The sequence below is a fragment of the Pyricularia grisea genome, chromosome I (assembly GCF_004355905.1).
Source record: "Pyricularia grisea strain NI907 chromosome I, whole genome shotgun sequence".
Classification (NCBI taxonomy): domain Eukaryota; kingdom Fungi; phylum Ascomycota; class Sordariomycetes; order Magnaporthales; family Pyriculariaceae; genus Pyricularia; species Pyricularia grisea.
The window spans coordinates 196,452-252,620 of NC_044973.1; the positions used below are offsets into that span (position 1 = coordinate 196,452).

Sequence of the window (56,169 nt, forward strand, 5' to 3'; positions counted from 1 at the left end):
CCCCCCCCCTAAACAAGAAACGACATCCAGGCGGCAGACAACATTATACAAACTCCTGAGTGCTCTGTTGAGCTTCTTTGAAAGTTTCAACTCTCTTTCGGCTGTTTGGCAACCCTGCGAAGGTTCATCAACATACATATGACATTTGGCAAGAGCCGGAAACGTAGCCCCAAGCGGAGAGGGCTTGTGGCTATTATACAGGCGCAGCAGTCGAAACTGTCGGCATTTTTAATTTTCTGCTATATAATACCTGTAGCCTTCCCATCTAAAATCTATAGTGAAACCTATTCCATATATGATTCGGTTGCTTTATACTATTTTGATATTTGATTGTCGGCGTAATCCCAATTTCGCGGTTTCTTAAACGCATGTAAATTGGATGAGAGAGGCGTTGTATTTGAGAAATTAAGACACGATGGACGGTTTTCCGGCTCCATTTTGTACAATTTAAGCCAGGCCCAACGCTGTAATCTTGGACCCATATGGCTGTCCCAATTACAGCCGGCAGTACAGTATTTATAGCGTAAAGCGGGCGACTCGAGTTTGTCCGCCCTAATTGTTAAAAAGGTACCTTTTATACCCAGATTCTGAATAGTCTGCCTAACTGGGAACGATGGCCGGGTCTCGTTTGGGAAAGTCCCCGGCTGACGTATGTTTTGGTTGGAAATACGAAATTGAGCATATTTAATTACGAAATCTGGTCTCGATGGCTGTTAAACGGTATTGATTTCCAATGGGATTACCAATGTACGGTTATTACCAACGCGCAGAAGGTTGTCGATTTTGGCAACGTTCGGAATATCGGCCCATATAATATCCCGATTTGTCCAGCTTTGATAAGAAAGCTCCCTCAAAGTTGAGCCGAATTGATCATCCATAGGTTTCAGTGGGTAAAATTGATGATTGATGAGGGTTTGTCGGGGAAATATTGAGTATGCTTTGTGATTCTAACCATTTCCTCTACACATCCATTGACGACAAACGATTGAGATGTTGCGCGACTTTGCCTCACAGTCAAGAGCACCAAGCCGACGTAGTTCGGCAAATGCTCCATTAAACATGTGAAAACTCGCTTGTGGGTCTGTTACATTGATACAAAAGCAATTCGCCGGGTAAAATTCAAAACCTCTTACTGCTTGTGAACTCCGAACACCATCTTCATCAGCCCGATTTCCGCAAAAAATACCCTGCTGGGTTGACCTCTGTTACCTGACTTTCCCGTCAACTTTGTAAATTCTAACGTATCTGGCCTCCATCTTCGAGTTGCCACACAACGCTAGCGCTTGGATGTTTGTGGGAGAAAAGGCCATAGACTGCCGTTTCAAACTAATGTCCAATGAGCTTCCCACCAAACATCATCTCTTTAACCCGGTTTTGAACGCTGCTGAATCGTATATATCCGCAAAACTCGCTTTCGAGGTGGCTAATGAGGGATGCCAGAGTTTTAAATTCGCTGCGGCAGGTTACTTTCGGGCAGTAATAATATAATTGTTGATCTACGAAATTCCACGTCCACGCCGTTAAACCGAAACTGTCGCCGCGCCCACAGGAAGGGGCTGTAAAAGAATAACGGTAAAAGCGAGGCAAGACGGCGCAGGGTCAGACAGCCAATTTACGGACGGGAGATTTCAAATGCTGGTCCAGGCTTTGTATCTTTTGGAAAACGCGGTGGCATAGATAATACTCGTAACCAGATCCATTCCAGGTGTAAACCGTAACCTCGTATTCCACCTCACCAATCCAACCGATTAACTTCTTAGAGATGACGCCCTGCGGATCACGGCTGCGGACAAGGCGGTAAAGGGCGTCACGCGAGAGGTTCTGCGTGTTGGGGCACGTGCCAGATTCGAGATGGTTAACTATACCGGTTGCGGTAATATATGCCTTCATGCACAAAGGGCACTGGACCGACGAGCCACGGTGGATTTTGAAGTTCAAATGCTGGTCACGAAAACCGCGTTAAACACATCGCCACAGTTTTCAGTTGGGCCTGAGGGAAACAAGTAATTATGGAAAAGTGACTGGTATAGGTAGCCTGGTTCGGGCTCAGTGCTTGCCTGGTGCGCATTATTAGGATTTGCGAATTGGCGGTCGCAGTCGACACAACACGAATGCTCATTCGCTTCGTGGCTAACCCGGTCCTGCGCGCTGTTGAACATGTCGTAGCACCGGCGGCATTCTGTATGGTTGGTACTTTTGCGGTGCTGCTTGAGGGCCCGCCTGCCCGAAGGGAAAGGTTTGCCGCACTCCCAACATGTTGACATTACGAAGCGGGGTGGATAAATCGTGGATAGCAATGGTAACGATAAATCAGGTCTCTTGTGTCATGGGGTTCGGAGTATTTACGTTGCTGGCGATTCACATAGTTCTGGGTGTAATTGCCTGCATAAGAGACTTGGACAAGAGATGAACCGGGCCCCTTGCAAAACGGCAAGTCATGCAAGAGGCCCTTCATTTTGTGGCATGGAGCAAGAGCGCAGCCCGATTCGTAGGCTTGGGCGACAAATGGCGGGGTCCACATCACACGATGTCAATTGGGCTTTTTGGGGGCCGGGCGAGTAATAACGCCAGTGTTACATCGCAGATGTCTGCTAGCCCATTGCACGTCCACTCGTGCATCAATCAAATCGGACAGATAGGCCCGAAGATGGCTTGGGTGGGAAAAGAGGGGTAGCTGCCTTTGTGTGCTGGCGACTCGCTTGGCTTATCGGCCATACCTCTCAACATCGCGCTGAAAAGCCCGGCCCATGTTTCCCCGCCCCAAGTCTACAACCATTGTAGAGAGTTATACAAGTCTCAAGGGCAATATGGCAGGCTGATTCTTGTTAGATCTGCTCCAGGGTTAGGGTAAGTCCAATTCAGGTGCAGGGCTCGGAAAGGCAACCCGATAAAATAGTGGCTGAGGTGTTTGCGCTGGTCCTTGAGCAAGTGCATTCCGATTTACCCACATGCTAGCTGACAAGTCAATTGCATTGGGAGTTAGAAGGCTTGGTTGGCAAGCATATCAACGAAATTAAATATCTCAAGACACTGCCATCGTGCGACATTTCTCTGGCGCCGTTGGAAATTCTTCACTTGCATTGCAGCCTGCGCTGCTTCGGTTGATTCACAAAAAGGCTTGGAAATGACGATGAAATAATCTTACTGCCTTGTTAAGCACCGGAAGAAAGTCAACTTGCCATCGCTCGTGCACAAAGCAAAAAATAACAAAAACATTACTGCAGACAATTGTGACGTTTAGCCCAAATTATAAACTTCTTTGTTCCATTATTGCCGAGTATCCCGAAAAAATTTAAACATTGACCATAAATTGCCAAGAAATCGTTTGTGATAGACAAAAGCCCAATTTCGATTCCATATATATCTTTTAAGTAACGTTGGGTACCCCCTGATGGCCACCCCCCTGTTGGCCACACAAAAATAACAACACTTTTATTTATATCCTCCAACTTCTATTATAAATATCTCGATAAATCTTTCACTTTTGGATTTACTTTTTTTTAATTTTAATTCTCCATTCTCCAATAAAGCAATATATTGAAAACCAGCTTATATCTGCAGTTAACGACGTTAATAATGGCGATCCAATTGCAAAAACCTCCCGAAAATGGGGTATACCCAAAAATACCCTTCGTCACCGTTTTTAAGGTTTTTAACCTTATAAAAAAATATAAAACCCTTTTTAAAAGCTTTTTACGGAACAGAAAAAATATTTAGCTAATTGGGTATTTGCCCAAACAGCTTTGGGACTTCCGGTAACGTATTAAAAATTACGCTTTTTTGCAAAACGAATTTTTTAGGCCGCCGGAAAAATAAAAGGCCTTGGAAAACGTTGGATAACCCGGTTTTTAATTCGTTATCCAATCCTTAAAACCTAAAAACCCCGTCGAATAAAAAACGCCCGGATTAATAGCGTTATTACGGAAATAATTAAATTTTGGTGGTTTTATATTATTAACCCGGTTATTAACGTTATTAAACCGGAAAATTGCTAAAATATAAACGAAACCGGTATAATGGAAAATAAAGGATTTAACGGCCTGGTATTAGGGTTTAACGGGATCCGGCCGTTACAATGGAAAAAGCCCGGAACGCGTAATTAAACGATTATAATCGAATATATATCGGCTACGGGCGTTACCCTTCCTCCCCTCGTTATATTTAAAAAAAAAACGTATAATAATAATAATTTCCCACGGATTTAAGCCCTTTCGATAATTGGTAATTTCATATAACCGAAAACGGGTGGACAAATAACGAAACGGTTATCGAATAGTTAAAAAAGGTATTTATTCCGTATACCCAACCCGGTATTTTTAAAAAACGGTTATTAATTTTCGACGGCCACGGGTTATACGTTACGGACGAATTTATACTTTTTTACCTGCAAAATAATATTTAATTCCTATATTTACCCCCTTATTCGTTATACGTTTTCCAACCATTGGATTTATCGGTTTTTAGGCCGTTAAAAATGGCTTATCGACGTTAACTTGGATTTGTTAGCCAATTTTGCTTTTTAACGGTTATTGGAAAAAGGAATTTTCTTTTTTATTATAAAAACGCCAAATCGAAAGTATTTATAATAAAAATTATCCAATTTGGGTGGCGTATAACGGGGTTATGGCCGGTAAATTTGGTTAAACCATTTTTAAGCCCTTTTTTATTAAAAAATAACAACGCCAACGTTATAAAAAATAAAAATAACGGTTTGTAAAGGGATAAAATACCGGAAAATTTAACCCAAAAAATTAACGACCCGTTTTTATTTATTTGGAAAACCCCTAAAACGACCCGAAATATCCGATTTTAACTGTAAAAATTTTCCCAATCTAATAAAATTAACGTTATTTTACGTTTTTTATTTACAAAAATCCAAAAAAGCTTCCAAATTAAAAATACCTTTTTGGCTAACGCCCAGCAAAAAATCAATTTATTGGAAATATAATAGGAGGTAATACGGCCGGTTAAAAAGAAAAGGGTAATTCCGGATCCAAACGAGCTTTTAATTAATAAACAAAATATTATTAGATTATAGGAAAACAATATAAAAAATTTAAAGTTTTTAACTAATAAAAAAAAGGTTAATAAACCGGAATAGCCTAAAAACGATTATATTTTTATACGTTAATAGGTTTATATTTAAATTAATTTATAAAAATAAACATTTCGTCGTTAGATTTTCAGGGTACCGAATAGGGGGGTACCGAATAAGGGGTACCCAACGTTATAAAAAAATACAATTCGAAACCTATACCACCCCGATTTTACCCTACCACCTGGATAATTTGCAAATGCTATATGCCCAAAACGCCTTTAATTGCGCCTTAATTACAAATTTCCGTAGCAAATCGTCTTCCGCGACGTTACCAATTTTATTTAAATTGGAAAGCGGAAATAAACAACCTCTAATTGGGCCACGTAACAGCCGTACAATAATAATATAATAATGGTATAGCAGTTAAATATACGAACTAACGTATTAAATAAAAATAATCCGTTTAAAGGCTAAAATCCTAACGTTTATACGTTTAACCTATTATACCATGCTATAAAAATAACCGGAACGGCTGGTTTGGAAAATAAATAAAGGTTACGCCGGATCGCAATTATATAATTGGAATTCGCACCGAATGGGACGCTAACCTAAAATTTTACGTTTAAAACAGCACATTTCCTTATAACGTTTTAAAATTGACGAATTATTACATTTATAATTTATTCGAATTTAACAAAAATAAATTTTTACATTTTTACGTTTTATCCCAAATTACCCGCCGAAATTTAATCTAAATACGATCGCCAATGGCTAACTAACGTAAAATATACCGATTAAATACCCAAAATTCGGGTAATAATAATAATAAACGTAAATATAGCCTAATATTTGGTAAATACCCAGAAAATTGGAATCCTAAAATTCGTTGGTCTTTTTTAACGTTATTATTAAATTTTAATATTAATAATTTTTAACCCCGTAAAAAAGCTTAAAAAAGTGTAAATCGGCTAAAAATAAAACCTTTTATTATAATAAAAAAATATATTATAAATTAGGTATATATATTTCCGTTGGAAATGGCTATTACGAAAAAAATATTCGACCAAATTTACCCGAATTTACCCGTTTAAAATATAGCCGATTATAACAATTACATTTTGGATTAAATCCAAAATTATAATATCGTTATCGCCTATTTACCAATAAATATTATCGGAATAATACCGGTTACAATTATCGTTAAAAACCTTTTACGGACCTTTAAATTAATCCGGTTCGGTTTAATGGTCGGAATTGGAAACGGTATACCGTCGGGCATATACGATATTCGATTAGGTAATATTATAATAAGCCAGCCGACCGGCATTAATAAAAATATTATTTAGTACGACCGAAAAAAAATAATATATAAAAACGAATTCGAACGTACGGGATTACTTAACGTACCGCTATAAATTCTACTGGTTACCCTGGGTCGTTTCTAGGCCGACCATATAAATAAAAAAAACAAAATACCCCAATTCCTATCCGAATTTATTAGTAAAAACCCAAAAAAAATAAAACAAAAATTCAATTATCAAAACGCCAATAACGATTACCTTTTCAAAACAAAATACGATTACGCCAATCCCGATTTAACGTATATTTCGTACGATTTTACGCAAACGATTAAACGTATCGATAAAAACGATATAAATCCAATTATTTATTACGGTAATATCGCCTTAGGAAATTAAATAATTAAATATGGAATTATAAAAAATAGACTAAATAAAAAATTCGGGATATTTTATTTCGAAATGGAGGTTGCAAGGCTGCAAAATTTTCCGTACCTAATAATTCGTAGTATTTACGATTATACCGATTTCCATAAAAACAAAAAATAGTAGAAATATACAATTATAACGGCAACAATATTTGCAAAAGAGTTTTTTTCGGTTATATCGCCGAACAGGGTTTTGCAAAAAAAGCCCGTTCCGCAATTGGTTACTGGTATATAATTTAATTTTTCCATTACTAAATTTTACATTACAACTTTAATCGTTTTAATTTATTTTTAAAAAAAAAAATATTATTTCCTGTAATTATTAACTATTAATAATTTTAAAAATCCCCACTTTTACAAATTTATTTTTAATACGAATGCGGTAATTTCGGAGCAAATACAAAATTAGAAGGTTAAATACAAAAGCTAAAAACAAATCGAATACCATCGAATTTTTAAAACCTTAAAATACGAAAAGTTTAAAAATATTAATTCTGGTTAAATTTAGGGTATATACAAATGGGTATTAAAATATATACAATATAAAACATGGTAATAGAACCGCTATAACGATTTGTTTTGGATATTAGCTAACCCTGGCTGTAGTAAATCCGTATTGGCCAAATCCCTAATCGACGAAAAGCTGCAATAAACTAATAAACATATAATTTACTATTTTTTTTTTAAAAATAACGATAACCAAATATCTTTGCGATAGCCCTGTATGCGTTCCTTTACCAGTTGTTTAATAATCGAATTTTTTTCCATTATATTATACCTGCTTTTAAAAAGAACGGAAAAAGGTTATAAACGGAAATGGATGAATTATGGCGTATATTTACGGCTGCTGCTACGGATAATCGTGCAATTAGTATTATTTGTATTTTGGACGTTTTGGACGAATATTATATAAATAACCGAAAAAAAATTATTTAATTCCTAACCAATTTCCATAATCGGTAAACGAACTTTACTACAAAATTCCAATTTAAATTTTTGGTTATTAGTCGACCTTATTAGGATATTAAATTAAAATTTCGTAACGTTTTTAAGCTTTAAATTATTCGTTTCGTTGGCGAAGAAAACAATGCTAATATTAGCGAGGAAATTAACTTTATTATTAAATACGAGGTAACTACTACCGGACGCGATTTCGAAATGATTTTTAAAATGCAGGTTACGTTAAAAAAAAAAATTTTATTAATATTATATCGGACCTATTTATAATTCCACCTTGTTATCGACGAGGTTTACCATAATTATAAACGGATTAAAAAAGCATTTTTAAAAAAAATCGATATTTTTCCAATAACGGTAAAGGATATATACGAGAAAATTTTGGCCAAATTTAATAGCGACTAACGAAAAAAGGCCGAAATTGTCCTTTATTTTATTATTACCGTTCGCAAACCATTTACAATATTAGAAATGGATGTGGTATTTTAATTAGCTATAAATTCGGCCGAAATTTAGGTATATAAGGATTTTAACCTCGACCACGAAAATTTCCAATTTCGTATCCGGTAGTTTTATAGCCTTTTTATATTTATTAGCGACAACCAAATATATTTTATATACCAAATAACCAAAGAATTTCTGGTTATATAAGCCGTCCGCCATTATTCGGAAAATGGATATTAAAAATATTCGATTTACAAATTATAATTTAATACGATAATAATATAAATTTGTATTCGATATTTATTTTTTTAAAATATCCAAAATAATAAAATGGCTTTTATTGGAAGGAATTTAAATTCCTACACCCTATACCCGTTTTTGGATTATTTTGCGATTAATTGGTTTGTATATTTGCGAAACGTAAAACCTGTAAATAAAATTTTACAAACGCAAATTTTAACCCTATATAATATAAAAAAACCCCGATTTAATATATAGGTTGCGTTTTTTTAAATAAGGAACGGTTTTAATAAATTTAATACTATTTTTAATAATATATATTTCGCGGTATTAAATAATTATAAAAAGGTTTTAATTAAACTATTAGCCTCGGATAAAAAAAAATTAAATTTTAAAGACGCAAATTATTTTATACCACTAATATAAGGATATTTGGAAAATTACGATAGCATTATCCAAATATTTTTCGACAAAGGCGCGGATATTAACGCACAAAGCGGCAAATATGGTAACGCTTTTTAAACTGCATTAAAAGGAGGTTACGATAATATTGTTCGAATGTTTTTCGACAAAGGCGCGGATGTTAACGCACAAGGCTAGGGTTTTAATTCGCGTTTATTTATATTCCAAGCTATTTTGCTACGTTGTTTTACTTGAAATAATGGAGTGGAAATAAATATAAGAATACAAGTTGTAAAACATAAGTAGGAAAAAGTAGAAAAGAAATAAGTAAACGAAAAATAAAATCTTAAAAAAGAACAGATAATAATAAATCAAATTAAAGAAAAAAAAAATACGTAATTAAAAATAAAGGAAATTAACGAACGTGGTTAATAAAGCGAAATAGCGAACGTGGTTAACGAAGGGAAATAATGGATAATAAAATCAAAATCTGTTACATTTAGCCAGGGCAGCTAAATGGGGCGGCGCCTCTTCCGAAATATCTGGTAGAAGCTTTCTGGTATACATTTCATATTCAATCCACTAAAGACCTCCACCAGCTACTTTACGAATTGGAAAGCGGCGCAAAAATGTGAACCTGGACCAGCAACACAGCCGCATAGTTCATTTCTGACTTGCTGCAGAGAGATCTTTAGGCGTATTACGTACTCGCCGGTTCCTTGGAGCGGAAATTCGACGAACACTCATATAAAGGCATCCATTGGTGTTACGGTGTAGCAAAGGCGCGTATACCCCTTGTTCGGTACCAATAGGAATCGATTCCTGTGTGATGCTCGATATATCTATGCCTCATCCAAGCGGACCATGCATCGACCTAGAGCGTGGCCGCACCTGCAATGTGTTGGTGCTATTACTTAGCGTCCATTGGTGATTGTGAAAATTAAGATTTTCTATTTGTGAGAGTAGGTTTAAATTCTGATCCCTGTATGTAACGAGTAAATTGGGTGGTTACATGTACAAAGACAAAGCCACCCTCTACCAGTATTATTTGTATCCTCTTTCGTTTTTCCCTGCTGGTGCTGAGTCACTGTTTTTCTAAGAGTATGATATTACTGGAAACGATCGGTTTAGCTGATCAAACAATGATCCTGGTGAGGGTGGCGTGAGGCCGCATGATCGCTTGCAGATTTGCACATCCAATGTGCTTCAGAAGTATGGCAGTTAACAACTTAGCACCGAGAAGCTGCTAAATTGTGACTGTGGTGCCTTTGACAAAGTCCTGCTTCGAGATCTTCCTGGCAAGGGGTCCGCCATTGCCGCGCTTTTCCCGCTTCAATTGCAGCTTGGCTTTTACTTAGCATTTTGGAAAGGCTGAAACTAGCTGCCTTAACTCTGGCACAAGGCAGCAACACAACCATCATAGGCTACGTGGTTAAATTGTCAACTACCCACCAGCGCCAAGGCTACCGGATGCGTGCTCGTCACCCGGTGATGCAACCCAACGCGAAATAGCCATGCGCCCAGACAGGTGTATCCAAAAGGAGGTCCATGGCACTCCTTTGCAGATTGGTCATCTCTGAAAACGAGCCACGCTGGCGATGCCAAATGCAACCACTACACCTGTCAATTACACTGATACAGCTCTGAGCGCCCAAGCCATTCCCAAATAGTGTTAAGTTCAGACTACCGTTTTCTCAAACGCCAAATTCTGCCTGTCTTTCAAGCTCAGATGGGTGTGCGATGTGAGTGGTTTTTGTCCATCTTGGGGCAGAACTGTGAATGGGAGAGCTTGTGTAGACTGAAAGGCAGTAATTAACTAGATGCCTGGGAGCTCAAATACTTTTTGTCATTTCCAATCCGCAACGCATCCATAAATTTCACAATTCTAAAATATTAACGTTATTCCAAAAGCCAGGCAACCAAAAAATGCGCTGCTATGAGTCAATGTCTCAAAAGACTGCGCCCAAACTGTTGGGAATGATGACGGAAAACAAAAATTCATTCTTGGCTCGCACTCTCCACATGCAAGAAACCAGAACCGGCAATGTAATCTCGGGGAGCCGAGGACAAACACTCGGGAACACGTCCAGGCTCTCCCTGGGATCTTTTTAAGACCAATCAGCCGCGAGAGCCAAGACCAGGTCTTTTGAAGCCGCTCAGGCCGAATTAGATCGTTGGTGGTTGCCTTTGTTTGTTATGGTTCGCCAACACAGCTGTATAAGGATAAGCCTCAAAGTTTGTCGTTTTTCTACAGTACAGCGCGCTATCAAAGAAGTTCGTTGCATATCTGCCCAAGCTTGGATTGATCGACAAGCGGCGATACCCCTGAGATGCTGCATAACCTTTGTAGGGTACAGATCGACACAAATGTATCCCAATTGAGCACCTGAACGCTACCCAAGTCGCCCATTTAGAAGGCACCATGGAGGGAAAAGCCAATAGAAATGAGTTTGTCATAAAACGCACTGCTCAGAAAAGCTAGCATCAACTTCAATCTCGACTCTTTCTGGCGAACCATGGTAAATAAAAGCAACCACCAACGACCTAATCTGACATTTCTCCGCGGGAAAGGTGCGTTATTCGACGGGCTCATTACTATTGGCCTACATCGCATTGAGTGGCATTCCATTAGCAGGAGAATGCATCATGAGGTTTGGAGGCTGTGAGAGGCTTGCAGTGAAGAAATAGGAAGCATTGAGAGAAGCACTACAACTGAGGGCGGGACTGGACAATGATTGAAAAAATGCAAAACCGACCAAAAGTAACCGAGTTTCAACGTTTCACATTTTTCTGCGCCACATAGAACACGCCTTTCGCCACGTTGAACCTATCTTCTTTCTGAGGCTGATGTAAGTAGCACTGTGTATAGGTTCATCCACCAGTTGAGAAAATGTCGCCTTAGAGTAGTGGATGACGGAGCTATAGATCTATAAAGGTGTTTGTTGTATCTTCTACTAGACTTGAAGGACAACAAGAAGATAGAGGCAAACCAAAAAAAGATTTCCAGGGTTGGGCATAATCTGTAAAACCTGTGTAGCCCCAAAGGAACAATAATTCGGAATAGATGTTCCCCGCAGGTCGACTCAAGACGCATATGGCCCGCACATTGGCTTTTGATAATCCACTGAAGTGAGATCTTCTGTTCCTGTTAAACCATTGAGAAGAGTAGTACATGATAAGGCAACAGTCCCCCAAGCGATATATGTGAGTTATCCTTTAAGACCTCAAGGCTCGATGATCGATCATTTGCCCTCTTCATTCTCTAGATTGCCTTCACAATCGGGACACTTGCCTTCTTTGTACAATGCTTTGTTCTGGAAGCTACAACAACCAAGCCCAGCTAGCTTCCACCATCAACGACGTCAAAAATGGCGAATCAGTCTCGAGAATATCTCGCGTGGTGGTAATTAACGCCTGAAAGAGTAATGATACCCATAACCACCACAGCCACCCGTACAGTCTTTGTTGTTGGTGAGCGAAATGAACTTCCACCCATTGCACCTTTTGCAGCAAGAATCCTTCAATTTTCCGGATCCTTGGCACTGCGGACAATTCTCCCCGCATTTAAAACACTTTGTGACCCAGCACTGTTCTGACGAGCCGCCAGCATCTGTGGATAAGTAATTCATTGGAAATAGCTTAGAACGGCGTTCCAAATGTCAGCGACAACGCCTCGGACTCTTTATAATAAATAAAGGGGGAGTGGACTTACGTGTATGTTTGATTTTCTTTTCCAGCTAATCGTCTTTGGTAGTAATAAATAGAGTGAAAGAGGCTGACGAGTTTCGGCCAGGCAAATAGAGTAAGTCCCTGGGAAAGAAACGGGCTAGCATATGTTGGCATGCTTTGGCTATTGACGTGATAGCAAAAGCGTCGAGGAAGTGGGGGCAGCACCCGGTAAGTTTATACATACTCAACCTCCTACATCATTTCACGCAAACATTTCCTGATTTTGTATGACAGAAGACCCATGTTCTGATTCCTGGTAGCTTTTTCAACCAGGAGGACCAAGACTGTGGATTGTGCGATGCTGTCAATATTGCCGGTGAAACCGATAATTCCAGATGCGAGGAAAAGGAAATTTGCTCGTATTTTCCCTATCACAAATTCCTTAAGCTACTTTTGCCATTATCCTGCCCCTGTCCGGGTGGGTTGCTTGCGCGAAAAATGGGTAACAAGCTATCTAAAGGCCTTGAATCCATCACAAATCCAAGTCGCAGTGTTGGTAGCGGCTGCTCTTTTAGGGGGCCAAAGTGCAAAAAAGGCTCCATACTGGGGGCCCATCCAGAAACGACAATACTCGCACCAGGTTTGCCACAAAAATCAGCCTCCGTTGTAGGCCGTCGACGATTCTGTCACCGATGGTCATTAGCTTACCCTTGCAAAGCTTTTCGCGCTGCTCTGCGAATGCGTTGGAGGTTGACAAAAGGAGGTCGTGCAGTCTCTTAGGGGGCCTTGTACGCACTTGGATTGCTGACGACGTTACAGAGATCACCTTTTACATATTTGACGCATAATCCTGAGGGAATTTACTGGAATTCCTCTAGTTCCAGACCTAGAGTGCCAAGAATGAAATCGAGTAGCATCGGCACTGGGTTCATGTACCAGAAAAGTACCACGGTCAAAATTTATTAAGGGTCTCGGTACTGAAATTTTGACTGCAATACTTGTGAATAACATGGGAGCTGCGAACCTGTAAGCGATTAGGCTTTCACCTAAACCCACAAGTCGGACGGTTTTTGACACCATCTTGCAATTTTGAGAAGACCTGACGCTGTGGCGAATCCAGGACAAACGGGAACACTTCCGGTATCTCCCTGGAATTGCTTGAACACAGTCAGCTGCGAGAGCCAAGACCGAGGTCCTGGCAACTCTCAGGCCAAACTAGGTCGTTAGTGGTTATCTTTATTTGCCATGGTTCGCCAGCACTGCTTTGCAAGGGTTCGGTTGATTTGAAAGGTTCTTTGGTTGCATATCAGCCCAGTGCCCAAAGGCACTGCAATACCCCTGAGAGACTGCATGCCCGCCTTCTCAAACTATACATCCTTGAAAAGCAGCTAGGGAGAAAAACCATGCAAAGTGCAAATCGACGCAAAACACATCACAGTTGAGTGCCGAAATGCTACCCAAAGTCATCCTCAAGGCTCCGTAGAAGTAAAGGCCAATAGGAACGAGCCAGTCACAAAATGCACCCCTGACGGCCAGCATCAACTTCACCACCGACTCATCGTCATACCTGCTTGAACCTCCCTGCTCAAAACCAAATGGCTCAGATGCCTCGCAGACAGTGGCCTGTTAGGGGTAGGAGATTACGGCAGCGAGCCCGGGTCCTTAAAAGTATCCCTGCAACTTGTAAGTGAGGTGCCCAAGCACTGTAGTGATTGTCGTCCAAAGACCTTTTTGCGTACCGGGTGATGAATATGTATCACGGTGGTTTGGCGCTCAGGGGTGGCTGACAATGTGGATATAGAAACCGGCAAGCCCCCTTATTTCCGAGAGCGGGGCAGACCCTGCTTGCTTTGTTGTACCGTTGGATCAATTTACGGGTATAAATGCCTTGGGTCAGGGAAAGTATTAACGCTAATAAAATAGAGCAGCATTTTGGATCCTATAAAGCTGTTGGCTTTTTTTCTCCCTTCCTTGGGCATTTTCGATCCTTAACAGCCAGATCCTAAGAGATTTAGCTTCAAGTATTTTGCCAAACCGACACCAGGCCCTTTATCAGCGTGATAAACCACCTTTACACTGCTCCTAGTGCCTCTGGAGTGTCACCGAAACAAAAAGAATTACTTATTAAACTCGAACTATTTTACGAAAATATATCTCTGAATAAAAAACTAATCATCTACATTTATCGGAAAGCGAGTCGAATAAACATCTAACATTCTGCACGGTGACTGTCTTCAGACATCTACCAACATGACGTATACGCAGAAACGGTGTCCCAAATGTGGAAAGGAATGCTCCAAATGTCGCGGAACTGGAACCGTTAAAAAAGAGGCACACTGTACGGACTGCAATGGGTCTGGGTTTTAGTCTCAAACTAAGGACAAACAATGTGAGGAGGGCTGTGATGGAGCTGGATATATTTACACTCGGTAAAATTCTGAGCTGGTGACAAAGGCAAATCTTACAGTGGAAGATGTTCAGAAAAGATCCGAGAATGCTGCCTCTAGTCAGCTTATTTAAGCCACAATCAATCTACCTTCTACTACTGATGCCTAGCTTGCACAGAAAGGACGGTTTCTGGGTAGCAGGGCCCTAATAAGGTCCCTCGAGTACCTTAAGAATACAACAGCTTGAATACAGAAACTGACTCTAATAATTGGCGCTAAAGCAGGATCATAATAGGCCATGATGATGGGTTTAAGGCACACAATAGGCTGTAGTTAAATCGTCTCCTCTTCAAAAGCTCTCTCAAACCAAAATCCCCTAATCTCACTTGCAGTACCCTTAATTCCCTCCGACTCCCCCTTATCACTGGCCTCGGTTATATACTAACAGAACATTGTAAATTACTCTTCCAATTGGTCCTATAAATTTCTTCCACGGGTTCATCATTGTTACCAACACTCAAGAGATGCAAAGGAGAAGGGAAAAATCATGAGTCAGAATGTGACAGATGCCAGGGGATTGGGTATAGGTCGAAGACAGAAGACCAGCAATGCGATAGCCTCCGCAATGGAACCGGCGCTATTTTCTTCCTTTGCAAAGATTGTAACAAGTGAAGGGAAAGCAACCCCCGCCATACACTCAATTATACTTGTCCAGCCCCGTGTTCCGGGCTCTTTTCGTTGCAATTGCCGAAGTCCGTTAAGCCCTAATACTAGGGTGTTAGGCTCTCTACCTTCTATAATACCGGTTTCGTCTATATTCGACTTATTTCCAGGTTGAATAGCGTTAAAAATGGATTTTGGATATCGGGCCACCAAGATTTAATTATTTCCGTAGTAGCGCCATTCATGCGGGTGTTTTCTATTCGACGGGCCTTTGGGTTCCAAGGATAGAATTTCTAGTCAAACAACGGATAACCCAGTGTTTTCCAAAACGTTTTGCTTCTCCGCCAGCCTGGAGAATTTGTTCTGCAGAATAACGCAATTCTTGGTGCGTTGGTGGAAGCCCTCAAACGGCTTGGGCAAGTACCCAATACGATAAATGATTTTCCTGCTCCGTTGAATAGTAGCCCAAAAAGCCATCGCAATGCTGGGACTGTCGGAATTGCAAGAGGCGGGAGCCGGTGGTACCCGAGATCATAGCCATCAGACTCTGTTTAATACCACTTTTTAAGCACTTCATCGCGCCCAGATTATCAAGTAACAACTGGTTATACATCAGGTCCGCAAAGGCCGCTGCCGCGGCATACATAGACCTGTCGGGAGTAACTTCTCGGCCTTTGAGATGAGCCGAGCTACGACCGCTCTCGCCGCTACTTGAACTTCTGTCATTCTTGGGTTGAATATTGAAAAAAAGCTAGACCCAAAACGAAAACACTTGCCCCTTATTTTCCTTGCCAACAAATCCATGCTGATATAGTTTCACTGGTCAAACTCACTTATGACTTTGCCTGTATCTGGTCCATCATAGTGGACACATATCCAAAATAGGACCCAAAAGAATGACTCCAAATCATGCATGAAAGAATGCTGTTTGCCAAGAAGGGCACCAATGGCCATAAAAGCGCGCGTGCCGGTCTTGCCCTTTGCTCCAGAGGTGATAAAGATGCTCTAGAGACATGTGCCAGCAAAGGTTTGCGAAAATTGATCTTGTTGGGTTTCCAAAGTCTGAGCTATAAGTTACCTGCATTCAAAACTCGAGATTTCCGCCTTTCTTAGTACATGTGTAAATTCTGCTTAACATATGAAAAAGTTGAACGTGAGCCAAGATGTTCCCAATTCATATGCTATAGTTTGAGATAAGATGAATGATACTTTATCTATTTGGTTAAATTATGTACGAACCTTGTGTTCTGCATCTGTCAACCGAGTCTCATTTTTGTCAATAAAGTCTTAAAACACGCGACGAAATACTGCAGTCTTTCACATTTTACGATCAGCCTTGGTTCAGAACATAAGGACAAACTCTGTTACTGTGGTTGGATTACCATACCATACTGGATGTTAATAACCAAGAAGGTTTACCTTTACCAAACTCTTTAACAAAAACAATAAAGGTGTGCTCTTTTATCCAGTATACTTTCTGTCTTGGTACTAATTCGCAGCTTGAGTGGCAGTTTGCCTTGCTCAACAGATTTGGCAAGAGAATTGAAATCAAAAAATCACCTACACCATGTTGTGAGTTTTTGTGAGCTTCAGTCAGCCCGCACCTGCAATGGCCCGGAAAGTCTTCATTCTATTAAGCCTTTCTTGTTTATCTGAATCTGTATTAGCACGATATCTTTCCTCGGTTCACAGCACCTCCTTTGATATAAATGTGCGAGCTCGCCCCTCTCCTTTGGCGAAGAACAAGCAAAACTTCAGCTATTATGCAGCAATATTTGGGCCTTTATCCATTCTGACAAATACACACAGGTAGCATTGGGTCCGCCCCCACATCAAAGATTATACAGTTGGAAGCAAATCTGTCTTTCGTTTCCGGCACAAAAATTCAATCTTTTGAATGTTGGAGCGACAATGCTGCCTAAGCCTACATGACGAGATGGTTCAAGGCTCAAATTTGGCTGCATAGTAGCTACAAACATCCATTTTGGCTTTACCACCAGCAAAAGCATCTGAAGTGATCGTGATTGTGATCCACGAAGGTGTGCATTTATGTTGCCGTACTCGGGCGTGAAAATTTTTTCTGCGTCTTCTAAATTGGGTGCAAAACGCACCAAAGATGGAATTGCCTAAATGTACAGAAGTTTTCTACTGAATCCCATATTCCGGCGGGGATACACCCCCAAGACGTCAAAGCTACGAAAACTAAACGCCCCACTGCAAAACTTAATTTGTAAAGTAGACTTAAAGTCGCTCGGCTAGGGGGCGACCGCGTTTGCGACAAGAACACGGCTCTAATGGGCACTATATGAGGCAGATATGGAAAAGCGATGAATGTTGACGGAAGGAAGATGGTTTTGCTCCTAACTATACATTTTACACAAAATTTCAGTGTTGAAGCATCCGGAGCTCCTCAATTATTTGCGTTAAAACGGTTGCGGCCTGTCAAAGGCCATCTTCATCAGCCCGATGTCCTCGGAAAATACCCTGCTAACATGACTTCGACCAACCGGCTTCCTCGACTTGCTGGAATATACCACATTTGGCTTCCATCTTCGTTTGTTCGGTACCACCTGGCCCAATGGAGACCGAGGTGGCTCCAGCAGTAGTGCTTTTTCGAAGTCGATCATCATAACACCGTTGACCTCTGTGTTAAAAAGCATGTTTGCTCCCCGTACATCCATGTGTGCTACTCTCAGTTGATGAATTGCGAGCAACGACTGTATCGCCTTTTTTTTAAACTGTCCCTCCCGATTACCCACAATTTCTGTCGCGTCAAAGTCATATCCGCCCCAGGATAAAAACGTTATGTGTACTACATAAACCCGGTAGTTATAATAATATATCCTGTTTATCGACCGAAGGTCGACGACCCCGAGGAAAACGGGTATATATATACTTTGGATGGAATGCAGCCGTTTGTATACCGCCGCCTCGTGTTTAAGGTCTTTAACAAATGCCTAAATCGTGCCTTTACCGATAAAGGTATAACTATATTTAATTAGCCAGATCTTGAATAATACGCCACGTGTACCTCCCTGCCCCAAAGGCGTAATCCCATCGTTTAATATCCATTTCAGTTGTTTTAGGAGAAGAGAGAGGAAATGGGCGTGGTTAATTGGGTAACGAACATAGGCGCGGCTCAAGCCATGATGGCGGTTGCTGTCAGAGTTGGGCTATCTATGTAGCGCCACGTTGGGGCATTTCACGTCGAGGAACCCGCCCTGGACGAGCCCTAACAGGCACTTTTGTGTGCAATAGGGCCTGTCTTGCTCGTTGCTTCCTCCTCCGCCCCCACCCCGCGGCCGTTGGGCTAGAATCCGCTCGCTGCGTCGAGTTCCCCGACCCCCCCGAACTTTTTGACGCATGCGCCGTTCTGCCGGATTCGGCGTGTTTGGCAAACCCCGTGCTGATTCGTCGTTTGATGATTTTCCTGGCTTTTTATGTACCCCTTTTTTGTTGGGTTCATCTCCCATTTACCGAGGTCTTTTTTTCCGGAATAAATACGGAAATCGATCGACATTTTTATATATTTTAGGTTAATAGCCGGGTAAGTTGTTCGGCGCGTGTCGTTCGTTTTCCGGAATCGATCGTAACGTCGTTTCGAAATTTTCCGCCCACGTTTTAAATTTTTCGGTCGTTTAGTGCCGTTCGTCTTATCCGCGCAATCGCTATTTACTTAGCAAATTTAACGCCATAAAATTAAAGGCCAAATATTAACCGACTGCCGTATACAAGTGAAAATAATTCGAATGGGCCAATATTTTAGCATTGGGTTTTGCAAAGTGATAAAAAAACGTTTTAAGTTCGGATCAGTCGATTTTAAAAAATACGATCGCTTTACCCGTCGTTAAAAGCCCATATTTAAATCCCCTTTCGATTATATAATGGTAGGTGTTACGATCAAAGTATCGGGGTAACCTGTTCTTATGGTAAAGTACAGTGGGTTGAAGCAACTGAACGTCTGACTGGGTAACTGGGGTTCTCAATGACTGGGGGTGAAATTATGATCGTTCTCAAGTAAATATTGAGGTTAACTAAAGTTTAATTGCTACTAAACAATCCTAAAATCGAATTTATCTATATGGTAATAAGCGTGACTTATATAGACTATATTCCAAATGTGATCTCTTTTAATCTGTTTAATTTATAATTTTTAACTAAAATTCTACAGATTATAAAAATCCATTCCCTTGGCCGTCACGTGAGGTCACGTGAGATCTCGTGGCCTTGCCCTTAAGTAATCGTTATTCTGCCGGTCGGTATTTCTTCTGGGTAAGTGTTATTAAAAGGGGTATAACCCCACCTGGCCTTTCTAATACCGGCCCAATTATCTGGTCGTAATATTAAGTCTCCTCTCCTTTGGCCAAATCCCTTTGGCCTTTAAATAGTTTATATTCCCCTAATCCTTATTTCTGGTTTCGTTCTTTTTTTGCTAACTCTTTCTTTTTTTGCGCTATATCTAGTCGCGTCGCTAAATCAAAATCTGGTCGTTCGTCGACGGAACGTCGCCACGCTTTTTTTACGTCTTTCTTTCCTTATTCCGTAGACATGCCTTCTTGTTTTTATTGTAAGTCGCGCGGCATAGTACGTTGCGTTATCTCGCCGCAAAACTCTTTTCGTTATATTAAATGCCTTCGTATTAATCGGTTTGGTTGCGACGTATTGGGGGTATTTAACGCCCAATTGCGCAATATCGGTCGGTAACATTCGAAATTGGATGCGGAAATCGAGGCTTTGGAAGAGGACATTTTGGCGAAATAGCAGAAGATTTAGGAAAAGCAACTAAAACTATTTCGTTTGCGGAAACAAAAAAAATTATAGTTTAAGAAAATAATGCGAACTATATTTCGCGGAATTAATAATTTGGAGGAATTGGATCGGGTAAAACGTGAAAAGGCAGAACAGGAAGAGCGTCGGCGATCGGCCGAAATCCTTCCTAAAATGTCCCTGGAGTCGCTTTTTCCGGATTCCAATTTTGTTTGGGATTCGACTTTTCCGATGGGTCCTTTGAATTTTTCGTTATTGGATGAAATGAATATTTTTACGCAACATTCCGTTGGTTAGTTGTTTCCTGGTATTTCCTATTTTATATTGCATATTAATAATTCTTTTGTAGGTTCGTTTGGTGGTATGGTTTCGAGTCCTGGTCGGTCTTTAATTTTTGGAAATGGTAAATGGTGTTTTTTTAAATCGTCCTCTTTTTTTTGGCTAATTTATTCGCAAATCCAACTCCTAATAATATTGGCGGAACGGTTTCTGGCAATCCTGGAAGTGGTTAAAGGGTTCCCAAATGTTTTCTTCATACCCATAGTTTTCCTATTTAACAAGGTACTCTGTTTTGCCGTGGTTTCGTCTGTGGTCGAATATTCGTTTAACGTCGTAGGTTTGTTTTGCGTCGATTTCGATCGTTTTTTGTGTGCTGGTGCCGTGTGGTACCGGCTCCAATAATAATACGTGAAATATGGGGTAAATTTTCATAGTATTTGGTAATAATAGTCTGTAATTGGTGTCGCTGATTTTTTTATTAATTTTAAAAGGTCCAAACTTTTTAAAATCGAATTTGCTGTTAGGTCTTTATGTTTTAATATTGCGTCGAATAAGGTAAACGTTATCTCCCTCTTCGAAAGATGGTCCCTTTATCCGATACTAATTGGCGTATTTTATCATTTTTTCTCGTACGAACTCTAATTCCTGCTGAAGTTTTTCGTATAATTGTCGTAACTCGCTCGCTTGTTTATCGGCTCGCGGTACCGTAGTCGTGGTTTTTGGTTTTCCATACGTTGTAAGGTTAAATCCATAGTTGGTATAAAATGGGGTTGTTTTGGTATTTTCGTTCTTTAAGCTATTATAGGCGAATTGTGCTGTGGGTAACAATCGTACCCAATTATTTTGCTTGTAGTTTATATAGCACCTTAGGTATTATTTTAATGTTTGATTGGCTCGTTTTGTTTGTCCGTCTGTCTGGGGATGGAACGTTGTTAATAGCTTGTGGTCTGTTCCGAATTGTTCCATTAGAGATTTCCAAAATTTTAATATAAAGAGCTTGTCTTTGTCCGTGACGATGTTTTTTGGAAATCCGTGATTGCTAACAATTATTCGTAGGAATGTGTAGGCGATTTCCTCGACGTTACTACTTTCTTTATATGGTAGGAAATAGGCGTATTTAATAAATTTGTCCACTATAACTAATATGCTGTTATATTTCGTTTTTGTAAATGGTTTTTCCGAAAGTGGTAATTTGACGATGAAATCCATTATAATAATTTGCCAGGCCTTGCTAGGGGCTGGTAAAAGTTGCAATAATCCGTAGGGTTTATGTTTTGCGGACTTGCTTTTGGCACAAAGTTCGCAATCTTTAATGGCTTTTCGTATTTTTTGTCGTGTTTTTTGGAAGTTATAGTGTTATTTTAACCGTTTCCATGTTTTGGAAATTCCTTGGTATCCGTGGGCTTTGTTTCCGTGGATTTTCCGTATTTCTTCTGGCGTAATTACCGTATTTGTTATTATTAGGCTTCGGTGCGCTGGTAAAAGGTTTCCGTTTTCGTTTATCGTAAAGATAACCCGCGTTTTTTCTGGTATTATATTTTCGTGGTTTGGTCTCCGGCTAAAGGCGTTAGCCCTGCCGTTTTCTATTTTTTTTCGGTAAATGATTTTAAAATGGAATTTTAACAGGAATTCTAACCATCTGATTTGTCGTTTATTCAACACTTTACTAATGGTAAAATGGGTTAGGTTTTTATGGTCCGTATAAACTAACACCTCGTGCTTAATTCCAGATAATTGTGGTTTCCATTTTTCGAATGCTCGAATAATGGCCATAAATTCTTTGTTATGGATCTGGTAATTTAATTCTGGTCCGTGCAACTTCTGAGAAAAAAAGGCACAAAGGTGTAACCGTCCTTCTTCGTCTCGCTGTCCGAATTGTCCTCCGATCGCATAGTCCGATACGTCGGTCTCGACTTCGAAAAGTTGCGTTGGGTCTGGTATCCTTAGGATAGGTTCCTTAGTTATTGCGTTTCGTAGTTTTTCGAATGCCTGTTATATTTGTTCCGTTTACCGGAATTTTAGGTTTTTTTTTGTTATATTGGTAAATGGGGTGGCGATCGCACCATATCCTTTAACGTTGCGTACCCCCTGTTCGGCACCCCCCCTGTTCGGCACCCAAAAATAACAACACTTTTATTTTTATCCTCCAACTTCTATTATAAATATCTCGATGAATCTTTCACTTTTGGATTTACTTTTTTCTAATCTTGATTCTCCATTTTCCAATGAAGCAATATACTGAAAAACAGCTTATATCTGCAATTAACGACGTCAATAATGGCAATCCAATTGCAAAAACCTCCCGAAAATGGGGAATACCTAGGTCTACACTTCAAAGTCGACTTAAAGGTTCTCAAGCTTATAAAAAAGCACAAAGCCCTTTTCAAAGGCTTTCTACGGAACAGGAAAAGCATTTGGCTGATTGGGTACTTACCCAAACAGCTTTAGGGCTTCCGCCAACGCATCAAGAATTACGCTTTTTTGCCGAACGAATTCTTCAAGCCGCCGGAGAGACAAAAGGCCTTGGAAAACGTTGGATAACTCGTTTTTTGGCTCGTTATCCAATCCTTAAGACCCAAAGGCCCCGTCGAATAGATAACGCCCGGGTTAATGGCGCTACTACGGGGGTAATTAAATCTTGGTGGCTTTATATTACGAACCCGGTTATTAACGCTATTAAACCGGAAAACCGTTGGAATATGGACGAAACCGGTATAATGGAAGGTAAAGGATCTAACGGCCTGGTATTAGGGCTTAACGGGATCCGGCCGTTGCAACGGAAAGAGCCCGGAACGCGGGGTTGGACGACTATAATCGAATGTATATCGGCTACGGGCGTTGCCCTCCCTCCCCTTGTTATATTTAAGGGAAAAAACGTACAACAACAATGGTTTCCGACGGATTTAAGCCTTTTCGATAATTGGAAATTTCACGCAACCGAAAACGGGTGGACAAATAACGAAACGGCTATCGAATGGTTAAAAAAAGTGTTTATTCCGTATACCCAACCTTTAACCCCTGAAAAGCGGTTATTAGTTTTGGATGGCCATGGATCACATATAACGGACGAATTTATGCTTTTTTGTTTGCAAAACAATATTTAACTCTTATATTTACCCCCTTATTCGTCACACGTTCTCCAACCATTGGATTTATCGGTTTTTGGGCCGTTAAAAGAAGCTTATCGACGTTAACTTGGATTTGTTAGCCAATTTTGCTGTTCAACAATTATTGGAAAACGAAATTTCCTACTTTGTTATCGAAAAGCCAGATTAAAAGCATTTATAGCAAAAACCATTCAATCTGGTTGGCGTACAACGGGGTTATGGCCGGTAAACTTGGTTAAACCACTTTTAAGCCCTTTTTTGTTAGAAAATAGCAATGCCAACGTTATAAAAGATAAAAACAACGGTTTGCAAAGGGATAAAACACCGGAAAGCCCAGCCCAAAAAATTAACGACCCGTCTTTACTTATTTGGAAAACCCCTAAAACGACCCGAGATGTCCGATTTCAACTGCAAAAACTTTCCCAATCCAACAAAACCAACGCTACTTCACGTCTTTTATTTGCAAAAGTCCAAAAAAGCTTCGAAGCTAAAGATACCCTTTTGGCTAGCGCCCAGCAAAAAATCAGCTTATTGGAAGCACAACTGGAGGCAATACGGCCGGTTAAAAGGAGGAGGGTGGTTCCGGATCCAAACGAGCTTTTGGTTAACAAACAGAACATTATTGGATTGCAGGAAAAGGATATAGAAAATTTGGAACCTTTAGCTGATGAAGAAGAGGTTAATGAACCGGAGAAGCGTGAAAACGATTGTATTTTTGTCCGTTGATAATTTTATATTTAAATCAGCTTATAAAAGTAGGCATTTCGTTGTTAGATTTTCAGGGTGCCGAACAGGGGGGGTGCCGAACAGGGGGTACGCAACGTTAATAAATCTTTTATAAAAGTTTACGAATCCGAAGAATGCCCGAACGTCCTTTACGTTCTATGGTCGGGACCATTCCTTTACGGCTTATATTTTCGAAATTTCCATCCTAATACGTTTAAAAACGATAGTATATCCTAAAAAGTTAATTTGTTTGCTGTAGAAAATGCATTTTTCGGGTTCAATTAAAAATTTGGCGTTTTGTAATTTTTGTAGAATTGTGTGGACGTATTGTTTGTATTTGTCCAATGTTTTGGAAAAAATAAAGATGTCGTCCAGGTAAACAATAACAAAAATATTTAGGCATTCCCTGAAAACATGGTTGATTATAGTTTGAAAGGTTGCTGGGGCGTTAGTAAGGCCGAAAAGTATTACGAAGTATTCGAAATGTCCACGCCTGGTGCGAAATGCTGTTTTCCACTTTTCGCCTTCTTTTATACGGATTAAATTATATATTCCTTTGAGGTCTAGTATTGTAAACCATTGTACTTAGTAAAGCATATCTCGGAATTCTCCTATCAATGGGAGTGGGTAGCAATTTTTTATGGTAATGTCGTTTAGTTGTCTGTAGTCCACGCATAGTCGTAATTTTCCGTTCTTTTTTGGTACGAAAAGGATAAGGTATCCTGCTGACGCTGTCGATGGTCTAATATATCCTTTTCTGAGGTTTTCCTCTAGGTACTGGTCGAATGCCTCCATCTGTATGGGGTTTAGACCGTATATTTTGTAAAATTTGGGTTGTGTTCCCTCCTTTAATGGTATCTCGTAGTCGAATGGACTGTATTCCGGCAATCCCGTTTCGAATTCTGGGCTAAATAGTCATTCGTATATTCGGTACTCGTCTGGTATATTGTTAGTCTGTTCTTATTTTGGTGTTATATAATTGGGTCGGTTCTGGTTTGTAGATAGTCGTTTTTTTTCCGATATTGGCTCCGGGGTTGGTCGTTCTCCTTATAGGTACGCCATTTATTTTAGTCGGTCCATCCGTGCCCTACGCTTCCTATATAAACCTTTCCAAATAAAAGGTCGTTTAGTAATTAGGTGTTTTTTCCATTGGATTTGGCCTATTGTCTAATTTATTCGGGGGTTATTTTTCCTAAACCAGGGGATTCCTAAGATTATATCCTTATCCCCTATTTCCGTAATGTCCAAAGTAATTCGTTCCTTTCGTCCGTAGTTTTTCATCCAAAGATGTACGGTCTTTATTTCGATGGTGCCGTTCCCGTATAAAATTGCCTTTCTTTCCACGGTTTGCAACTGGTATGGTTTTTTTTTTTATTGCCAAAGTATCCGTCGTTCTTTTACGATCTTTGGGAATATGTAATTGCTTTATGTTTTATTGTCGAGGAATGTTCGTATAGGTTTACCATTAAGTCGTATATTGAAAAATATGTATTCGTATTTTGTTACCGTATTTTACGTAACGTTTAGGGTTTTTATTTCCGTTCCTTTTTTCGCCGTCCGGTGCCCTATACCGTTTGGCTGTCCTAGTTTTTTAAATTGCTGGACTCGCGTTGTGGGTCTTTAGTTTTTTTATCTCGGGGCGTATGGTTGCTTTTTACTTTGACCTGGTTAAATGGGTGTTTTGTTGGTATTGGTGTCCTGCGTGCGTTCGTGGGTGCCTGTTTGTCTCTTATTTGCGGGTCCTATACGACCTTGGTTATGGGTGCAGGTACCTGGTATCGTTGCTTTCGTATATACCAATTTTGGGCTTTGGCTAGCATGTGGACCTTACATATATTGCGAATACATTTGTACCATGGGAAATTGGGTTGGTGGTAGCACGCCATAGGGTATTCGTCGTTAGGTGTAAAGATAACCGCTGGTTCGTTTCGGAGTTTAATTTTAATTTCCCAACTAGGTAATTCCTAGATTGTATAGATTTCGTAAATTCCGGTTACTAGTCGTCGTCGTAGGAAAAAATTGTGGTAGATTTTTTTGTTTAAATGGATTCCGCAATTGTTTTTAAAATATTTTGCCCAAAAGACGTGGGTGTATTCCGGGTATGCGGTGCTCAATTTGGGGTGGTTTCCAAATATCGGTGCTACATATCCTGTAGGATCCCGTTTTTGCTAGACTAAGGTATAACCTGGGAACTGCACTAATTGGTCGTTTCGGTATAAATCGATTTGTTTTTTTTCGTATTTGTACGGGTCGTTAGCCCTTACTGCACTATACATGCTTGGGATCACGTCTTTTTTATCGTTGGAACCTTTTCCAATATCGTTATTTAATTCTTCGGTTAATGGTTAATTTATTATTCTAATGCGGTAGGTCTATCCCAATAGTTCCGCATCCGATTTTCCTAAGGCGTCCGAATCTGTAAATTCGGGTAATTTGGCGTTTTATCGGTATAAATTAATTGGTTGCCTTGTCCCAATAGGTATTTAATTTCCTACCGCTAGGGTTCGAATGCTTCGGGGTTTTTGCGGGTACCAGCCTGCGTCGATTTTGGAATTATTGTAGGTTATACAATTGTCGTTATAACAGGTGGTCCAATTTATTATACTGTATTGGTTAGGCTATATCTGGTTGTGGTTGGTGGTATTAAATCCTCGTGGTTTCTCGGCTTTACCCCTAAAATCCGTAGCAAATCTTAAGGTACCGTTATGGGCCTCGGAACAATTTCGCGCAATATATCCTGGTTTGTTACATTTAAAACACTTACCATTTTTGGGATTTTTACGAAGCTGTCGGTACTAAGTTGCGTTTAGGTTTATAGGTCCGCTATATATGCCGTACGCGGTGTTGTGTTGGCGAAGCGGTTTGGGGTATTGGTATTTGCGTCCTATATTGGCTTGTCGCAAGGCTGGGCCCCATGCGCTACGTCCTTCGCGTCGTTCCAGTTTTCGCTCGTATAATCGGTTATCGATCTTAACCGCTAACTCCATATATTTTGTTAATATATCGGGTCGTTTTTTTTTAACCAGCTCGTTTTTAACCTCTTTTTTAAATCCCGTATAAAAACGTGCTATTAGGGCCTTTTTACCCTATGGTAATTTGGCGGTAATTTGTCGAAATTTACTGGTATATTTGGATGCCGATTTGGTTTGGGTAAGGCGTACCAGCTTACGCTTAGCCGTGCGTTCCTCGTTTGGGTTGCCGAATGTTCCCCTAAGGCATTCTTCGAAATTGTCATAATCGTCGAAGATACGGTTGGTTTCAACCTTACGGTTTTTTTCCTTATTATGGTCCAAATAGTTTCGTAAGGTTAGTTCAAACCAGGCGAACGCGTCGCCTTTCAAAAGCGAGGCTGCGTAGGTAACCTTATTTGCATCGTTATCGAAATTGTCCTCGTTAAAATGAAGGTATACCCGGGTTCCTGTAAAAAATCCCTGCAGGATGCCTGTGGTGCTATCGTATAATAATAGTAAAGGATATTTAATATAATTCCTATTAGCTCGATTAGCTTATTCGGTCATTCGTTCCTGGAGTTGTCGATTTTCGGTTTAAAGCGTCGCGACCATTTGACGTAAGGCGTTAGCGCTGGCCGGAACGTTGGTAATAAAGGGGGTTTAAGGGGTAGTTTTGTTGGAAAATATTATTTCGGCGGTATTACTCGGTATACTTTAAAACAAAGTACTGAACAGAAGCAATCAAAATATTACGATTAAGGTATCGGGGTAACCTGTTTTTATGGTAAAATACAGTAGGTTAAAGCAACTAAACGTTTAATTGGGTAATTGGGGTTCTTAATAATTGGGGGTAAAATTATAATCGTTTTTAAATAAATATTAAGGTTAATTAAAGTTTAATTACTGCTAAACAATCCTAAAATCGAATTTATTTACATGGTAATAAACGTGATTTATATAAATTATGTTCCAAATGTGATCTCTTTTGATTTATTTAATTTGTAATTCTCAACTGAAATTCTACAAATCATAGAGATCCATTCCCTTGGCCGTCACGTGAGGTCACGTGAGATCTCGTGGCCTTGCCCTTAGGTAATCGTTGTTCTGCCGGTCGGTATTTTTTCTGGGCGAGTGTCGTCAGGAGGGGTGTGACCCCACCTGGCCTCTCTGGTACCGGCCCAACTATCTGGTCGTAACAGTAGGTTTGCGTAATGGCGGTTGCAGTTAATTTTTCGGCGTAATATTGGAAACGCGCGTTTAAATCCACCGACGTTGGGATGGTTTTCCGGTTAACCATTTCCGTGTAAATATTTATCGGGCGTAAACTAAGGCGAAGGTGCGGCGCGGTTAGTTTGTAGGGCGGTTTATATTCGGAAATGTAAATTATTGTGCGTTTTTCGAAGCCCGCGTTGTCGGATCGGTAAATATAAATCTAATCGGATCGTAACCGATTAAGGTCGAAATTATAGTTTGGAGTAACCGGTGGTGTCGATGGGATATCGCGGTAGACGACTTTATTTGCAATATCGCTAATGGCGTATATATAATTTTTAAAAATTATCCCATTTTCCAGGTCGAACGCGTTTTTAATTTCTTCCACCTTTTTAAGCTGGTTTATAATCGTTTTAACTGGATCTTCAATATTAATATGGAAGAACGATTCGAGAGTTTTTTCGTTTGATATCCTACGCCCCGAAACTCTTTTTCCTAAGCCGGTAAGGAAGGCTTGATTTTTAAAAATACGGCTATCGGCAGGGAAGGTGTCGTAGATTGTGCCGAATATTATTCTCTGCTGCTAAATAAAGTCGGACCATGGTTGGATACGCGTGGGATACCATTTATTTCGCGGGTTGGTAATGGATCCTTTCGAGGTTAGTTTCCGGTCCTATTCAATTTCGAAACGGGAGAAAACCAAATTATGCAAGGTAGCGATGTATTCGTTAATTGTAATGGGTTGAGTTTATTGTTTTAACGCGTTAGCGCGTTGTCGCTCCTGCTGTCGTTCTTTCTCCGCTTTTTCCGTACGTTGTTGCTTTTTTTCTACGCGTTGCACTGCCTTTCGCAGCTGCCTTCTCAGCTTTTCCACACTCGTCGATCCATCCATGACGCGTAGGGGCATAGGTCATGGTGCGGGTTAATTAGGATATAATTGTCGCAACCCGAATGTTTTAAACTGCGGCGTTGTCTGAGTGGAGCCGTATTACGTACGCATGTTGCGAGGGGCAACCTGTCCGAAACACCCAAACTAACGAATCGACCGATGCACGGACGTAATTAAGCGTACAATCGACCAAGGCCTTGCTTGGGCCCGGAAAGTGGATCAGTCACAGCTGAGCGCAGCCACTTCAGTAAGGCTAATATAAACCCGGAAAGCTCTCTCGTGAACTCAGGTTTTGCCTTTGCAGCTTACGGAAATTGACCCGAGCACGGTCGCGGATAATCGTCTTTAAGCATGCCTTGATCAGCTGTCAACCCAACTGCAGCCTCGCTTTTGGCTTGTGCAGATGTAGACACCGACAGTCAGTGACGAAAACCGTGGTGTATGATTGTAGCGACGATTTCTGCACCTAACGTTGGGCCCCACATCTCCGACCCCCCCTAAGTCCGACCCCCTTGAAAAATGTAACGACGAAATACCCTTTTTATAAACCGATTTAAATATGTGAGGATCAGGCCCCCAGACCTAAGCTCAGAACCACCACTCGACCCACCAGCCAAGGCGCTGGCAAGCACAGCCACGCTGAGCCAGGGGTCCACTGACCCCAGATTTAAACACGTCTCTCCAGCACGCCGTCAAATGCAATTTCTCTCTGTCACGAAAGCGATCCCAAAGAGACAAGGCTGCAATATAGGGGCGATTCTATTCGAAGATCTAAAGCTAAGTCTAAAAAAAGAAGAAAGGCACGTAGTGTCAATCGTGTACACGCGCCTAAGCGAACTGAACTTCCATGCAGTTGATATATTTGCACAAGGACGTAAAGGCACGGCACGAACATGTCCTTGACCCAACAAAATATGGTTTATCCAGTATTGATTTCCTTTTTTTGTTTGCCGTTAATCTGACGAACTGGCGGCTGCATACATTCTGTCCCAAAAATATATCTGCTTACTCGAAGGATATATTCAGCATGTGATCTTGAGATGTTAGCAGCTTGCATTATTTCCACGGCCTCCTGAAGCCGAGGACTACCGCGGGTGCAGCCGAGACTGGAGTACCAGATAACTTGAATCGGCCTTTTTTCAAAACGTGAGCAGCTCTCTTGCTACCTTCCCTCTTTCCTGAAAGTACAGTCTACAACTACTTTCATTCTTTTACTCTTTTTGACATTCGTTCCATGTGATGCTTATGCACTAAAATCCTCTTTCTAAAGGTCGCTCTTTCCCTCAGGTCCTTATCACTCTGAGCTTCCGAGTGACATCCAGCTCTAGAGGAAATATCACAGTGGTGTACAACTCAATCAACCAACTATGCGTAGCGAAGAGCCTAGCGCATCGTCTTCTGTTGTGCGTGGCCTGAACTCGTTCAGGTCGACGGAGCGCATCAACCAGATCGATCAAGTACGAGCCTATGGGATTGGAGATGTTGTTTTTCTACCCCAGCTGGTGGTTTGTGGCGACCAGTCGGCCGGCAAGAGCTCGGTTCTGGAGAGCGTTACTGGCATCCCGTTCCCAAGGAAGAGTGGATTTTGTACGAGGTTCCCCACTGAAATCATCCTTCGGCACGATTCCACGGCTACGCGTATTATGGCCACTATTCACCCTTACGCCTCCAGACCACAGGAAAAGAGAGATGCCTTTCTACAATACCGCCGTATGTTAACAGATATGTCGGAACTCCTTGATGTTATTGAGCAGGTGTCCGTATTGATGGAGATCCGTGGGTATGCGGACCAGAATCTCGGGAACGCGTTTGCGTTTGATGTTTTGCGGATTGAATTTGTGGGCCAGACAAACCTTAATCTGACCATCGTCGATCTATTTGGACTCATTTTTGTGGCCAATGAAGAGCAAACAGAAGAAGATATCCAGCTGGTCAAAGACATGGTCAAAAGCTATGTTCAAAGTTCTCGCACGATTGTGCTAGCAGTGGTGCAAGCCACCAACGACATCGCCAACCAGGTCATCATCCAGCTTGCGCGCAGAGGACGGTGGGGATTATCACCAAGGCGGACTTGATTAATGAGGGCAGCGAGGCCAGTTTGGCGCAATTTGCGAATAACCAGGCCAATATCCAGCTGAACCTTGGCTTTTTCCTCTAAAAAAATCCGAAGCCGTCCGAGATTGAAGAGGGTATTAAACCTGAGCAGCGGTTATAGAGGGAGCTGAGATTTTTTTCGGAGCCCGTTTGGAAGCAGCATTTCGATATGAGTCGTGTAGGGGCCGAGAATCTGAAGCTGTTTTTGCAGAACCTCCTGGACGCCCTTATCGAGAAGGAAATGCCTTAGGTGGTTGAAGATATTCGGAAGGTCCTGCGCACTATAGAGGAGAGCTTGACGCGACTTGGCTAAGCCCGTCCTACTGTCGGGCATATCCGCATTTTTCTAACGTAAGTTAGCACCAGTTTTGCCCAGCTGGTCCAAGCTGCCTTGGATGGCAACTATTATGGGCCATATTACGAGTTTTTCGATCACGTTAAGGATTCGCGGTTGCGCGCCGTGGTCCATAAGATCAATGGCAAATTCGCTACCGATATCCGTACCCATGGCAAAAAAAGGGTTTTAAGGCCGGCAGAGTTAGAGATCGACTGGACTCTGGATGAAAATTTAATTAAGGAAAACAACGAGAAGGAGCTTTTCGTAACCCAAGAGGAAATGAAAAATTGGGTTAAAAAGGTATGTCCATATATGGTTGTTTAATCGGGTACGACTGACATGGTATAGGTATATTTGCGCACACGGGGTCGTGAGCTTCCAGGGAATTACAATCATGTCCTACTAGCCGAGCTGTTTTTGGAACAATCCTCTCGTTGGCTCCCCATTGCCACAGCCCACGTGGAAAGCATCATCGCGATCGTTACCGGGTGGCTGCAGCACGCCATTCGAGTGGTTCTACCCGAGGACAAGCTTCGTGGTAATATGTTTGCCATTTGCTCTCAGTGGATGGAGGACGCCGGCAATGACGTTTTAATGGAGCTTGATAAATTGAAAAAAGACGAGCAGCGCCAGCCGATTACGTACAACCATTACTACACTGATAACATTTAAAAGTCCCGTTATGGCTTTCTGCGTAAGGCCGTGGAAGGTGCTATTAAAGAGACAGCAAGTTCGGATTATTATGGAAAATTCCATATTAGCAATATCCCCATGGATATTGAAAAGTTCCTTGAGGCAATGAAACGCAAAATTAACGTCGACAGGACGACCAGGCATATGCTGAGGCCATGGCAGGGTTGGAAGTTTACTACAAGGTATGTTTTACACGACGCCATTGCAAAGTGCAGATACTAAAGCTTTTCGATAACAGGTAGCTATAAAGATTTTCGTGGACAATGTCTGTCGGCAGGTCGTCGAGCGTCATATTATTGCGCCCCTTCCCGAGATTTTCAGTCCAGTAATTGTTTCCCGATTTACGGACGACGAGCTTTTTCAAATCGGATCCGAGTCGGAAAAACAAAACCGCAAGCGGGAAGAGCTTAGGGCCAGGGCAAAAAAACTGAGGAGCAGCCTTGAAAATCTCCAGCGACGCTGACGGGTATCTTCCTTCGGGGTTATGAGGAGCCACTTTTCGCTGTTTTCTTTAATTAAATTTTTATCCAGTTATATGTTGGTTTCAAACGCGGACCTTTACGGATCCAGCGATATCCTAATTTCAGTCGACACACTGGAAAGGTTAACAAATGGTGGGGCATAGGAGGTTATACGTTCTTTTAATTTGATTAAGTTTAAAAGTATAATGATAGAAATCCGGCAGGCAGAGAATGGGTACATTTTGTGGATTCGTTGCAAATCTCGGCCCCAAAAAGGCAGGTCATACATTGGTGATCCACAAAACACATGTTAATTTCGGTGCAAGAATTGCATTTTCATCAAATGTGCTGGGCTGGGCTTAAGTGCTTTGCATCTGGTCCAAGCTAGAGTAGAGTGTTGAATAAAACGGGCACTTTGCCCATTTATATGTCCACTATATGTGCCTGAGCAGCTGCTTTAACATACAGACTAAGCGACATGCCGCGTCGATTATAATAAGCTCCGGCACAAAGTACCCGCCGCTCCAATACCCGGTTGGCATACATATCGGGACCTTTTTTTTTTTTTTTTAACGGAATTAGAATATACATAGCATCAATCTATAGCCCCCACAAATATCCAACCATAATCTATTTGACGACCCCTCCAACGCTCATCATTCGATTGATATTGGGCATGGTCTCAATGTTTGGAGGCTTTTGGGCTGGTGTACACCCCTGTCTCAACAGCTTTGCAGCATACTGCGGTATGTAGCATTTGTAATTTGATGTATAGTATGCGAAGCTTAAATGCATGCGGACTCCCTTGAAAGAGGATCTTATAGCAAACGGGATATTTTAAACCAATCGTTGACTTAACCTGCTCCATGGGGTGTTACAATATACATGTACATTTTCAAATTATGTCTTCCAATCCCTGCTGATGCAAGTCTAGGTGAAGGCCTAAAAACGGGCCTTTGCCACTGCGCCAGGCTTCACCCATCGCACCGGTGCTTAAAGTGTTTTTTCCGAGAGAGCGCAGGCCCTATTTTCGCAAACTACCAATATCAGTCTGTCTGTACTGTATCTGTACTGTACAGTACAATACTTTTAAACAAGTTGTTATTTTTCGTATTTAAGCTTCGGGTTGGTGCTGACATTTAGGTTCCTGGAACGATAAAAAAAGAATAAGGTTAGTGCTGTTTTTTGGCCCAGGTTTGGAGTTTTTATTGCATATTTTGTATTTATAATCGTGACGTACCCGCCCGTTTACGACATCAAATAAAGTGTGGCGCTAGCCGCGTTTTAAAGGGCGAGTTAAACAATTTCGGTATTGTAATACGTTTCGATTTTAATACCTTTAAGGCGTTAATTACGTTTTGGGGAAGTTTAATTACGTTTCCGTTTTCGGTTAGCCCAAAAATTATATCGGCGATATAAAAGTTCGTTTTAATTTTCGGTAACGAGGGGCGTAAAGCAAATTCGGCGATTATTTTTTAAAATTATATCCAAAACGAAACTTTTACGGAACCGTTTATAAATAACGCGTTATATAACGTTAATAATATAGTTAATATTTTGGGATTTGCCGATTTTTTGGGTATTCCAAATAACGTTACGTCGGCGTTATATACCGATACGTTAGCCGAATTTATTAATAAGTTGGAATTGTTATAGGGCAATTATAATGCCTGGCGGACGTTAATATTTTAAAAAAATGGCGATATTATGGCCTACGCCGTTAAAACTTATTTAAATATGGTAAAAAAATTGGAGGTAGACCCGTTATTCGGTTTTATAGCGCAATGCGTATTTTAAAGTTTATCGGCGGAGCAGTTTAGGCAGGCCGTAATAAACGGCGGTAACGTGTTCGGGTTCGAAGATCGTAACGAAAATTTTGTTTTATTTTTCGGTATGGTTATATATAAAGATGTAAAGTTTATAAAGCTAATTAACGCCAAAATAACTACCTGGGTGGATAATATTAAAAGGTTTTCGGTCGAGAATGGAGCCGACGATAAATATCTTTTTTTTAATTACGCCGACCTTTGGGTAGCTATAAAGAAAAAAATTTTACGTTTATAGAAAAGGTTGCGGGCAAATACGACCCGAACGGAATATTTTAATAAAACGTGCCCGGTAAATTTAAATTATTAAATATTCGAATAATTGTATGTTTAAAGGTGGACGGACGATAATATGGTTTGTTTTTTTCATTTTTTTTTATTGTAGATAATACCGAGCGGCTGGTAATGTAATAACAAAAGTTGTATATATTATTGTATTTTAAACTTATACGATGTTTTACCCTCCAATTAAAATATTATGTACTATTAGTAAGGAGGATAGGCTATTCCACCTGTATGAGTTTGTTTAAATCGAGTCGATTACGGCGCTTTTTTTCTGCTAAGCCTTAAGGGATCGCAAATATGCAAACGAACGTAGGTGATATTTTATTTTAGAACCGACGCTTTATTAGTGTATTTTTTAATATGTATAATGAAATTTTCCAAATTAGGTTGTAATTTTATAGGCCTTGTCCGAAGATATAAATGTTACGACCAGATAGTCGGGCCAATACCAGTGAGGCCAGGCGGGGTTATACCCCTCCTAACGACATTCGATTAAAAGAAATACCGACCGGCAGGATTAGGATTACGTAAGGAGCCAGATACGTGATACCACGTGATCGCCAAGGAAGTGATCTTAATAATTCCGAAGAGATTACGACAGATCAAGGAGGTGATTTCTGCGATTTGTTGGAGATTAGGAGAGATTATATTGAAAGCCCAGGATATATAAGACACGCCCATTATCATATAAATAGATTCGATTTTAGGATTGCTTAACAGCAATTAAACTCTAGTTAACCTCAATATTTATTTAAGAACGATTATAATTTTACCCCCAGTTATTAAGAACCCCAGTTGCCCAGTCAGACGTTCAGTTGTTTTAACCTACTGTATTTTATTATAAGAACAGGTTACCCCGATAATTTGATTGTAATAATAAGATCGAGGTATATCTTACAATTGAAAACGATAGGATCTTTATCGTGGATCCTGCGAAAAATTAGTTAGCATTCGTTTTTGTGTTTTCTTTTTTTGTGCTTAGGTGTTTACTTATTTCTCGTGACGTTTCATATGCTCCGGCCTGGTATATGTATATCCACAACCTGGAAAATTGCAGATATCTATTTGCGGGAACCCTTATATCCCCATCGACCACGCCTTGAGCTCCTAACCCGTGTGCCGTTTGACGTGGCTTTCTTCTTTTATCGACTGTGACCGAAAGCCTTGGGCGAAGTTGTCGGTGAAATTAAAGCGTGGGCAGCCATATAGACGGGAGAAGGACAAGGTTTTTCGAAAAAAGGAGTAGCGTTGTCCTAGGACCTAGCGGATATTACTGATGGTGGCTGTATAATTCGATTGTAATATCTATGGTTTGCCGATGTAAAAGGGGTAAATGTCGAGATATCCGGTAAATGGAAAGAAAAATGTACCGGACCTGGATAGTTTTTTCCGTAATGTTAACCGCTAGAGCATCCCCCGTTATCATGGGAGGGGCCATATACGTATTATTAAGTAATACCCGAAGGCATATGGCAAAGGGTAATGGGCCAGGGCATATAGGAACAGTGTTAAGTGATGGGTGGAGGTTGTGGTAATATATTCATAGGCATGCCGTGGATGTTGCAGTGAATAAAGGATGAGGATGGTGATAGCGGTGATAAACATGGCTCAGATGTGGCCGAGATACGAAATAATGCTGGAATCCCTAAAAGGTCTGCGATATTTAAGTAACGGCTGTCCATATTACTTCCGTGCTTATATTTTACATTTGGGAGGTAAAAATCCATGTTTATAATGGTAATTGTTTTCCTCCGTTAAAAGGATCAAAGTGAAAGAAAACAAGTTATATGGAAAGCCAGATATGAGAATGATGTGCTTATTGCCGGGAGACGATTAAAATAATAATAAAAGATAAGGAGGTTGGAATCCGAGTAAAAGGAAAAAAAACGAACATATTTATATTCGATATAAATATTAGGGGTGACGGCGGGCTAAAAAACAGGAAGAAAGGTTAATATTAGCGGATAATTTATTTAATCGTTTAACATACCCCGAATTTAATATAACCTTGTTTTTATACGCGTTAAATCCATATAGGATTATTTAACAAATGGAAATACCCCTAAGAAATTGTATGGCCTTTTTTTATTAAACTAAAGGATTAAATGGATATAAAAAAAGGGAAGATTCCGGTTATTACCGAAAGGTAATAATTTCCTACTGGCCCTTTTGCCGAATTATAACGCTTATTTCGAATTTAAAATATAAAGCTATTCCGTTTATTTAATAACCGAAGGGAAATGTAATTAATAATTTAAAATTATATAAAAATAAACGGGATAATATTATTTTTAAACAAACGCCGTATATATTACGCCGTTTTTATTTGGGTATATTATTAATATTATAACAATTTCCTAAGCCCCAAATGCAATTTTACCAATAACGTAAATAAAAATAATTTAATATTTGGTAAATTTATTTCGTATTTTAAAAAATAATTTTTTACATTTGTAAAACTATTGGTGGTATATTATACCACCCTAGTTATAAAAGGATAGCTTCGAAAAAAATATATTAATTTTTTATTTTTGGTTATATATTCCGTTTTATTTATCGTTGCAAATTCTTAGTTCGGGGATACCGAAAATTAATAGTAAATATATATTTTATAAATAAAATCTTTGTTAATAAAGGGAACGAAACAATTAAATTCGTAGCCTATTCGGCCGATTGGGTAATATAAAATAAGGAAGCAGATTTAGAAGATGTAAAGCCATTTTAAGTTAAATCCCAAATGTATACCACAGAAATCGCCCCTAAAGAAATAATAATAGTTTCCATTAAATTTAAAAACAGATTTATTATTGGGTATGTTAGCGGAAAAAAAACCTTTTTAACGTAATAATACGATTAAAATTAACTTTTTTATATTTTTATTTTTTAAAATACGGACCCGCATTAAAGCAAATTCAATTATTTACGTTATAACGTTCCAGACATTCAATTAATTTATAATAGTAATATTTCGGGTTTAATAGCTTAATAAAGCCCCGGTTTTGGAAGGTACGATTGTAAAAATATTATCGTTTTATTATACCTTTTATGGTATATAACGAAAACATAATCGGAATATTTTTTATATAATAGCGTAATCCGTTTTAAATAGCATTTTATAGCAAACCCCCATTTGGAACCTTTAGTTTCAGTAAATAACGTAATTCGATTAATGGCGAAATTCCGATTATATCCGACCCGCTAACCCCAACGTTATATTGGAAAAAAACCCCGGATTTCCTACCGCTATTTTTAAAATATAAAAATAAATGGGTATTTATTATAAATGGTATGGCCCAAATTCGGGAACAAATTAAAACATTAGGTTTCGGGAAAGTTTTAATATCTTCGGATTTTGTTAAAAAATCGGTAAATTTTTACGTTTAACAAACATTAACGAATATTTATAACGCCGTTAGTATACCAAGGTTTTTTACCGAATAATTATATCCTATTACGGCAATTTTCGTTTTTAACGCGCCTAAAAATTGGGTTTTCGATTTGTATATTTTTTTAACTTTATTTTCCCCAGGGGATGGTAGGTTAGGTTTTAATATAACCATCCGTAGTAATATTTAAAATTTTAGCTATCGGTATAACGGCAACCCCAAATTATATTATAAAAGTAACCACGAATTTAAACGTCCAGCGCCAAATAGTACCATTTTGGTAAAAGGGGTATTTTTATATGCATTTAAAACTATTTGGAAAGATAAAATAATCCGAATAAGTTTTAACCTGGGGTAAAATTAAGCAATATACAAAATCGAAATAGGCCGGTAGGGGTAATTTAATTTATTTAAAATATATTACAATTTTAAATTTTATTATTTGTTTATATTTAAATTGGTATTAAACCTGTAATATATTGGTACGTAGATTTTAAAAGGATAAATTGGGGTATTATTCCGGTGTTTAACTGGGTTGGAATCCTTTTTAAAAAGTATGGTTATTTTGGGATATCCAGCTATATAATTCGCCCGACAAATATTCCATATAAAAAATTTAATAAATTTTTATTAACCAAATTCGGGCCAACGAGGTTTAATTATAAAATAAATTGGGGTTTTACAATATAAATAGCCTATATAAAGGGAAAAAGTCCCTAATCGCTATATTACGTTTTTCTAATTTTTAAAGGTATTAAAGCGTAAGGTATTTACGCGTGACCTTTTGGGTTAAAAAGGTATGGCCGCCGTCGCTAATTAAATACGCCATAAGGCTGCAAATATTAATAGTAACCATATTCCGGGCCTTAGGTATCCGGAAAATCGCTAAAAGTTAATATACGCAATTTAAAGAAAACGTTAATACGGGACGTAATTTGTATATACCTAACGAAAAGCTATAATTTTTAATTATTTTAGCGAAATAGGGTATATTATTTTCGTAAGTTTTAGGAACTGTAGTCCCTTAAACGGAATTTTTACATTTAATATTTTAACCAGGTTTTATTTTGGTATAGGATGAATTGGGCCATTTTAATACGCAATTAATTGTTTTTTAACAGGGTTCGTGCCCAATGATTTTGTACAGCTTAAACACAGTATTCGTATAACCGTTAGCGTTAAAATATATTTTTAAACCTTTATTTACTATATTTTATATACAAAGTTTATTGTAAAGGTATATGCAATAATTGCGTATATGTTACATATGTTTAAAAAGTAAAAATGTAATAAAGTTCGATTAATGTAATTTAATAACTACCCAATTTTTCACTAGAAACCAGATTTAGCGCAGACTTTTGCAGTCCTTTGATAGACAGCAAAGCGTACTAAACTGTCGGCATAATTTATTCGCGGTTAAAACCAATACCGGATAGCATTTTACAAATGACAGTAATCAGCTCGCCATTGGCTTTTAGACCTCCAGGCCTGAACGCAATCCATAAAGTCATGCGGTCCCAGATAATTGGACTGCACAGTCTCCCTTTTTTTATGATTTTCTGGTAGGAGCCAATCAACAACAGTCTTTTTTTTCTCGAGCCGGCCTCTGTCTGGGCGATACTTCAACAGCGACCGGGAGTGTTCCGCTGGAGGTGAAGTGTTTGCCTGGAAAAATACGAGGTAACTTAGCATTGTTGGCTGCAGATTTTAATGCGCCTGAGTTGCCCCGCGCGTGGTGCGATCACGGCAGCTTTAGGCAAGGCACAGCCGGGCACACACCTTTCAGACACCGCGTCGGAATTTGCAACCGGACGTTCAGGGCGACTTGGCTACGTCCCATAACATGTTGGATTTCCTGGTTTTTCCAACCCACGAGACGGGAAGACCGGGCTCGTTGCCGCCTTCAAGGTCACAATACACTGCTTCTTTGCTTGTCCCTTTCGTGTCCCAAGTCATTTACTACGTACGCCTAGGGGGAGCCTGATCCGACCCTATCCACCCGACTACTCCGCTACTTCGTCAAAGCATCTGTCTCAGTTGCTCTGTGGTCATCTTTTCAGTCGCCCGGCGCCAAGTCAATATCTGTGGTCTACCCAGCTCCGACTCGTCCCTCAAATGTGGGCACCGCCTTTCTTAGAATACTCGCATCATGCGTCATCCCATGGAAGCCGAGACTCCTGGGTAGCCCCTCATCGATTGCACCAATGCGAGGCAGATTTGCCACACCGACATGTATTACTTTATCGCACCAACCGTAGCAAATTGATCACGGGCATTACCCTCCCTTCTCGACCAGGCGTCGTCCAAAAATCAGCCCGCAGGAATACCGCCAGCTTGCAAAGCAGTACAGTTAAACATTCAAGGAGCTGGGTGGATCCCCTGAAAAGCAGTCGCTTTCATAGACGTTGCGTTCGGCTGTATGAGTAGTGCGATGCCTAGCAGGCAATTAACGCGTCACGTTGGTTGTCGCGCCCCATCCCTTTAATCACGCGATCGGCTACGATACCTTCAATTGTTGAGTCGGTCACCTTTGCGGTCGTTATCTCGGCGATTTTTGGACCGAGATCTGGAGCGTCCACGGCGATTTGAAGCAACCCTTAGCTTGTTGTTTCCGTTATCCGTTCTGGCGTTGGACCTACAGCGATTCTCACAGTCGCGAATTCTGGGTCGAGGAGAAGTACCAAGATTTTGGCTTTGTTCGGATTTCAGTCTGTCATTCTTCGTTGGTAATGCTTAATATACTGAGGTTCCCCCATGGATTTATGACCGTGCCAACTTTAATGAGTTTGTTTGGGAACTTTTGTTTTTTGGATTGTTTTTGATTGGTAATCCTAAGCGAGGTCTGCCCTGACCCTTTCTTACCTCTATGTGATGTACGGTGTACCGTACATCTAAATGTTGGGCCGACTTGAAAATTGAATCCACCAACCCAGGATTTAAGTGGTCTGCGCCACCAGCTCAGTCTAAATTGTGGCTGAAATGGCACCTTGTAACCAGGTCCGCAGCTTAGCTTGCGTCTCCGTAACAGTGCTTACGTAGGCAGACCCAGGGCCCGATACAGGTTGCCTGTGCAACGAGCCTCGTTCGATCTGCTGCAAATACCCGTCTACCTAATTTTGTTTGCTGCAAACATCCGCCATCAATGACCGATATGGATGAAGAACTCGGGAAGCTCCGTGAACAGCTCGAAGAAGCCAAACGCCGAACCGAAGACGCCGAGAAACGCGTCCGAGAAAAGCAGCGCCGACGCGAAGGGGCGGAAGAAGCCGCCAGGACATCGCAACCGCTGGCAATTAAACCTTATTTTAACGCATACCACTCGCTCAATCTTGCCATCCAAATTCTAACCGACCGCTCTTTAACCACCCAAGGCGATACGACTAATCTTACCGGCCGTATTTACCCATTACGAATTTTTAAATGGGACGAATTTGCAGCAAAATAAAAGGAAATATGGAATCTGCTTTCCGATCCTTCCTTTACCTCCCGTCCTACATTTCCATTTCGATACCAGGTGGATTACGTTCGCTCTTTAATAAGCCCGATTAGCAGCGAGCATGGACTACGGCATTTTGAGCGTGACACCGTTGAAAATGCAGTCCAAAAGCTGGTCGATGCAGTGTCCGAGAACGAACTGCTGCGACAGCGCCTCGGCTTGCATGGGACCGTAACGTTCGAAAGCCACACGAACCTCGGCGCGGCGGACGAAAGCCTATCCGAACCTCTCGATCAGATGGCCGTCTCTGGGCCCAATGTCGCAGGTACGACACCTGCAACGGCCAAAATCCGGAAACCGCGTCGCACCGCGAAAAACAAAGGAAAAAGCAATCGAACGGACCACTTCTGCATATACAGGACAACGAACGGAGCGAACATCCCGACAATGGCAACCGAGTACAAAGCGCCGCACAAACTAAGTCAGGACGAGGTGGTCACCGGCCTGGCATCCGCAATTGAGCCGAAGCGAGACGTGGTTGGCCAAGATTGCGAAGGCTTCGTGCTCGCGTTAAAGGCGCTTACCGCCGCCGTAGTCACGCAGCTTTTCTCCTACATGATTGGCAAGGGCATAAAACACGGGTACGTTTGCACAGGACAAACTTTCGTTTTCCTCCATATTCCGGATGATCCCGCGACGGTCCTTTACCATGTCTGCGTCCCGAACTCGGACGTCTTCGACGATGACGAGAACAGATTCCACCGTACAGCCGTCGCGCAAATGTTCGCTTTCGTCCTGCAGGCTGTTCGTACTGCGCCGCCCCCACAATCGTGGCACGACGCGGCGGCTTCGCTTGAAACATGGGCTGTCGAATACGAGGATGTGCTGGCCAAAATACCGTCTTCTGTCCGCAAGGATAAAGAACGGGCTTCTCCTTATATACCCCGCCGTTGGCAGGGCTTCAAGCGCTCGCCGATCCGCACCCGCGCGTTCTGCCGGCAGCTACCCACTCAGCCCTTGTCTGACGAAGATGAAGACGATGATTTCATGCACTCCCCAACTCCGAAACGATCCTCCAATTCTCACAGGAATGGCACGCCAGGCTCTGGTGGACGCAGCGAAAGTGGTGGGGGACTGCGGGCGGGTAGATCACAAGGAATACAGGATAGGCTTTACTGCAGCCATAAATGTCTTCTTGGGCTGAAGTGTGGTAGACCTGTTGACAAAACCTGTCCGAACGCCAGTAGCCACAGGCAGAAACACATTGACAGGGCAGAATTTCTAAGTCTGCTTCAAGCACAGCTAGCCAAAGACCGTGGGCCTGAAGCAGACTGTACGCCATTATACCTGTCAGGGTTTGTTGGTTCAATGTTTAAGGTCCGGCTATCGCTGCATGGCTACACACTTGTGGCCAAAGGTGTGGAAACGTCGAATCTTGAATTCCTGCAACATGAGGAAAAGGTCTATAACCGCCTTAGCGAGATTCAGGGGAGGCACGTTCCGGTATGCCTCGGATTGATGTCTCTGGTTCTCCCGCAATATTGCGACGGCGGCGTGTATAAGCACTTTTTACTCCTTAGTTGGGCTGGCAAGCCTTTGTCGAGCAGTGACGGCCCTATCGATAAATTTGTCGGTACTGCTTCGATTTCCAAGGCAATTACCGCAATACACCGTTTTGGCGTCCTTTACGGCGATGCTGAGGCGCGCAATATTTTAGTAAATGGCCAGCGCCCTATGGTTGTTGATTTTGAAAGAGCGACTATTTTGGACCGTGCGCCGCTGGGCTCGATCTCTGCCAACGCCAAGCTTAAAAGGAAACATGGGCCATCTCAGAAAAGGGGGAACGACGCGTTCGCAAAAGAGTTTGCCGCTATACAAAATGTTTTCCGAAGGCGTCAATAATAGATGTCAATAGCATATATATTGGGCAAATAGACTAGGAAGTCCGAAATGTTGAAAAGTTGACCAACGCTGGCGATCAAGTGCAAATCAGTGAGATGAGCCAGATGTTCGTCCAGGTCATGGCCAAGCTCGAGTCCGTCGTGTTGATACAGGCATTATATTTAAGCACTTTAATAAATACGAATCGCCAACTTTCGAACTTGCTGTCCCGCGCGACTGAGGCGCCTAGAATATATTTTTGTCTTTAATGCTGATGCATTGGGCCAATGCAAAAATCTGCAAATACACTTATTGTCTTAGTCATTTGGCTACGCAAAAGTGTGCTTGGCATCGCTTGTTCCGGTTGGGGTTGTAAATTCCATTCTGGTGATGTTCTTTAAAAATTCAACCACGTTATGTGTCCACCTATCAGGACGAGTGTGCATATTGAACGATGCAAAAATAGTGTTATGTAGAGATATTAGTATCTGTACCCTCGTCACAAAAGAGTCGGGAATCGAGGATGGGGTTGAAATCGCATATTATTCCCGAAAAAGCAGCCTATTTTAATGCTGGCGTTTGACCGGGACTTGCAGATCGCAGATTGCTTTAACCCAAAGGAGCAAGTAAGGTGTTATGGTTCGATAAAACGTAAAGAATGCTTAGTAATACATAGCCGCCCGGGAAAATTTACGGATGAATAAGCAATATCGTCCATCGATATATATAGCCCTTTTACTGGTCAAACATAGTTGAAAAGCGGTTGGGCCTTACTATCTGGCTTGCTTCGTGACGAGTAAAGGTGTTAAGTCCTTTTTGCCGTATTTGCGTGACCGCTATGTGGCGATCTTTTTTCAGTGACCCAGATTTGGGCCTGGCTAGAGGCCCACACACAATCGAATACAGGTTTGCGTTTCGCAGGATTTTGTTTCTTTACCATCGAAGAGCCATTTGACAAGACTACAAATAGTAGTTCGTTGCGATAGTGCGAGCGGACCAGCACGTTATTGAATTGGATTGGTTAATTAGAGTATTTAGGGGTTATCGGTTAGGGCAAATGTGTATACAGTTAAAAGCCAGCATCGATTGGCACTTTATGGGGCAGATACGGAAAATCGATGTGTGTTAACCAACGACCCACCTTTTATCCGCGTCGCGTGAAGCACAGCAACTTGGTTTGTTTTCTTTCCTCTCTTCGGAGCAAAATCTTCGTCGATAGGTACCAATAGACTAGCTTCTTTGCTATGCTAACCCTGGCCGTGACATTCACACACTCATACGTAATTTAGTAGAAAACCTTCTATTCCTTAGCCAATTCCGTTTCCGATGCGTTTTGCACCCAATTCAGAACACGTATCAATACATACATTTTTACACCTCATCGCGGTACCGTACATGCACACCGCCGTACATCAGCTTTGGTCACTCGTTTTTGCGGCTTATTGGCGCCACCTCCACGCAGCTTGGTACGTATGAAATTCCAGGATTGATTTACCAGAAAACCGTAATTGGCTACTTAGTTTATTTCAACGTTTGTTAACTGCTTATAAATCTTTTGCCCTTGCTTCGTACTCCCGAACCCGTGCGCTACTCAACGTCTTGGCCTTTTCCCATGACCTCTCGCATTTTGGTCGACCCTTCCATTCTACCAAGTACTTAACGTTTCCAGCCCATTTTCTCTTATCAAATAGTCGCACTCCTGCATGGTTTCCCTCAAAATTCGATTCGAAGCTTTTAATAAGATCTTCGCTGATATTACCTCGTGGTTCCCACGTGTTATCTTCATGTGGAAACCCCTTCCATTTAACAAGGTAATAAGGTTTCTTTTTTAAACCCCATTTCGCGAAAAGTTTCTCGGCCTCCCATATATTATTATCTGCATCAAACGCAATTGGTTTACCTTCCAGCAAATTCGGAGAATGTTTGATGTTAACCAACATATCTTGTGACGCAGGCCCTGTTAAGTTGGCACTGTTTTTATTCGGGGGGCTACCGTCCCCTAAGGAATCACATTTTAACACTGCGACGGGTAATTCAGTAAGCGCAGGGTCTATCAGCTCTGTAGATCTGCCTTTGAAGCTTGGGACATGAGATGGGTTAGGCTGTAGTGCCCCGGGAAAACCTAAGTCCAGGAGCAGAGTGTGTCGCAATGGACTGTCGGGATTTTTGGTAATGTAGAAATCTTCTAGGGAGCTGGGATCCGTCGATGAGGTCGAGCATTGTTCGTCCTGGCTGGACGAAGTCGATTTACCGGTGCTAGCGGTAGGCGACGAAATAAACGCAAATGGCGCCCTATCAGATTATGTTAGAACTGAAACGTTTAGGATTGCAAGTGTACAGGTTGACAAACATAGTAGCAGCTGTCTGTTCGGATATTGACGTCGCAGTAACTGTCGGATTGGGACCTGATGTTGTTTTCTGTCTTTTGGCAAAGCGGATCGATCCAGATCGGTCATGGTTGCTTTTTTCGGAACTCAAAGTACGCTTTTTTGGTGACGCATTTTCGACGCTGTGGATGTCTTGGAGATGATACCAAAGGCTTTCCCCTGAATCCACTGGAGCAGAACAGTCTGGATGTGGGCATTTGAGACTGTTAGAATGAAGCCCAGTTGTTATGTGATCAGTGACGCATTTCGAAATATGCAGTCGCCAGACTTTTAAGTCTATGTATGTTTTCATCCGCTCGCTCGCAAGGAGATCTGTCCGGCCTAAATGAACCGGACAATATCCAGCACACGCATAGGCGTGACGGAAAACAACGGGATCACATCGAAATGGTGTGTCCCCGTCGTCAATGTGCTTTTGGCAATGGTGTTCCCATTTCTGCTTATCTGTGACCCAGTGGCTGCATAGGAAACAAAATTTGGCGAACTTGTTGTCGGCTTTGAAACGCTTTTCAAAACATCGATATATATGCAGCCACCTTTGCGAGACGTGGAGGCTAAAGACCAATACAGGACATTAGCAACGTGTTCTGTGGTAGCTAGCGTATGCTGTTGGAACACTATGCTTTACAATTACCTTTCAATCATTTTATTGCAGAATTCCACGGGGCATATGCCGTTTTTAGGCCTTAGCTGAGATTGGTATGCGACCTGCCAGTCCCCTGTGCGAAGAGCAATAAGATCTTCCAGCGCTGAAATGCCTGTTGGACTTCGAAGCGTTTCTCTCTGAGCCAAAGTGCGGAGCAGCCGGTGGCGTTCAGGCATCATGTGAATTATGCGAGAAAGGTGGTCCCGGTGCCAATCGCTCTGCTGATCAGTTGCACATTGCCGGTATTCTTGAAGTTTTTGTTTCACGAACCTTCGACGATCTTCGTACGCCTTTTTGCGAGCGGCTATATGCTGCTCGTGTTCCTCTTTTTTGAAAAGGCCGCCGTCGATGAGAGTGTTAAGCGTAAAGATATATTCTTTCAGTCGAATATATTCCTCATCTTGTTTCAGCTGGTCGACTTCCCGTGCCGGAAGTTGCAAAGCCAGGTCGCTGTCCCATTTCATCGTTGCCGATCGGAAGTCTTCAGTAAGATCACGCCTGATATCCATCCCCAAGTAGCTTGCCACGCCATCCACTGTGTTCATTGCACCCAAATAGTGCCTTTGAAGAACTGATAAGTTTCTATGGTCCGCAAAAAGTTGGAGCTGCTCGACCGATTGACCATTATCCCCTGTAGTAAAATTAGCATACTGTGGAAATGGTAAAGCGCTATTCTCTTACCGTTGGCTTTGACAAGGGCTTCCCTTCGTGCGCTATGAAGGCCGCCAATACCATTTACGAATCCTGCGCGCTTTGCCCAATCTGAAATATGCTGTGATACGCTATTTGAGCTTCTCGCATTGTGCTCAGAACCAGTCTTCGTCCACATGGGAAAGACTGGATGGTCTTTCAGATCATCCGCGAAGGATAGGATTCGGTGGTTTCGGCCCTCTTGAGGCACAATTTGCAAGATTTCTTGCAATGAAGGATTCCCTTTTATAACTTTAGAAGAGATAATGTTTGCCAGCCAAAAAAGCATTGGTTGTGAATACAAAGGCGGCGGGCCGGAGTTTGACGATATCCTTTCGGGCATGATATGCTCTGGTCTAAGCAAAAATGAGCAATTGCACTACGGGCACTTGATGGCGGATCGACTTACTGCCTATCGTTCTTTCCTTTACAAATTGCCCTTCGTACCTTTAACTTAAGCTTAGCCTTTCCGTCTTTCCAGCCAATTAACAAGACGAGATCCTATTTCAAAGTCAGCTTTAATCAAATAATATGGGACTAAAAGAGTATTCTACCTTGTATTTTGCTCCATATAACTCTGCTACCCTAGCAGAACTGAAGCAATGTGTGTTCAATAGATTGGCGTCGTTTACCCGATACCCCTCATATACGTAATCATGGAAGTCTTCGAACCATAAAAATTGATGCAATTTTACAAAATTCTCTATCGTGAGGAACGTTTATTCTTTGCGTAGGCTCTTTAAACCAAACTCGTTTGTTAATTCACCTTAAATATACTGCTTACAAACATTAACATTTTATTTATATTAGCAAATCTTTTTCTGATGTTTTGAAAAAGGAACGACACACTTGATAAAGGATCAAAGAAATACTTACATATGCCATTAAGTGTTTTATTTCTGGTGGTATACGTGCTTCATGGTATCGTTCCCACGCATTGCAAAAATGGCGCGTAAAGCATCTTAAACTATCAACTGTTGGTAGCCCATGAACTTTGTCAAATTTACCCTTTTTCCCCAAGGCCAATGCTTTGACGAAATGCTTCATAACTCGCATGTCTCTGGGGTCCGAAGGTCCTTTTAACTATACATAACTAAAACAAAAATTTTATTCAATTTTAAACACTTTGGTATAATCAAATGGCTTACTTACCAGAACCATGTGGCAAACGCGTCGTCATAACATTTCTTGGTCTTATCACGAAGTCTTCTACGTGATTAATTGGCACTAATTTGCGAAAAATCAATTGGAAGCCCGTTTGCTAAAACACGCTCCATCACGACCTCCCCGTGTGTTTTCTGTCTTTTGGTGCCCATAATAACAAATTGCTGTGGTTTCAACTCTCAGAAGAGGGTGGATAATTCTGCTGCTGCTTGTGGAAAGCGACGTTAAAGAATGTAATGGTAATAATAAAAGTGGTTGGTAAAACGAAAGAGATTTTGGTAGGATTACCAGAAGATTGGAGAGTTAAGGTACGAGGGCTCGCAATGTTTGAGAATTTCGTGTTGAAGCCATTAATAAAAAAAGAGAATTTGACAGATATGAGGAGGTAAGTGAACGGTTATATACAGCTTGCAGGCCAGGGGAAATTACACCTGGCTGCCTTGTGGGTCGATATTATAAAGAAAACATCCCTTAAAATATTCTGGGTCCATATTTGCCAAGGATAATGGGCACTTGGCTATGTGTGTGATCGTGAATTTCACGCCATAGGAACGAAGACTGTACTGCTTCTAAATATTTTTGTTGTTTCTACGTAGCAAAATGTCGGGCACTTCCAACAGTCCAGTACATGTCCGTCAAAGAACCTAACAAAATTGAGAATATAATACATCACCAATCAATTACACCTGTATTTCTTTTTCTGTATTGTGGCTTGTGACCGGAAATGGCCTATTTTACTAGTCTCATCCTGCCTCGGATCGGGCTTGGATGTCGGTTAAAACTGCCTCGGCTTGGTATGGCACATCCGCCTCGGTCTTTAGGTGAATTTGCGTGAGGAAGTTTGTTGCAACCAGGCAATGTATAAAGCGCCTCAAAATAGATTTTAACCATACGCAACATTTTGCTGGCTACTTTTTGCGTTACTTTCCGTCAAAATGTTGGATTTTTCAACCAAAAATTTATTTTCAACCAAGAATTTATTTTCAACCAAGAGAATTTCCGAAGAAATCTTATCAAAAGAAAGAAAAATGTTAATAGACCAGAAATAAAACATCTTGATTCTGGACTTGTTTTGGAATATTCTGCCATTTTCAAGGACCACTGTTGATCGACATTTTTTCAGAAGACTAGTTTGGGGACACAATGGAGACAGATATTCGTCCTAGTTTTGGAGGGTCAAAATTAGGGACTAACGTACTGCTCAATTGCAGGAGCTGCTAGATTACCAAAAAAGGAATGTTGACTGAGCTACAACTGAGTGAGAGTGAACAACGCCTGAGCAGCCTGAGCAGCGACTGAGCAGCGACTGAACACACTGAACAACGCCTGAGTAGCCTGAACAGCCCCTGAACAAGGCGAGCCACAACTGAGTGAGGATGAACATAGCCTGAGCGCGGGTGAATTTTGCCTGAACAGCCTGAACAAAAGCGGGGCAAATCACGTGGTAGATGCCAGGGTTGCAGTGGTCCAGATTCGGCGCAGATAACAGCTTTTATTACCCCACACCGCCGAGGGTGCGATCGACATGTCGTTTGGTAGGTTCGAGGGGCCCATGGGGGCCAAAAACTTTATTTGAAAAGCCCCCGGGCCAATAGCCCACGAGCCAGCTTCTTTTTTCCGTGCGGAATTCATGTTTATGAAATCGAAACAAATTTCAAAGTTACATGCCCCACAACGCGCAAAAAAGACGAGGGCCCGTGGGTTTCGGTACTTTTTGGCCCATGGGCCCTCGGGGGCGCCCGCAACGGGTTTTGGAATACCTTTACCCCCGCCCGTGCATAGTGTGGCCCGGACACCAGGGCAAAAGCTGCCAACGGTGCGAAGCATCGCTGGGGGTGAATTATGATAATTGGGGTAAGCGCGGTCGTTTGGCAGACGCTCAAACATGCGCATATCAACGGGGACGGCCAGAAAAGGTCCGCCCTTAGTTAACGATCGGGATCGAAATTAACCTGAATAAAAAGCCATTGGAACTTCGTTTGCAAACAGCTCTTCGGAAATTTGACCTAAACTTTATATCCTTCAAAATTTTAACGACCACCTCTTAATTAAGAGCGTGTTTAAATAGTAAGGGCGCTTTTGGTTTTGCGAAAGCCTGATTGGAACCGTGCCCCAAACCTGTACTGGTCGCCCTTCGGAGCCTTTTGTATACAGCAAATCGATAAACTGGTGTTTTTACCGCAGGATTCGGCGTTATGAAAAACACTACCTTGTACGTGTACTCTAGTTGAAATGATTAGGCAGTGACGTAACGCTGGAACGGTCCTGTGGATGAGACAAGTAACATGATATTACCATTGAGAGAGTATCGGGCTTGATTGCCCGCCGAGAGGGTGATATCGGTCCGTAGTACAACATATACTATGTTTTTAAAACTTGAACTCAGCATCCGGTGACTGCAGGCACAAGCCACACCCTTACCCTGGGTTTTGTTAACTGGAAATCCGCCGCAAACTCCTTACGCCATGACTATCGCATCCGGGGGCAGCTTTGGTAGGCGAGCGACCGGAATTGGCAAAGCTCGCTATAAGAACGTAATATTGACAGCAAACGCGTCATAAAAGGTCCCTAAGCCTCAGAGAGGTATGTATCAACCCCGGAACGTCCGTAGTGGCCGGGTCCAAAACTACTGCTGCGTCGCTTCAGGGATTCCGTACTATACCTCTGCAGAAATTTGCATTTATTATAAGGCATTGCTGGCTATGATGCACTCGGATTGTATATCATCCCCAAATTTAAAACCGTGGGAGCCATTATACACGATTAAAGCGACAGGGTGCTGAAAACATAGATAGGAAACCAAACGCATGGGTTAATACCATTACGCAACTTCATTACTTTCTCCAAATGCTCTGTGCTGGCCTCAAAACAATTGTTCAGAAGGAAAATCCTACACGCTTAAATAAAATGGGATGGCCCCCGGATCCAACGCTTGCCATATAAACGGCATTCCCTGGCTTAACCCTTCCTCATCAAACCTCCTCGCCTTAACATCTTCGCTAATTCTGCTCATGCTTTCGACATACCTGTCATTTGCCAACCTATACTGCTCTCCATTGCCGGCCAGCAGCTCCGGAGCCGCAAACATGTATTTAAGAGTTTGGTTGTTGGTTACCACGTCAGGTCTATTAAAACGAGCCAATAGTGTGACGTGCTCGATGGCCTTTTTCGCACTAGGTAACCAATCCCGGAGGTTGATAGTAGTGTTCTTTGACGTGGGAACGGGTGCGTAAAGTGCGGCGGGGTGGGTCGGCAACACGCCCGATGCCGTCACGGGTTCCCCTTGGTTGAGGACGTGGTGCGCGCAGCCTGTCAACCAAGACATATGCGTGAGGACTCGGACCAGCTGTTCTCGGGTGTCGAACGGGCCCGGCTCGAAGTCTATAACGCCCGCCGGGCCGTTGGCTTCCGTCACCCATGCCTGTAGTTCGTCGTCGTTGGCAATTTCCTCGTCGCTATTGTCGTAAATTGCGTCGACAAAATCTTGCACAAACGTCTCCATAACTTTGATCAACCTCGAACCGTCCTCGTAAAAAGGAAAATGTGGTAATTCGGGTCCATAATCAGCCCCGATCAAACCTCTTGCCCTAAGTTCGACATCCAAATATCCTGCCCGCCACCTCCCCGCAACGGGGTACGTATCCTCGGCAAATTTGTAAACAACCTCTTGCGGGTATACAAAATTTTGCTCAAACAATCCCCCTTTGTTAAACAACACTTGTGCACCGACCGGTCCTATCGCATAAGCCTGGTACATGAACCTTTCCATCAAGGCCAAAACCGGATGGCGGGAGCTCATGGTGCGTAGGGCGGCGAGGTGGACAATCTCGGCGATGGCGTGCGGGTAAGCTATGTGGAAAATTTGGCCGTGGAAAAGGTCGTTGGAATTGAACATAATCTTGGCCAACAGCCAATTATTATTATCCTTATCCAGTGGCGTATATGTCAAATCGGCTCCAACGTTGGTTTTAATAGCTAGAGGTAAGAATTGGTTGCTGCGGTCGTCCAAGTAAAAAAGCGCGGTGCATGCCGCGGCGTAACGGTTCGCAATTCTAGTGTAGTTGCGCTGATAACTGTGATCTGCGACGAAAAGGCGGCCGGCGACGTGAAGTGAGTTGAGGGTCGTGGTGGTAAGTCTTTCTATCGCGGTTGGGTCAACCTCAAAAGGTAAAGTATCTTCAGGATGAAGGCGTTTAATAATGTACGGGTTAACCGAAAGACGTTCCATGGAGAACAAAAGATCCGAAGTGTAGTTTTCTGACTGCCCACTGGAAATTCCCTGAGGTACGGAGCTGTGCCATTGGTTCTGGTAAAGTAGCTTGAAATCGTCAAGGGTCTTTAGCCCACCGTTCTGCAAAAGTATCGATTGTTTTTAGCCATCCTTTCACACGAGATAATTCAAGAAATACTTATTCGCAGAGTAGAAAAGGTTTGTACTTACCACCAAGACCCTCCCAGCTACCTTGGCAGCATCCGCATATGCGCGGAGTGATTGAGTTTGCCCTCCAACTCCCCACAACTTTTGGTCGCGCTCAGAAATGTTGTTGCCAAGGGGTCCGGCCGGGAAGGGGGCTGTATTCCCCAGCAACGACGGGCCGTAAAGCAGCTGCGCTTGTTTTTGCTCGATCTCGGAAGTGCGGGTGACAGGATCCTTGTCGTTGCATGGCAGGGTGAAGATAGTTTGCTCGTCAGGAACAGAAGACGGGTCCTCAGCCCGCACTAAGACGACGGCTGGGTGGCTGCCATAGGGGATTGCCACGACAAGTGGCGCCAGCGCCACGATGCAGATGAATGCGCGCATGACTGCTGGGAATCGAGGAGGTGTGCAAAAGATGATGCTAAAAACCTGCCAAACAAACAAGCTTGTATGTGGTGTAAGGAAACATAGGGAGATCACCCGCAGATTTATATGCAGCCTTATAACTATTATAGGCCTACCTACGTGTCTGAACTGGCTGCCGCCACATAAGAGGGGTTTGCAGGGCTGGGACGCAAATTGGGGATTGCGCATGGAATCTTTACGCACGAACGCGATCGGGTTCGTTCGTTGTTATCGTTAAAGCTTGTCGTTTAGTTGATGTCATTTAGAGTAGCAGAGTCTATGACGGTCTAGCCTCTATCCCCTTGCCTCGCCATTATAGTAACAAGTAAACAATCCAACGCCACAGCAACGAGAGCAGATTTGATTAATTACAAGATTTAAAGCCATCTGCAGTTACCCCCTTAAGACTAACTAGTCGGGTTTTAATTTTACAATTTGGAGGAAGATTATTAGCCTTATTCTGAAGGGGCTAGAAGAAGGACGGCGTGCGCCAAGATCAGCTAGATATATTCCTGCTGGAAATTGGTCGAGCGCATGAGCCGATCCCCACGAAGATCGATCACGTGTAGCCGCAATTCATCGTAGAATGCTTTAGAGTGTTTGTGTTACGTACCTATACAACAATTAAATGTTGTTACTATTAGATGGAACAGAAATTGGCACCAGCTGCGGCTGACCTGTCGCACTTGTAGTACCACGTTTGTAACACTCGTGAATCAGCTCCAAATGTACTAGTTCTCCTTGCTTCCTTGATAAACAAACCCCTTCCAATTCTACCTTCGTTCCAATGAAGGGGAAAGAAGCTCAAACGAAACATATGTAAGTATTTTTTCTAGGGGGCCATGCATAGAAGATAGTTAAATAGTTATCAGTACTATTTTCAAGACCTCTCTCCCTCTCTCCCTCTCTCCCTTTAAAACACGTTATCGCTCCTGGGTCAAAGTGTCAATAAATTAGATATGCTTTGCTAAAAATAGCTTTCATTGTCTTACAATTTTGCACCATTCTTTCTCTCTTTTCGGGCCTAGACGTCGGAGCCGAAAGTGTAGGATCCATCTTTGTAGACGTGCATTAATTTGCCTTTGGCAGGCCTGACTGTAATATGCTCTTCGCTATCCCTGCTGTGCCCGGCGCCGTGCGGTGGATAAATGATAGTTCCTCCGTATATGCCAGCGTCGCGCAATGCATCTCGTGCGGCCTGATACCAAGTTGCTTTATCAGCTTCAGGGATGGGACTGTAACCGCTTGCACTACACTCATCCTTCAACTCAACGCGGCGCGGTGCGCGTGAAAGGAGTGTATGAGTGTTGGCCCCTTGAACGTCGGAAATGTCGCGGCTTGCAATGTCGCCAGGGAATACCACTCCCGTTGGCGCGGTTAACACGGCAGCGGGCAGGGTGATAACGGCCGTGACAAGGTAAGTAGAGAAACGCATTTTAAAGAGATTGTGCAAAAAGTCCGATTGCTCTTTGGGTTCAACTCAACTGTTAACAGGAGTGTTTAAGCGTGCTTGAAGAAAGGGACAGACTATTTGCGGAAGAGAAGTAACCAGTATTTATAGAAGTGACAGTTGGGCAATAAAAGGATTAATTCATATGTTCTTCATAGCAAGTTTGAATGAGGGATTTATTTGCCGCGTCAATGATAGAGAACCAGTATAGTATTAATATATAAGTAATATACTTAAGTCATTTTCTACTTTCTTATATTAATATTATAGGGGCGAAATAAGAAGTCTCCATCGGCTCTACCTTCCCGTCGTGTGACTTTCTCTGTTCATAATATTCAAGAGAAAACTATAGATTTAATGCTCCAGTGGGCAATGGAAGTGGGAAAGACCCACAGATATAATATACGTACGGCCACAATGAGCAAAGGGTTTCGCCGAATACAGTGATATATATTTTTAAACTTCAAAATGAGAGAATATTCAACCATTGGTTATACTTGAGGCTGCTATAGCCTATTTTATTCGTATTAACAAGCTTTATTCAATAGTTTAAATGCTGGACTGGGTACTTCAACTTGTGAATTATTTACATTAAGATTTATAGTATCGTCATGCAAATGTTTATGACAACCCACTCCTTTAACGGTTATCTCCGATTAAATAGCGGATTTTCTACTCCACTTGAAAATTTATATATTAATCTTTCCTGCTGCGGAGTTTATCCACCAAGCATTCGGCCGAATGGACGAAATTTTCAATTAAGAGCATTGGGTTTTAGCAAAACCAATGACGCAAAATAGTATGTATCGATGATAGTGCCTGAAGAAATTAGAGTAGATTAATATAACTGGAGGAGGCTTTAGGAAATGTAATACTATACGCCGTAAAGCGAATAATATAAACAGTTATGTTGATATTAAATTTAATCTTGAGTAAAGTAGTTAGGTTTAATAGAAGCATTTTATCCTTAATATGAGTGTTAGATCGATTTTAGGTTATGTTTACAACAACATTTCTTAAAAGCTTTGCTATTCAGCCTTTGAAGGCGTTCTAAGCCGATTCGCTCGAAGTTAAAACGGCCAACACATAACTTATACTTTGTAAACATATTAAGCGGCTGTAATAACAGGACACCTTTATAATACTTTTGGTTG

The 56,169-nt window shown here is 41.7% G+C and overlaps 7 protein-coding genes across 7 annotated transcripts; 3 read left to right on the top strand and 4 right to left on the bottom strand.

Moving 5' to 3' along the window:
- Nucleotides 1–1,326: 1,326 nt before the first annotated feature.
- On the bottom strand, nt 1,327–2,264 carry PgNI_05155 (uncharacterized protein; the record flags this gene model as incomplete). Its single annotated transcript, XM_031125192.1, has 3 exons — nt 1,327–1,556; nt 1,617–1,941; nt 2,136–2,264. 3 exons carry the CDS (start codon nt 2,262–2,264, stop codon nt 1,327–1,329), a joined length of 684 nt encoding a protein of 227 aa, XP_030982543.1.
- Nucleotides 2,265–30,824: 28,560 nt separating this feature from the next.
- On the top strand, nt 30,825–31,532 carry PgNI_05156 (uncharacterized protein; the record flags this gene model as incomplete). The annotated part of the gene is made up of 1 exon (XM_031125193.1): nt 30,825–31,532. One exon carries the CDS (start codon nt 30,825–30,827, stop codon nt 31,530–31,532), a length of 708 nt encoding a protein of 235 aa, XP_030982541.1.
- Nucleotides 31,533–32,382: 850 nt separating this feature from the next.
- On the top strand, nt 32,383–33,620 carry PgNI_05157 (uncharacterized protein). Its single transcript, XM_031125194.1, has 2 exons — nt 32,383–32,763; nt 32,820–33,620. The coding sequence occupies exons 1-2, from the start codon at nt 32,737–32,739 to the stop codon at nt 33,042–33,044; spliced, it is 252 nt and encodes an 83-aa protein (XP_030983070.1). The 5' UTR covers nt 32,383–32,736; the 3' UTR covers nt 33,045–33,620.
- A 1,118-nt stretch (nt 33,621–34,738) lies between these two features.
- On the top strand, nt 34,739–35,106 carry PgNI_05158 (uncharacterized protein; the record flags this gene model as incomplete). Its single annotated transcript, XM_031125195.1, has 2 exons — nt 34,739–34,761; nt 34,842–35,106. The coding sequence occupies 2 exons, from the start codon at nt 34,739–34,741 to the stop codon at nt 35,104–35,106; spliced, it is 288 nt and encodes a 95-aa protein (XP_030983092.1).
- A 1,154-nt stretch (nt 35,107–36,260) lies between these two features.
- On the bottom strand, nt 36,261–36,591 carry PgNI_05159 (uncharacterized protein; the record flags this gene model as incomplete). The annotated part of the gene is made up of 2 exons (XM_031125196.1): nt 36,261–36,413; nt 36,529–36,591. 2 exons carry the CDS (start codon nt 36,589–36,591, stop codon nt 36,261–36,263), a joined length of 216 nt encoding a protein of 71 aa, XP_030983093.1.
- Nucleotides 36,592–51,633: 15,042 nt separating this feature from the next.
- On the bottom strand, nt 51,634–53,544 carry PgNI_05160 (uncharacterized protein; the record flags this gene model as incomplete). Its single annotated transcript, XM_031125197.1, has 2 exons — nt 51,634–53,094; nt 53,185–53,544. The coding sequence occupies 2 exons, from the start codon at nt 53,542–53,544 to the stop codon at nt 51,634–51,636; spliced, it is 1,821 nt and encodes a 606-aa protein (XP_030982989.1).
- Nucleotides 53,545–54,589: 1,045 nt separating this feature from the next.
- PgNI_05161 (uncharacterized protein) lies at nt 54,590–55,000 on the bottom strand (the record flags this gene model as incomplete). The annotated part of the gene is made up of 1 exon (XM_031125198.1): nt 54,590–55,000. The coding sequence occupies one exon, from the start codon at nt 54,998–55,000 to the stop codon at nt 54,590–54,592; it is 411 nt and encodes a 136-aa protein (XP_030982988.1).
- Between the last annotated feature and the right edge of the window lie 1,169 nt (nt 55,001–56,169).

Bases quoted from the DNA above. Each gene is read 5' to 3' on its own strand.
- PgNI_05157 (XM_031125194.1), top strand. From the start codon at position 32,737: ATGGCAGGGTTGGAAGTTTACTACAAG. The intron at 32,764-32,819 runs GTATGTTTTACA...TTTCGATAACAG, and splicing joins GGTTGGAAGTTTACTACAAG to GTAGCTATAAAGATTTTCGT.